Raw genomic sequence first — 72,089 nt, 5'->3', positions numbered from 1 at the left:
TATAGGAATGTGGAAGGGAAAGGACTAACAGGAGGGAGGCAGCAGGGGAGGAATGTGAAGTGATGCCTGTGCAATGTTGGTTAGCAGTACAGCTGTCTGGAAAAACAAACTCTATTTTTTGTGGAAAATGCAAAGGTTTTATAATCTTTTTATGCTCTATATTGGAATGAAAATGAACTCTATTGATAGAGTTCACCAAAATTAATAGAAGAAAAGTTTATCACTTTCTTAATATTTAATAACGAACCTCAATCTCTCATTTTTATTTCTCCCTCCTTTTCCCACTTTGACTTTCTCCTTCTGCAAGGCTCAACACCTTGAGCATCTACTGATCCAGCTCACCTTCTCTGCCACCTCTCCAGAATTCCTTCATTCCAGAATAAATTGTACCTTTACTTTTTAAAGCTTTATTTATGTATGTATTCATTTATTTACCTATTGATCCCTTAGCCTGAGGAAGAGATGCATTTAATTTGAGTGGGAAATGGTGAAAGCTTTTGTCAGCCTGTTTATCATGAACTTTCAGAGATAACAGGTATTAGCCTAATGCTGCATTCTACATCAAGAGTTCATGTACAGAATGGTGATTCCTCACAAAAATAAATTCTTTATTTTTTTTTCTTCTAAAACATTCCTCCTCAAGCAATTTCCTGATTAATCCTTATAACACTTAGAAAAGCAACTTGAACTTGATAGAAAGCAACAAACCCTTATATGGGAAAATGCTTTATGGGAAAGCAAATAAAAGAAAGAATAAACCTAAGTTAGAAAGAGTAAAGCTGAAGTACACACACTTCTTTAGAAATATGACCTTATTTTTAGATGAATAACATTCATCCCAAGGGATTGCCATAGGTTAAATCTCTCGACAGTGAACAGAAATAATTTATAGACTTATAGTAGTGCATTTACTAGTTATGATCAAGTTTTTGGAAATTTTCCACATTCGACCTAAAGTCATCAAGTTGCAGCTTCAACTTCATGAAATTCATTGTGATTCCTCTTTATGTGTATACCCTCTCCTGCACGCATGCTCCAGCTGTTTTATAGTAGCCATGACTGAATTCATATATTCTAATAAAACTTGTGGAGTATGCTATGATGCTACAATCTTCTTCTAGTGATAAATGAAGTGATGCTTGCAGTGTATAAACTTCAAGATGATATGCTATGTCTCTGTAAATGTTAGGTGTCGTTATATGTTCTTCTAGGCCACGAAGAGAATTTCTGCTTTTGAATCTCCAATATAATTTGACTCTAATTTCCTCTACAGAGAGATTAAACCAGAGGAACCCCCTATCTCCACCTCCTAACACCTTTCAGAAATATTTGATGTATGAGTTAATTTATTCTATCTCATAATTAGTCATTTTCTCTCACATTGTAAAAATGTACGATGTCACTTACATTGCCCGTGTTCATTTTCCCATCAATATAGTAAGTGACATTTCCTATAATTAAGTAGAAATATTACATTAAACAATTAAGATGTACATATAATAAAAGAGAGAAGTGAAACAGAACCTATTTGCTGTGAGCATACCAGTGCTTACCAAAATTTTAACCTCTGTAATTCACATTTGAAATTGCACAATGAGGAAAACAAATACACACAAATGGCACTGTTGATAATCTGGGAATTTTGTCTGCCCATCTTGAATCACCTCTAAAAGACCCCATAATTTTGCGTAATTAGCATAAATACAGCCAGACAACATTATTATGTATGCTGTCCCTGCACTTACAGCACAAGAAGAATTGTGTTACTTCTGCCCTGTGTCACTGTCATCATGATTTCAGCAAGGTCATCATATTTCCATGTTGTACTTAAAATGATGGTAATAAAGATGAAAGACACCCAGAATGTAGAAGACCTGACCCACTCTAGGAAGATCCTTGATTTGAAAGTACCATACAAATTTTAATCTTGAAAAAGAAAATTGTACAATCTGTGAAAAGTCATGAAAAGTCAAAGGGTGGTTAAAGGGTCACTGAAACTGAAAAATTCTGTAATGAAAAGAAGTAGCCATCAGGGGATTTGTTATGATCGATTAATGAATTAACTAAAGATTAGATACCTTTCTTGCCTTTTTTTTTGCTTTATCATTTTTTTAACAAAAATTGAAGAATTTTCTCAGTCTATTGAGCAAATAATTGCTAGTTGAAGGCTACTGATACTATATATTAAATGTCAAATTCATGCTTGTTAAAGGATATTAGACAGATACATAAAAGTACTGTTGCTGTCGTGCTTGGTTAGATCTACATAAGAAAAGACTTTGGCTCTTTCTAACCACTTCTATGGAAAGTGGTCTTCACCAGATAGCTGAGGAGAAGGTAGAACAGCCTTCTATCAAGTAGATGTGATGTAAACTGCCCCTTTGCAGATAACATCTGCTTTTGAATGGCAGCATTAGAGCAGAAGGCTTAATAGTTATTTCAATAAGCGTTATTACATTGCTTGTTTACCATTTGCTGCTACTCTAGGTACCACAGTTATATATGGAAATATTCCATCTCACTTGGATTTCTCCTTGTGTAATTGGTCTCATTTCCCCTGAGAATGATTTCTACCACCTAATTATACATTGCAGAAAAAAATTCCTTCTAATAGCTTCCAGATTGCCTTTCATTTTCCTTTTTGTTATACTACTTATCAGAGAAAAGGGACATTCTCATTCTAAAATTTAAGTATCATTCTATGTTTCATAAGCTTTTGAGCTTTTGGTACATTAGCTCATATTCCTCTGCTTTCTCTTTCAAATCCTTTCATCATTAAAATCTCTCTTCTTGTGATGTTTATTTCTTGTTTATGGTCATTCTCATAATCTTTCTCAAAAAATGCTCACCATATGATATACTAATACAGGTCTTGATTCTTCGAGATCCTGACTGTAGTCCAAAAGATATCAAATTTAAAGAATACAAATATTTCCTATGCTCTTTGTGGGACTTTTTGTGCAATTAAATAAATGTTTGAAGACAGTGTTTAGGATGACACCAGATATATGATTGGGCCTACAACCAGAAAAAAACCAAACAAGTGCTGTTTTCATTGGTCGCCTTAGAAAGACAATCTGTACAGCCTTGATTTCAGCCGCATACTCACATATTTGAAAATAAGCCCGCTGTTAAGCCTTTGCTTCTTTAGATAAATATCTGCACATGTTTGTTCCAGGAAGACCACACAGACGTATCCTATGACAATAATCTGCACGGAAAAAAAGTGGTATTAAAATAAGTAAAAAGCCAACTGAATTATGAAATGAAATTACAGCTAAAAACAATGACAATAAATGCCTTAAACCACACGCAAAAAAAATACTGCATCATTAATAAAGCTAAGTGGAGAAAAATTTTGCTTGTCACTTTCATTTATAACTTAAATTTTATACTTTAGCCTTACATGTTAGCTCAGTGCACTGCACATCTCTCAGGCAATTCCTCTCTGGCCACAGCAATCATGAGTTACTGTGGTTTCAAAAAGTGGTGAACTAGGTAAATTGAAACTGATTTTCAAGGATGAAATAATGGCCTAATTCAAGATTGTAGTATTTTTAAAGGAAAGGCAGTTGAGATAGAGAGATGGCAAGGAATTAATGATATGGAAGTTAAAACTACAAGTCCTCATGGATGTGGGAGACAAACTGAGAGGAACTTGTGGAGAATACTTAAACTGTCCTGAGATTAATCATTCGTGAGTCTGCACATGACACTGATAATGGCTACAAATAGCTCTGCTCTTGACCTTCTCAGTGATCCAGAGAAAAGCGCATTCTATGTTCTAGCTTTAACAGATCATTCAAGACACTCGCCATATTCAAAGAAATGGATGAAAAATTAGGTACAAACATCACTTAAAACCATCACTTGGTTCCATGAAAAAAAAAATGGAAGAAATTGTGGTGAATTATCTCATAATCAGTTATGCAGCATAAGAGGCTGCTCTATCAGTGGTGTTACTGAATAAGAATCTCAGTAATGGCTGTTTTGCATCTTATCCTGTACATTTTAGTATATACCTCATTCAAACACCAAATCAGGGGAGATTTACTGGGACTCAGTATAACAAGTCCTTCAGTTATTAACTGAATCTAAAGATATTTGAGGAAGAGGAAGGGAAGAGAGGAAGACAAAATGCCTATCATTACCAGCTTCAAGAGGAAGCAAAAACTCAGCTTCAAAGGAAACTGACATCAATAGATGCAAAAACATCTAATAAACTTCATATTAATCTTCCCAAAATCTTCATTCTGACCATTATAGAAATTAATCACTCTACCAACTCTTTTCATTCATCTGAAAGAATACGGCATATCTATTACAACCAGGCATTGGTTTTAGTATGATATTATAAGTGAGTGATAAGTGAATTACATCTTTTATTATTTCACTTATTTTGTAGCTCTATGCTTTTATGTGAGGGCAGCTTATGAACACCCTGTTGTAAACTGCAGTCATTTACAGTTTATTCCTGATGTGTTTCATACCGAAGTTGAGAACTCAGTTTCAGCAGATGAAATTCAATCTAAGAAAGGGAGAAGTCTAGAAATAAAAGTGAAAAGAAAAATTGCAGGAAGAAATTCACAATAGCTGCAGAAAAAAAAGACGTGGTAAAGATTCTGAGGAGTCTTGCATCTGCTGTCCAAGACAGTGATCGAAAATGTTGCTCATAGGGCTTCATAGAGTCATTAAGGTTGGAAAAGACCTCTAAGATCATCATAATTTTGGGATTCAGCACTGGTACCACATAATGTCTATTTCATTTATCCAGTAGCAAAAGAATCTTCACAAAATATTCCAAAGCAAAGATCATGTAAGAATCTGTGCAATTCACAAATCCATAAACTGTGCTAGTAGCACTTCTTTATTTGAAATTTCTGTATGCACATATGCTGTAGCTACATTCAGTTGCAGCTGTAATTGTTTCCAGATTCCAAGTGGTTCCCAGTATCATTGCTTCTATTTGCTCCCAGCCTTCTCTATTTAAGCTCTGACTACAGTGTGTGAGGCTTCCTTGGATCAAGAAAGGTTAATAAAGGCAGGCTGGGGATCAAAAGGAAATATAAATTACAAAAGTAAATAAATGCACTTCTCACCTGTACCATCTGAACCTATCTAGACTATAAGAAGCTAGATTTAGATCTTTTAGTAGGAAGAGGTACTGTTTGCCACATCTACTAATTGATTTCATTTTTGCAGTTAAGCTTCACATACAATTTAAAAGCGTCTCTTACAACGCAATCATAGACAACAGGCATTCCCTTGCCTATTGCCTGGCATAACTGGCATCTTCAAGCACTATCAGGCTATAAGGAAATAATCCATCATATTATGTAAGTATATACTGAAGCTCGTCCTTCTACCATAAAATATTCATATAGATAAACTTTAATGTAATCTTAAATCTAATCTTAAATCTTTTTAGTAAATATTTACATGTACCATTTATTTACCTAAGCAGAGCTGTGTATTAATCTTGAAGACATAAATCTGACAATGAAAAAATAATAATTCAGTTACTGATGGATAGTTTCATTTGAGATTACTGTTAACTTCAATGGGTGTATACTGAGCCAATAGAAATCTGCATGAAATTTTGATGTTTGAATAAATCTGAATTTGATATAATTTGAATTTCTTTGAAAAAAAATTTCTGATTGAAACCTCATTATTTGGAATACATTATATAGCAATATATTCATTAGTAGATTTTGTATCTTTAAAAGTTGGAATTTTGTGATCTCTAGGATTAAACACTTAATAGAGATGCTCCATTTCAGCCTCTTTGTCTAATAAATAATTTGTTAGATACAAAAACTGTTTTCTGCCATTACATGTTATTGATTTTTAGCTAATTTTCAGTGAACTACAGCTCTACGCACTGAAGAGAATAATGTTCCCCTTTTCACTCTGTTTTTCTTATCATTAATCAAGACCAGTTGTAATTGTGTTTGTTTCTTCATAATGGACAGAGCGGTCTGAGCTACAGAGTAACTGATCCAAAACAATCTTCAAAATGCGTTCTCCAGGCCACCTGCAGTTCTTTAATTCTCTTGATATAATGGACAGTGATAGAAGCTCTGCTCTTGTTACAGCAGAACGGAGCATTTCTGTATCAAAAAGCAACTCAGTGGAATGCCACCCACCCATGAATGACTGGCTGAGATGACGTTTTCAGTTGTCACTGATTTATGGACCAAGGTATCACTGTTGAGCTGTGTTGATGCTCCTGTACTGACTTCCAACAATCACATTTCTGAATGATCTTTGCTGCCATTATAGACATGTAGCTGAAGACAAGAACCACAGGAAATAATCACAGGGGAAGTATTAAGAAAGAGAAAGGAAAGAGAAATAATTATCAAACCTGAACACAATATACTGAATTAGCTTTACAGAACATTGTTTTGGTCCTAGATTCAGTCCATATACCTGTCAGTTTATCAGGGAAAAAAACAGTTTGAAAACTGGACAAAATATCTTATTTTCAAACTATCTGAAATGTCTCTCTTAAGGATTATCCTGTGTCTAGTCCACTGACAATTCAATTTCATCTGGACTTTCCAACAGCGATAACATCTTCTTAGATCACCTCACATTCTCTTATATTCAGTGTACGAGCTAATTTAATATTGATTGAATATTTATTTAATATTTTCTTTCACTATTTCAACCCATCCTTTCCATTTTCCGAATTTTTATTTTTTTTCTCATGAGTCCTCAATCCCCTTTTAGCAGATGCCATCTCACATAACAAAGAGGTCTCAGAAAGCTTTCCTGTGCTGGCAAATTACTTGCATCGTGGCTTACATCAGTTTCATCAGTGCCTGTCTCTCTTGACCATTCCAGCATCCACACAGGAATTTTGCTCCAGCTGTGCAAAATATATATTGTCCTTTCTTCCACTCTGGCCAGCAGTCTGGAACAGCCAAATGGCCTATTCATGGGCCTATATAATTTGCAAATTAGTATCACATCATATCCTTGCAAATTGTTCTCATCATCTCTGTGATTTGCCTGTACTTTTTGTGATAAGACTCATTAGATTTCTATAGTTCAGGATGCAGAGTCCAGTTTCCCAGGGTTAATGGAGTCAATAGATACCTAGTAAACATAGTCAGTGGAGCCTAGGATGCCACACCTCTTTTCCTGAAACAAACATCTAAACTATGTTAGAGATAATACACTCTGAAAGTGTTTCTGCCTCTCTGTTGACTTTAAAAAGAACTAACCAACTTGCTCAGCTGCAGACTTTTATTATGCTGAATACTAACTTATGTGATTTGTGTTCCCCCCTTACTAACCACATCTTTGTTTCCATCAGAAGTCAGCAATGAAAAAAGTAAATATTACCATGTAAACAATAAATTATAAAGATCTCTAATCAAAATACTGACTGTGAAATAATCTTCTCAGAGAAGTAATGAAAAACTATTACTAAAATTAGTACCAAAGGCTTCACATAAAGCAGTTTCTTGCCACTGTCTAAACAAAAATTACCAAAGTAGTTGAAACCCACAGGTCTTCCATAAACAAGTTATTTCCAAGTTTCTATTCCATATCTTCATATAACCACAGGGTAGTTATGCTGATATTATTGCGTTATGCAACTGAAGTGGTGTAAGGAAAAAAAAGAATGGAAACTGAAACTACGATACTGAAGGCTGGCTTTACATTTTTCTGAAAGCTTTTGTTAGATTGGCAATAATTATTTTTCATTGGAAAACACAAAGTATTTATTTATTTTCCCTCCAGGCAGTTAAACATGAACACTATTAGAATGAATCTTCTGTCTTATGAGTATCTTGAATGAAAAATGGTTGGTTTTGATAAATGTACAGTAATTTCTCTGGCTGAAAGCCCTTCAGTTTCTTAAGACCAATTCCCTACTTTGGATCTTAAAAGAAAAAAAGGTTTTAAATCAGTCTCAAAGATAAACAAAGAAAACAATGCAGAGGATGTCCTTAGTTTTAAAACTCATACTTGTAAGAAAAAAAAAGTTTTCCTTCCCCAAACTGAAATGACACGAGTACCCATTTTACTTTATATCTTTTCCTGGAAGAGTTTATTCCCATGCCCCACAGACTACTAATCATGATGGTCATTTCAGTTCAGCGAAAGTAGTTAAGCAATACGCAGGAGAAATATGTTCTTATTTATAGCAATACTGAAATAGTAACCACACCAGTAATCCAGTAATATTCCAGTAGTATTTATTCCTCACAGTCTTTTAGTTACAGCTTGAATGAGAGGAAAGACTGCACTACGTTTTCATTGCTGCAATTAAACGTGCATCCATCTATAAAAAATTAACAAACTGTTATTGACTGTTATTTTTTAGCTTATGGTCTCAAAATCATGCAATATTATTTCTACAGTAGTGGATTTGATCTAGCACTGCAAAAAAAATCCCTAAAACTGCTGTATGGTTCTGTGGCAAGAAAAATATAACATTTTTGCTTGAAATTTAACAGTCAAATGGCATTGCAGGTAAGGGTCATTGAAGTGCTGCAAAATAAACAAGGAAGGAGCCATGTTCTAGAAAAGATCCTCACTGGAGAAGATTAAAATGTGTTAAGAGATCAGAAGAACAACACTTTTTAGATGTTACTACAGTCTTTTCTGAAATGCTGATAGCAATGGAGTAAGCAAAGAGCTATCTCACAAACACAATAAACTGTTACATGGACATGGAAAGTGAAATGAAAACAAAGTGCAACAGAAGAGAAGCAATTACTGAAATCATTGAGAAAAATCTTGATAAAAAGCAATACTCACACAAAATAAATTATTCTCAGTAACTTTTGACCTTATATTAAGGTTCTTCTTTGTATGTAATACTTCTCCTACAGAAATTCATAGACATCATAGCAGCTAATAGAAGAAAATTCTGGAAGCTCTTTTATGTTACAGCCATTAAAGGATTGATCACATCCAGTCAGTGATTGTGTGGTTGTGTATTCCCATGCAGCAGTGGCACATCTTTAACAAACAGTAATGTTGATACCTGATCTGCCTTTCTGAGAGCTCATCTTTGTTATTTGGCCTTTCATTAATTAATAGTGGCTAGATTAGAAAGCACAGTGGTGTCTCTCACAAAGACAAGGTGGTCTAAAGATACAGACTGAAGTACTCACATGGTTCAGTCTGGTTTCATTTATTCAGTAGGATAAGGCACACAAACTCATATTCCCTGAACTGAAAACACAACTGTAGCAGGCTCAAAAGCAGCATAGTATGGCACTGTGCCTGACTAGAGCTCTCAAGAGCAGAAAGAGATAATCTAAATAATTTATGGCAACATCAGAAGTATTTTCTTTGGCCAAAGTGTATAAAAAAAAGTGTATAAAAAAGCATTCATGAAAATAAGGATCAGAATCAAAATCACTTACTATATATTTATATGTAAAATACTACTGATCTCCAAAATAAATAGAGATTTTTAATGACCTATCAAATTTCATTCCTTTTGATTTAAATAACCAGAAGACTCCTACCAAAATGCTCAAACATTCTCATGTACCATTAGCAATACAGTTAAATCACAGCAGCATTAAACATCTCATAAGGAGCTCAGCCAACCTACAAAATTACTTTTTTATCCTTTCATTCCCTAGAAAGCTTCCACTCAGCTCCTGTCCATCTAATTTCCATAGCCATCTCTGGGAGTCTCTGAGCAACTGTGATGAAACCATGGAGGACTGACAGCACTGACAGAAACCAAGCTCAGTATAGCAAAAGTATTTGTCAGTGCAAGTTCATGAAGAGGCACAGAGCTATAGGGCTTTTTAGACAAATCAGATAAGGGAGAAAGAACAGACTTTACAGCTGTTTAAGTACTCTCCTGTACTTTGACTTCTTTGGATAGAGCAAAGTCCTGCTCATTGCACATAATTTGTTATTTCCCTCCCACTTCTCAAGAACACCAGGCAAACAGTGCTACCTCTGAATCATATTTATCAGAGAAAGAGATTACTTCTCTCCTGGAGAACCAGGGCAAAACAAACAGAACTGTGAGTCACAGCTCTTCCTCCGGTCTGCTCTGAGGTTTTTGACTCCTGGTCCAATGCGAAGTCCATAGAACATTTGCTCTACTGTTGTAAAGAGGCAGGATCACTTCTTTGTCGTGCCTTTTACAAAGCCAGTGGACAAGTTCCAGGCAACAGACCTCTCTGGAGCACTCCATCTGCTAACGCAGCTTCACTCTTGCCCCACTGACACAATCTCATAAGGATCTATAAATAACCAAAAGAATTCACTCAGTGCTGAAATAAACACAAGGGGACAGATTGTATTGGTGTAGCTGAAATAAGGAATGTGTTTGTGCTGATGGCATTCATCTTACGATCAGATTGCAGCAATGGGCAGATGTCTGTAACACACTGACCTAGAATACCAAGGAGAGGCAGAAGTCAGCTACTGTGTGATCTGCACTTACAATTGGTAATTAGGAAAATAAATATGTATTCTTTAGCACACAGCAAGGTTAATACTGACTTCTGATCCATTCTCTGAAAATCACAAACAACTTTTAATTGTAAAAATTTCTTTATTTTCTTACACTTGGACTCATCTACTCTGAAGACAATGCAGATAAAGCACTGCATCGACCTTCAGCACTAGCCATCTGTCTGCTCAGCCTTCCCAGTACTGCCTGCATCATCATTTTGAAAAAGAAGATCCAGAAAGAGTAGCTGAGCACCCCTGAATAAAATAATAAATGCTTCACATTCCCTCTGTTCAAACAACGCCTGCAGCCAAAGAGTGGGTGACATTACTGAGAACAACAACATCTATTCAAATTTGTAAAGCAAGCATGCTTCCTCCAACACAATAACTACACTGAATGAGCTGTTAGCTTAGCTCGCTTCCACACTTTGATGTATACAGTTAGAAAAAGTCAAGCATACCAGTAGTCCTAGACTTGAGTTTATTAGCTCAAGAAATGTTTTCAATTTCATATAGAAAAGAACCAAAAAATGTGACAGCTTATTTTATTTACTTAGCTTTTACTGATTGAAAGAAGTGACAGCAAGCATTAATTTATCTTACAGTTACAAGGAGATCTGCAGAGAGCTCTGAATGCCTAAGAATCATCTCTATTAGTCCACATAACATAGTCTTATTCTTTTTCATATTCACAGTTGACATCACACAACACTTAATTCTATGGAACATGTCACCTAACATGGATACATCATGTGCACTTTTCTAAAAGATCAGGGCATGTGATACTTATCTCACTATATTTAGGCCTGCAGCTGAGGTTGAAGCCACTCAAAATAATTTTGTCAAGTAAATCAGTCACTGAAATGATGCTGGCAGTGACAGAATTCTAGTGTGACAGAACAACTCACGAAGAATTGTGAGCAAGAAAATGCTTTACTCCAAATTTTTCAACTACCCAGAAGTTACTATCTTAAATGGAGAAAAGAAGGATGGAAGCAAGAAAAAAAAACAGACCTTAGCTGACCCAGACCAAACTTGCTTTGGGAAGGAAGATGCTTTTTTGGATAGTACATTTATATTGCATTGTTCACTGAAAAAGCTAAAAAGTATTCTTGCTGCAATAGGTAGCAATAGGATCACAACATCTAAAATATTTTATTTTTCCCTGTAAACTACAAAGAATTTGCAACCAAATGTTGCCATTGGATATGCAATGTCTCCAGGCCAATTTCTGTCAAGTGAGCACAGCAACTCCACAAAAATACAAAGATATAAACATGTATATGCTATCCTGTTAAATATTTATTGAAGCACTCCTCAAGAATTTCTTCAAAATTTTCCTAATCTCTAATCAGCTATGGAATAGTTTACAGTACTTAGGAACTTTTAATAAAAAGTATTTATGATTATATTGTGATATAGGTACTTTTTGCATGTGCCATTCAACAATGACCTCATATTAAATAGAATTTGATAATATTTTGAGCTGATTTTTACTGTTCACTTTTGGAATTGGGACAAATATAATATCTATTATTTTAACCAGGATAGTGGAGACAGCATTCTTATTCTGTGAAGAAGCTACAGCTCTACTAGTAATTTCAGAATCCTAGGGATATGTCTAAGCATCCTCTACTGGATGAGATACTTTGGAAACAGCCTGTATCGTTTCCCTCATTTCCAGATATTTCCAAAGGTTTGACTTTCTACTTTTTTTTTTTTTTTTTTTTTTTTTTTTCCATGCAGAATGAGCCATTTACCAATTGAACACAATTATTTCAAAATATTCTGATTATTCTGTATTATAGATTATATGAGAATCAACTTCCAGCTGTCTGGTATTTGACCAGTAATGAAAGTGAATTACTGAGTCAATTACAAATCTGCTGAGGTCTGTTGCAAAGTTTGCATTGATAACATTTGGTTTTCTGCAGCTAAAGATCTTTTAGAGAACAAGAAGAAAATTAGTGCCACATAGGAGAACCAAATTATTTTATATAGTATGACAATAGCTGAACATCGCAATAATGCCAGCTTCAGCTTTCCAAGATGGACATAGGCAGTGCTTACACTAAAACAAATTGATAAAACACCACATGAACTGCTCATGCATTTTCACTAAATAGATGGAAAACAATGGCTTCAAGCACCTATACATACATACGACAGATCATTAAAATCTAAACAGCTGTAATATCTGTACTTGAAGAAGAGAAAAAAAGTAGTTTTGAATAGTATCTGTGTTATTTTTATTGAGCATATTGCAGAGATCTTTCAGCACGCCTGCAGATATGTAAGTAATCATTACCTACACACAGAAGGTCAAGAACCTTCTAAACCACAGGAGTTCGTACAGTCGAAATGTTTTAGCTATTAAATGGCTGATGATGTCATTACAAAGCATCTTATCAAGTGAGTCAGTTGAGCAGGAAATCAAGAATTTTTCAACTTAAACAATCCCTGAGCAAGAGCTGACCTGCTCAGAAGTCCTGTATAATAAACTGATAAACTGCGCTGTGAAGTGAAAAGAAAAACTAAATGCTTGTTTTTTTTCTGTTAATATCTTCTTTAGGAAACATCTGCTAGCCATTCTGCTGTTTCTTCTCTCTCTTTTTTTTTTTTTTTTTTTTTTTCTTTTCTTTTATTACTATTGTTTGTTTGCCTTGCTATTGATTATGGAATTGAAGGTTTAGATAATCTCTTAGCCTTTAAAAGTAGCTTGTCTGGGTTTACTTGAGGTCACCTAAGCAATGAAGAAACCAACTGTTTGTTGGAATGTAAACAGGGGAAATGATTTTTCCCCAGGTGGCAGAGTTGTGAGATGGTTATAGGGACAGAACAGAAGGGTGCTTTTTTGGAATGCTTTACCCCTTCTGCAATGGTACCACCACAGGTATACAGTCCTGAGCTGAAAATGCGGTATGAGAGATCAACGCGAGTCTCACTGTTACGAAGCTGACATTTTATTAACAAGTGTTACATTGGCGAGTTGTGTAGTCCCAGCTTTACTCTGGAATTTAAAAGGTCAATGCAGACACCAAATAAGGCTTCAAACTTTTAAGACCTGCTGTGAAGGACAGCTGGCATGGCATGCAGAACCCTGCCACAGGGTGATAAAAGAATGAAGTGAATATTTTAGCAGTGAGCTGTCACTAATTAACACAAAATTTATTTACTTGAAAGATAAACATATTTGGAAATAGTAAATGCTCAAGAAGGAATGTTTGGCCATCAGTTGTGCAAGTGTTAGTTAAGTAGGAAACACGTGGGACGTGCCTTGGCAAGCATCTGAAGCATCGAGCCTGAGTATCTCCAGACTCAGAGACGTGAAGTTGTTGAATCAGATGATTTCACACCAACTGCATTAAACCTGCTGGTTACAGTGCAATGACCTCTGATTTACACTCTTTTAAAACAAGAGCAGAGCAGCGCTTTTTGAGTATAACACCTAACACTCATGCTCCTCTGCAACACTGAAGCCTTGTATCACTGACCTGCAGGTGCTAGGAAATGTCAGCACTCAAAAACAGCAATAACAAGGATTTTTAATCCAGTGGATAACAAATACGAGGTTTTTCTCCTGCACTTGACAGCACCGACGGTACTGCTTTGCCCTTCCAGCAGGGGCAGGGCATGCCGGCTCTGAGGAGATGTTTAACCAAAAGAAATCTTTCCTGTTCAACGACATTTCATATTTGTACTTTGCTCACTGAGATTTTTGATATCTGAAACTGTAAGTTCTGTATTTTTTCTCTCAGATGAATGCAAAATAAAGCAGGATTGAGGATTTTTCCACTAATACAAACTAATCTTGCAAGTTTTCTACCCACTCTATTGGCACATGAAAAAGGCTGCTAAAAAACTAAAGGCCATGGAAAATCCAGAACAGACAAGAGGGAATACAGAAATACAAATAATTAGTCATTATTATTTGAAAGTGCTTCTTTGAGAATAATTATAGAGCTTCAAATGTGATCCCAGGGAATTCCTCTTGAAACAAGTTCAAGATGGCCACGTTGCCCCGACGTTAAGTGAAAAGTGTCTCCCTTAGTATGAAATAAATTTGAACCCTATGGTAACATAGGGACAACTTACTGTGGACTGTTTCAGGAAGATTACAATTTATGCCAGCAAATTGCAAGCCATGTGTGCAGCCATGAAAAACATTGTGTGTGGCCACCACACCAACACACATTTTCAACCCAGAAACTAGCACGCTTTAGCAGACACTGTTAGTGTGCAGTAGCCATAACTCAGTAAAAATGCCTTGAAGAACTGCCATCCAGGACACATACACAGCATCAAACTTACCCAAGCTACTTAATAAGAAGTTAAATTGTCGGAAAATTGGGCCACACAGTAAGAAGCTATCTGCCAGCATACATCATTCACACTTGCAAATTACCAAAGCCTTGCAGGCAGTGGAAGACAATCACTTTAAACTGTCTTGACGTGCTGCCTAGTCAGTCTTCAGAGGAAGTGGGAAGCAGATACACAGGGACTCCAGGAAAGGCATCTGAGCCAGTGAAGGACACATGGAGCTTATCAAGGTGCTGACTGAATGGATTCTACTGTTCACTGAGAATCCATATGCTTTTGCCAGATGTTAAATAATTAACCTAATCTCAGCATGACATAATGTATTCTTAATATATCCTTTTTTATTCTGACTCCTGTTTCAGTTTACACAATTAAATGAAAGCCAAGAAATGAATGCGAGCCTTTCCATATGGCATCATGCTTTGTTCATAAGTGAGAACGTATATGAGAACTATATACTAGAAAGTCTACCAGTAAGGTTACTTCAGTTCTTTGGGCCACTGGGTTCAACTGGAATCTATTTGGTGCAAAGCTATTGTAAATGGAGGTAAACTCAAAACACTGTAACAGCACCTCAGATGGTCTACAACTCTGGGACCATTTAGTGAAGCTTTTGGATGCTTAGAGACCACTCAACAGAAAATCCACTGGCACACATCAGCGCTCTAGAGCTGCCCCTCCACTGGAAGCCCTGTGAAAGAGAATATAAAATACATATATATATGTCACTTTAAGATATCCTGTAACAATAAAATTCAGTGGCCACAAAATCTCCTAGACAATATATCACCCTTTTGAATCTCTGGAATAGCACACAGGGAAGTTGAATGGAAACACGAGATTGTCCTTTTGTCTGCTTTTCCCTTACAAATCTTAAATTCTAAACACTTTCTATACAATATAATAAAACCTCAGAAGGACTAACGAATAGCCTATAGGATTGAAAAGAGAAGCAAAGAAGTGGGCAGTCTCAGAATGGTTTTCTTTGTAATTGCCTACTATAGTAGGAATGAAAGTTTCTATTTAAATTATGCCTTAGTCTCTTTTTTTTATTATTTTTTGTTAAGTTTCAAAAGTGGAGAGACACTGCTGAAATGAAACGTTCAGACTTCAGTTGGTGTTAAATGACGGAAGATGATGTGCTTCCATGTAGTACAGTATCTCATTAAATCATGATCTAATCAAGCCATAAATGAAACATGTCAAGGCACTGGCTAGCCCAACTGTCTCATTATCCAATCTCCACTTTCAGAAAATCTCCATACAGACCAATTTTCAAAGCAGGAATATTTTTATTTCATACAGATCATGGTGAATAATGCACAGTTATGATAGCAGCTTACTTCAATATCCTCAGGAAGGGTTTGAAGTTTAGTTCTGCAAGATGCACTGTACTTCAGAGCATTTTCAACTTCAATTAGCTCAACAGAAATTGAAAAAGCAGTGAATCTACTAAAAGGTAGAAACCATCCTACCTATTGATCTGTGTTCTGTACAACCAGTTCTTGATTTCAGCAGTGATCAACCTCTGACTCTCAGCTTGCAGATATGATATCGAGCCTGTGAGGGTGCAATTTGTTAGTATATTTGGAACAATGATGCTGAAAACTGAATGTAGGAAATCCACTAGTAGCAACTCCACAATTCCTTGCAGCTTCCCTCCATACCTTCTGAAACTTGGTGTTCTTCTCTTTTACCTCTTAATAAGACATTTTCTATATTTAAAGGGAGCTTGTAAACAAAATGAAAATTGACTTTTTTTTTCATGGCCTCGTAGTGATAGGACAAGGGGAAGGGTTTTATATTAAAAAAGGGGAGATTTACATATTAGAAGGAAATTCTTTCCTCAGAAAGCAATGAGGCAGTGGCACAGATGCCCAGAGAAGCTGTTGGGTGCTCCATCTCTCGAGGTGCTCAATGCCAGACTGGATGGAGCCTTGGGCAGCCTGAGCTGCTGGGAGACAATCCCGTCTGCAGCAGGGGGCTGGAACTAGGTGAGCTTAAGGTCCCTTCCGACTTAAGGCATCCTGTGATTTTATGATTCTATGGTTCTATGATTCTATTCCATTAAAAGAGAGGCTTACATAACATTTATGTTAATTTAAAGCTAATAAATTCATCTGACATGATGATTGGTGACCAAAAATTGTGAAATTTATCCATCAGAAAAACCAACAAACTTTGAATTAGTTGAAGCTTCCTTCCCTCAAAATTAGAAATTGGAAAAATAGTATTCCCAGACTTCAACAACATGTAATCATTTTGTAGGGCTTTTCTAAGACAGATCACATTTTGAAAAAAAAAAGCTTTTTTTTTAGTTCATGGAATGGTACCAATGAAGGTTGCCCAGCATTAGTTCTAAGAAAGATGAAACAATTACACAATTTAAAAGAAACAGAATTTAAAAATAATAATAATAATAATAATAATATTTGCAATATTATTATAAAAATATATTTTTCTATTTTCAGAACTAGTTCCCTTTTTTAATAAAAGAAGAGTACAAAATGACAGTTTCCTCAGCTTTCAAGAGAAAGGGGTGATATCCTTATCTCCATATTAGGCCAACAGTAATAATATATTTCATTCCTGGGAAGTGGTGGGAGTTAATCAAAACAAAGTACTGCTATTGCAGGCACTGATGCATATTCTTGATTTTAAGAACTGTGTTCATGCATATGACTCATGTTCATGAGCTTAGCTGCATGTCTGGGACCTATGTTTCAATAAGTATTGCCCATATGCATTGCTTTCATCCTGCTATTATGACTCAGAGCAGCTGCAAATTTCCAGAGGTTTGTACAGGACGCAGCATAGAAAAGAGAAAAGAAAAAAAGCAAAACTTTTCATTTAAGGAAATAAAATGCCCATCTAAATGCCCAATATCATATCAGCCACTACATATATCAGACAGCTTTACTGCCTTTTTATCACCGCTGCACTCCTTATCATGTTTGAATACTGTCTCTTCCCGTCAATGTAGTTATCCGGCAGTCTATTCCCTGGCTCTATCTTGTAGTCTTACTGTGTAACTACAATAAATACGTAACAAGACTGGTATGTCAGCCAGCGAAACCAGCAATCCTTCCCTTGTGCTGGCATTTCACCTCTGACTCAGAGCCCCACGTTGCTGCTGGGTGCCACAGCTTCAGCGGTCTGAGGCTGCGGCTGAGCAAGTGATAGGTGTGAGGAGTCACTGGTGACATCACCAGCGGCTCCTGTATACTGATGGCTATTACTAAACATTACTTGTTTCAAGCTACTCAATTGGACTAAACTGTCGGTAAGTCCCAGGGAGTGTTTAAAAATAAGTTCCAAACATCCTCATCACATTTTTTAATTTTTGCACATGAAGCTAGATGTTCCCTTCTTCCCTCTCCTCCCTTATCTGAGTCATGTCACAGATCAAGTAACATGGGAGTGATCATATGGCTATTCTAATCACATTTGGATTGCCTGATGAGGATCTTACGTTTAAAAAAAAAAAAAAAAAAAAAAAAAAGAGAAATTAAATATTTTACAAGATTGTTCTGAAACAGTTTATTTCCATGTTGTTGGAATGTTATTTACAGAAAAAGGCTGAATCTGCAGAGCTCCTTCAAGCACTGGTGTTGTAAGCTCCCATGATATTATCAGGAGTCTCGTGATACTCACTGTCCTGCTCAAATCCCCGTTGCAGCATGGAAAATTGCGGAGAACTCCAATCCAGAATAAACAAACCAAACTCGTGCTTCAGGATGGAAAGAAAACTCACAACACATAGGACCTAAAACTCAAAAAGCTGCATTCATAATTTTGAGAGGGAGAAGTGGGAGGCATCTTAGAGACTTATGGGTGCCATTGGCATTGCTGGCACACACTCTGGCTCTGTGGGTCAAGATTTCATGTTGGATAATAGGAAAAACTTATCCAAAAGAGTAGTCAAACACTGGAACAGTCTACCCAGGGAGATGGTGGTCACTGTCCCTGGAGGTGTTCAAGAAACATGTAAAAGTGATACTTAGAGACATGGTGTAGTGGGCACTATTGCTGATAGGTGGACAGTTGAACTAGATGATCTTAGAATTCTTTCCAACCTTAATGTTTCTATGATAATAGAAACAATGACCCTGCTACAACAACACAGGCCAGCAGGAGAGCTCAGACACAAACATGTATGAGACTTCAATTGTCTCCAAGGCATGGTATGACCCTGGGAAACCAGCACATGGCTAGCAGTAGTGTGAGGCTGCCTGTCAAGCAAGACAAAGCCCAGCAGAGCTGGCAGGCATGAAAAAGCTAAGTGATCAGTCACTTCCCCATGTTATGGCAAGATGTGAGAGGAGTCATGGTATTGCATCACTCAACCCTTACCCGAGAAGTAGGGTGGGCATCTTGCCAGAACCTTTCACTCTGTTTCCTTCTAGCTGTACGTGTTGAAAAGAAGAAAGAGGAATTGGGCCTCCAGGTTTCGATTGATAATAAGTTATCAGAGTCAGTAGTGAAAAGCATGCCTGAGAACATCAACATTGGCACCTACTTCTTTGTTTTGCAAAGGGTTTCATCCTGTCTCCCCCCATTTACATGTACACTCACATGCACACATGCACATGAGTGATTTTTTGTTCCTGTCTTTGTTTCCATTTGTGATATAAAAATGCATCCAGCTTCAGTTTCGAGACATTTCCATCAAGAGTACATATATAGATTTATTTTTCAACATGCCCATCACTTACATTCTAGTTAAAAACACCAGTAAAGAAATTTTGAGAAAAAGAGAGAAAAACTACCTCTGTCCCACAGCAACTATAGTACTGAGTTTTTGGTTTTTTTTTTTCAGTCCTTAGAGGTCCCCAGAGAACTTTGAGCACGTTTACTAATATCAAAGCAGGGCAATAGCTTTTCAATGACATCATCTTCCCACTCCCTGTAACTGAGAACTCACCGTTCCCTGAAATAGATCAAGGCAGGAGGTTTGAGTGCCAAAGGTCTTACACCATAGTTTCATCCACAAGGACTAGGATTTTCAGGCTGACCTGTAGCCTTTGATGTAATTTGCTAGTGGCAAAACTCTGCACTGTCCTCACTTTGGTAATCAAAAGTTATCCATGACAGGCTGTAAGACAGACCTAAGAGTCTGAATCCAATATTAAAATGATATGTGTTCTTAAAAAATGCATGAGATTCTTAGTATCCAAATTTAGGGCTCAATTTTATTCACAAATATATTCTGGGAGTGAATCAGTGCATATACAGGGAAAGTTGCCCACAGCAGAATTAATGTTCAGGGTACGTAGCAGCAAAACCTCCTGAAAAATGAAGCTTTAGGCAACAGTGATACTCTGAGCGTCTGACACTTTACACTGGAGACAAGGGAGATCTCAGACAAATACAAATCTTTTCCACTGATATAGCCTGGAACACTGTAAACGCAGTTAACAGCCAACATTTGTTCTTTTTTAGGAAAAAAGAAACATATACAAACAACTGTTCTTTTCCATCCTGAAACAATGGAATAACTCATGATAGCTCCTTTGCAATGGTGAAATTCTGACAGTGACCTCAACAGCTGCTTAGACACCAACCACAGCATTTACAACTGCTTCGTTACAGACACCCAAATGCTTGCAACACATTTTGCTTTCACGGCCCAAACAGTATAATCAGTGACTTTATCCAGAACAGCACAATAATGCTCCTGTTTATCAGAGAACAGAGCATAGCAACTTATCCTCAGATTCATCATTATCAACTTAAACATGTCAACTCGTGTTTTCTGTTCTGCTGTTTAAGCTAGCAAGAAAGAAAAAAAGGAATTGAAAAAAGCTGGCTTTCTTTTCTTTTTCCTCCTTTTTATTTATTTATTTTTTTTCGTAAAAATACAGAAGGAAGAAAACTGCAGATTAAGCTTCGCTGGCCCTTGATAGGATCCTTGTTCTGCATCTTGATTATAACAATTTGATTTTGAAAGTCAGAGTGGCAGAAAAGGATGCCCAAATTGACACACTCTGAATCAGCATGATGCTCTTCCTCTTCTGAGCAGCTGCTCTCAGATATTTTCATTTGTTTGGACTCCTCTGGATGTGGTTGAAGAACTGAGGCATAAGAGATGCCAGGTGTCCAGGACTACCCACCACATGGCTGTTGGGAAGAACTAGCATAAATGATCCTGCAGGAAGGATATTAATCACAGTAAACAGAGTTAAAACCAGAACCCAGGCAGACCAGACTTTTGTTTACCCAAAAGGATGAGAGATCTCTGTGTACATAGCACTGCACATCTGTGCATACCCAGTGAATTTACAAGTTTTATCAGTTCTCCTTGCTGGTGAAATGCGGGCACACACACACACACACGCACACACACACACAAAAAAGTTTAGGTTAAGTATTCATTTGCCTCTTAATTTCGAGGTTTATTTGATTTTTAGGAAAAAAAAAAAACAACAGGAATGAAAACCTGAAAGGAGGTTTAAGCCCTTCCCCCTTCCTCCCCCTCCAATTCTTATCCATAGGTTCGGGGTGAGTCACAGAGCATGAGTCAGGGCTAGGATTCACGTACAGATCTGACGGTCATCCTGAGCACCCGCATACCAGACACCACTCCCAGATAGCAACACTTCAGACTTGGGGGGAGGAGGGGAAACAAGAATAATACTGAAAGTGAACACTGGATTGAGCTTTTATTTTCTAGCTGCACTTACAGAAGAAAAGGGTTTTTGTCAGCTTACTTTGCCCGGGGATTTCACACCTGTTGTGTAAAAGTCCACCTCTGCCCCATGCCAGCCCTGCCTGAACACAGCAGGATGACTGAAACCACAGGAGGCTGAATGGCTAGGGAGTTGACTGAAACACCACTTTAAGAGCTGCCACAGTTGAGAAAAAACTAGAGGATATTTGCTAGGTGACAAAAGGAATGAACTTCCGGATGTTTTTCAAATCTTATTCCTGTAAATAAGAAACAGCTGACTATGATCCTGCAAATTCCAATTGAGAAAGCCATGCTGATACTAATGCATTATGCTGTGTCTAGAATCCCTTGATAGAATTACAGCATAACTCTACACAGCTGAGTGGATATGATCATGTTGCACCAATAGATCATAGTATCAAGAATAAGAGAAACAGAGATCCAGCACTAACATGCTACTACAACACTGTGTCTCCAAATTTAGTACGGTGTGTTTTTCAGCACTAACTTTCTAACAACATGGACAAATAAAGCCATGCATACACTGGCAAACTGAAGTTTGCTGATGACAGTCTTGTTATTGTAACAGGAAGTGACTCAGCCTTGGCAACAAGAGATCAGATATTTTATTCAGAACCATTAGGTCATTTTTTTCCCCCTAACCAACCAACAGTTTCACAAGGCAACTGGTTTTGTTTGAAAATAAATATCTATTTTGAAAGTGATTCGCTGAGAGACTGGAGTTAAACATTTATGGTTAGGAATAACCACTTAGTTTAATTTAAAGCATCTGGAAACTTCTTGTCCCGTTAACCCTCTTAATGTGCTGCCTGTACAAAATTCCTCCCCCTTGGGCAGGAATTCTCCCACATGGCTGAGTATTGCCAGTTACATTATTATCATGAGAGTGAGGATGAGTGAGGAGATTTGTGCTCAGACCAGTAACTTTCCATGACAATTATTTATGACTGATGTCATCCTTACAGCCAAAGTAAAAGTACTTCACTCAGACATTACAGCCAAAGCAAATATCTGCCTTGATATAACGGCATATTACACGGTCTTGCATCAGTTATTTATAAATGGCATGTGATTTGATGTTGCTTCACCAAAAATTAGTGTTAAGAAAAGAACAAATCTAATATTTGGCATCCAGTCTCACCTAGTTTCTTTCCTTCCCAGCTTCTGTACTTTTAGATATCGTGTATATTTGCATTTGCATTTGGATTACATATAAGTTCAGACAACTACATGGAGACAGAATACTTTCCCTTTTAATGCAATACTGGTGTTACTCATTTTTACTTCAAATAGCTTTTAGCATATATCATAACTGCATAAATATTATACCAAAAAAACTAACTGTTCAAACTAATTTAAATTTCTCCCTGTGATGATAAGGAGTAAGCACATCACCAGCTGCAGCACTCTTAGAACAGGATTTTGTCATCTTCCTAATATTTTCCTGATTCTTTGTCAGTTTTGTATTTTTAAAATACCAAGAAGCATAATAATCCACATCATAATGACTCAGATGTCCTATGAAAACATACAAATAACATAAATAACAATGCCAGCCTTTTATCGTGAGCATGGAGCAAGCAAAAAAAAAAGGTCTCATGGATATCTGAAAAACTCTGTAGCAACAGTGTTTATCTGTTGCCTCCATACTGTGCCCAGAACCTAATTTTAGATACTAAAATAAAACTCAAGACAATTTCCCCGCATCAGGCACTGCAAGAACACAATAAGACCTCAAGCATTCTACGTTGACATCAAAACATCTTTTTTTTTTAAACGTGTGAAAAATTAAACTTTGAAAAGCCACTGCAATGACTAAGAATTTACAATTCAGTGTCAAATGCAACATATCCTAAGAAACCTCAGAACCCTACATTATTTCACTGTTATCTTCCTTGTGACACAAGCAGTATTTTACAATTCCAGCCCACTAAAACAGCAGATTTTGTAATTTTGCTGCTAAAGCAACATGGTTTTCTCTGCTCTTGCAAATAGCATTTCTGTCTTCTAGTGGGAAAAAATAGTTATCTTGTTCCACCATCTGCCAAAAACTACTTAACTCAGAGCAGTGCTTCTGTGATTTCATATTGAAGCTTGAGTAACTCCAGTGTTGTACCTATGACAGTCAGACCCTAACACTTTTGAAGTAGCCTGGCATGTTAAGAAATGTATTTCTACCATATTGTTTCAGGGTTTAACTGCTACAAGTAGCAGTCCTTGCTGAGTACCATTATACATCAGGTGATTTTAACTAAACAGTCATCTTGAAGTGCAGGACAAAGGCTCGCAATCTATTCATAGCTTAACACTAGATTTGAGAAGCCATGTTTCCTTCTCCAAATGTGTAACCATTGAATAAAATATGAACATAACCTCAGCTCTGCTGCAGAACTTCCTATTCTGTATCTTGTCTCTTATCAAGAGATTGCAGTGCACTACCGCAATTATCTGACAAAACTTTCTGCACAAGAATTGCAGTTTCATAAATGAACACACACACACACATATGTGAATTTTACGTGTATGTTATATTTGCTCAGATAGACTGGAAAACACAAGTCCCCAGAGTTTTAACACTTAAAGTTTAATAAAAGGAAGTCGTATTTCTTATTATCCGCATTTTATTTCAAAACCAGCGTTTCAGTTTTCTGGGACCTAACATTTAATACATGAACGTTTGGTGTCAGCTTACTCTCCGTTATTATATTCAACACATACAAACATATTTCCATCTACCATTGGCGCCATATCAATTTTATGACTACAAATCCTCCATTTGCATGTGTTCTTTTCAAAAGTGCTCATGCTTTAATGGGCCTCCATCATACATGAAGCCCCCATCTTGGAACTGACAAGTTACAACCCTGACGCTATATTTCTTACAGAGCTCTGGTTTAGCATGCTCAATTGGGAGCAGCAATTGCCAGGAACAGATAAATTCCTATCCTGCTTGTTACTCCCTGCAGCTCTCAGCTTCAACTCTGTCTCAATTGACCCAAAGATCTAGGGATGTAGAAGGCATTTGGAGTTTTTCAGTTAAATGGTTTAAATTTCTGTGTTACATGGCATTACTTACTATGAGGTACAGTAACAACTAACAATATTCATGAGTTGTAAAGCTGGGAAGATAATACAAGTTATATTTTCAAAAGAACAAGTATTTTTCCAGTAGGGAACATTTGTGATGCTGCTGTAATGCATTTTAATAGACTCAAGTTCTCAAATTAAATATTCTGAAAATTCATTTTAGGCATGCAAAATGAATTCCCTAAAAAATGAACAAGCTTTTGGTGGAATATGTATATCAAAGACACGTAGAGAGAATTATTAAATAATTTTCTGGTATTTTTTTCTTCTTGCTATGTATTGTAACATTTAAAATAAGGAAAAAATATAGAAATTGCACAGAAATTGTGTAAAATAGAATAGAGTGGATAGGAAAAAAGTTTCTGGAACTAAAGAAAGACGCAGAAACTGATTAAAAAGTATTTCAAAAAGATGTCTTCAAAACCCATTCTAAAAGTGATCTAACAGCCGCAGAAGTAATAGCCAGGAGGGGAGAAAAACAAAGCCTTATACATCACAAAAATAAACAGAGAAAATGAACCATATTGAGAATATATCCTAATCTGACTGTAGTGAAATTATGCATTTCCTAATATTCTCCATTTGCCTGAAGAATTCACTGTATTATGTAACTATAAAGTCTTCTAGGAATTTCAAGCATATGTGTCCTGTGAAGATGCATTTCTCAGATGTTTTGCAAAGATTGTGCTCTTCCTCTGTATTTATCTTCACTGTTTTGTTTGTTGGTGTTTTTCTTTCATATATGAATATATATCTATATTTTGCAGTGAAGTTGTATGGGATACATGCCTTCTTAGAGGTCTTACAGGAGTCTTTCCAAGCCATGTAGACTTTTTTGGATTTGGATTTCAGGGTCATGAAGATGACTGGTGAAAAGGAACATCTTTAATACAAAGATATGCTGAAAGAGCTGTCATTTTCAACCTGGAGAAGTGAAGGCTCAGAGGGATCTCATCAATTTGTATACATACCTGAGGACACTGACAGGACAGGAGGCAGTAGGCACAAAATAATATCAAATTCAATCTGAACACTTTTTAATTATAAGGGCAGTCAAGGACTAGCAGAGACTTCTCACAGAGATTTTGGAATCTCCAGCTGCAGAGATATGCAGAACACGCAAAAGAACATAAGCCTGTGCAACCCACTCCAGATGAACCTGCTTGAGCATGGTGTTTGGACTAGGCAATCTCAAGAGGGCCTTCCCAATCTACACAGATCTATGATTCAGCAAATATTTTTGTATTTGTTTCATGACACCTACAATGCCTGACTGTTTTCCTAGATTTACCTGTGCAGAATTCTTGCTTTCCTTAGTGACTTCCACAACCATTATGGTCATAAGGCAACCCTTGTAAGCAAGTAATCTGCTTCCTGTGGGGCTAGTAGGAGCTCACCTTCCACTGCACCTACAGTATTTCCCAATTATTGAGCATTCTAACTAGGACCTTCTGTAGCATTGAGCTTCCTTCTTTAATCCATTTGCCAAGGCTAATTTCTTAGTCAAACCAGACTAATATAGGGCATGCTGGTACTACTATGAAGTCAGGACACAACTAGGTTGCACAGTTGAAACTTGAAAACTCAGAAACAGTCTCGATCCCTCTCAGTTTATATGCTGAGTTTCTGAGACTCTCTAACAAACAAGTGCATATCATATTTAGCTGAAACATTCCCTTGGCTCAGTTCCTGATGTGACCGTGATCTGAGGCTGTGCATATCAGTCATAATTTCCTCCAAATCTAGCACTTATTTATGGGTAAATCCAAAATTTTGTATCGATCAAGTACCCTTCTGGGACTCAGTGAAGTAAATCTCTAAGATCCTTGGATACTTGGAATAGTGAAAATTGCTGAAGGTCAAAGGAAATCAGAAATTCATGAGTTCTGCAGATCAAGTGACCATTACAGAAAAATGGCCTGAAACATACTGTTGATTTAAACACTGTTGACAGTAACACAGTGCAATCTTCCATAGAAACATGATTAATAACACTTCAATAGAGTATATTATTCCAGTTATTATCTTCATTTAGTATGTTCCTTTCAGAATGTAGGGAAGGAATCATATTTATTCAACCTGAAGTTCGATTAATTCAAGTACTTCAAGGGAAAAAAGAATATAGTAGTAATTTTTCATGAATTCTACACTTAACACTACATATTGTTAATGCTTTTACTCAATGCTACAAAATATCATTTATAAAACAGGCTTTCCTGCTCTCATTGCCCTTCTAAGATGTTTCTTGCTCTGCACTTTAAACTTTTTTCCTTTTAGCCATAAAACATTCATCAATCATCATACAGAGCTCTTAACAGGAGTGACGTATTTGCAGTTCTGAAGAGTAAAGGACTGTGGACTAGGTTCTATAATCCTCATAAATGTCTGTTGTGATACAGTTTGATAAATTCAATATACTTCTTGTTAAAACAAATTGCAACAAAAGATACTTAACGAAAGAGAAAGTAAAGTGGTCAACCTTTCTGCTTATTTATTAAAGTATTCAGTTTCAGTTTTAGGAAAACTATATATCATAGACCAAAGAGAAAAATGAATCTCATTTAGAAAAATTTAAACAAATAAAGGAATGAATGGGGGACAAGGAGAGGGGAGGGGAGATTAAGTTTTGAAGAAGTATTTGGGAATTCCCAGAGAGACGGTTCCTGAGTTCTTTATGACTACCTTGAACACACAAAGAATGAGAGTCATAGCTTTAAAAGTAAAGTTGAATAAACACAAATTATCACAGGAAATGTGACATCCAAGGACACCTGGCAGGTAAAGGAAAAATGCCAGCGATGATGCAGAACATTCACCCTTAACACACCAGCAGTCCTGTTGAAGACAACACGCTAGACAGAGCTAGACTCCCACAAGAGTCTGAAAATTAAGGTGTGTTGGAGGTGAGTAAGTGCCAGCTCAGATCTACCTTCAGCCCCACTGTCTGTAACTCTGCAAGGACAATCTTGACTGTCTTTTAAAGAACAATTCTATAAATTACGTGAAACTCATCTTCCTTTCCTGTGCTGTATAACATGCAAATGCTGAACAGTCATCACTGGTTATTGCTTTTTGACAGAACTTGAAAATGAGAATTTTACTAACAGTTCTAGTGAAGTGTTCACTTCAAAAGGAAAAGCCTGTTTAAAGCCTGAAATATGTCTGCTATGAATCTTCAAAAATGAGTGAATACATATTTGTTTCAGATATTGCCTGATGACTTAAGAATGTGATATAATCAGAAAACTAATTTCTATGCTACAGATACACAGTATTTTGCTCTTAACAAGCTAAACATATCTTAACAGTAAAAGGACACATATCTGAGAATTTTTATTATGCAAAGACTGGCATAAGAAATCATAGGAGTCCAGCAGGTGTAGATACTTATTTCTGCTCAGAGCTGTAACACAGGTGATGTTTGGAAGGGACCTATCCAGATACAGTGTCTATCGTAGACAAAAGACAACTGTCAGTAAAAATGAACTAAATAAATAAGGGATTACATAAATTCATGAACAACAGGTCTATATAGAGAATTTGCAAGGCACAGATACAGCACCTAAAACCACTAGGGAAATGGTAGGGAATTCAAGGGCAGCTGACTGCAGAAAGTTGCTAGGCTTACACAGTCACCTAGTTGAAATTACTGCCACCACATTTTTGCCCCTGTGATTTTTGAAAGGACAGTGCAAATCTAGTACAATCATTTCTATAAGATCTGAACTTGAACTTCTCTCATTTCTGTATAAATTTTATCATCATTGGAGGGATAATGTGGAGCTTGATAGACAATTGGCTTTATCCAGTAAGGCCACCCTTAGTTCTTTGTAATGATTAATGGGATTTTTGGTTCACAATTCCTATTGCAAGACTTCATACACATCTTTTTCTCAATAAAAACCAAAATCATAAAACAGCACAATATCCAGTCTATGTCTTTCTATAATCTCTTCTTTGGCCTGTACTGTGCTTGTTAAATGGTTCTCTTCCAGTGTTGTTCGTGGGTTTGTTTTTTTCCCCACTTCATTCACAGAATAAATATATACCCTCTCAGGTGGCCCTCTTTTGGTTAAATGAGCATTTTTTTTTTTTTTTACTTTCTGTGTCTTACATTAGACTTTCTGTATGTTATGCATCTTGCATCTCTGCACCTATTTCCTAAACATGAAGCAACACAGCTAAGTACAATACTTCAGACATGATCCAACAGAGGACTTTGAAAATTAGCATATATTCCTGGAAATTCCTATTGCATCCCATGATCTCATTTACTATCTTGCCACTGGCTGAAAGTCCTTCAGTGAGCCAGGTGATCTCACGATCAGTGGTTAAACGGCCTGTTTGTTCTTTTGTCAAGTTTAACTGATGACCTCCTGCAGTATAAAATCAATTCTTGGTGTTGGTACATAAGTGCATGATCCCAAATTTTGTATTATTTTTTTTTCTTTCCACTGACATTACCCCAGCCCTCAAGGCCATTCTTTTTCTGTGATATTACACTACAATCCAACTCTGTATTGGCAATATCTCCAACCATCAAACCATCAGTATATTTCATTACTACATTCTTACTTCTCGTGCCAAGGTCAGGAATGGAAATATCAGTTCAAATATTTTCATGAAGTTCAGGAAAATTAGATCTGTTGCAGTTCTCTTGAGAAAATCTATTGATAAGAGAAAATCTATTCTCTTATCAGTGAAATGTCTAATTAATGATATCATGTTAGCCTAATGAAATCTAAATTAGACACCGGAGGAGTTTCTATGGGAGCTAGCAGAAGGATCATAACTGTATTTTTAATTTGATTGAGACCCTATTAAAATCTGAATATATATTCAAGCATTTCAGAAGAACTGCAGTAAAATACCTAGCATGATGATAAAACCATGACAATACGTAACAGAAAAACTACACCCAACACATAAATTAAATCTTAAATATTATTTGTCAGGCTTCTTAAAATTCACTGCACTGTTCCAAAAGCCAGTGTTTTTTAAATAACATTGTCATATAAATGTTTTTGAGTTTGAACTTCCAATTTTTGAGTCAGTGAAAGGCACCTTGGTTGCAGCTTTAAGATTTTTTCAAATACCAAAAGGCAGCAATAGCCTATTTTTCTGGTGGAACTCAGATTTTGACCTATTCACATGCCTCCAGGATAAAAAAAAAAGTCTTAAAACTAAATATTGTTAAATGTTTTAGAGTTGCATGAGTGTCAGATATAGTTAGGCACATGCAGAACTTTTGAGGCACTAGGGAAAGAGGGCATTTTAAAAATAATTACATATCGTTCTAAATGTTGCCATCGTATTGAAATTTCACAAGAAAGGTCATTTCACAAAGTGATTGTTGCTCCAGAGATTTTATATAAGTGGTCTGTACTATTGCAATTGTACTGAAATAAGAGGACATATTCTGAGATTATGATGGAGAGAGGAATTACATATATTGTGTATTTATCCAACTCTTTCCTACTGTACAAGAATGAACATTCCACATATCGAGACTGAAGGTGGATGATGCACATGTGCATGTGTGATAAGCTTGGAAAAAAATAAAGCAGTGCTGAAATGCTATAGGAAATAACTGAATGGAGTGGAAAGGATTCTGTTTTGGGTGATAGTTTGAGGTAGAAGGGTTGTATTGCAGGGCACTATTTAGACCATGGGGTGTACTCTGAGGGTTAAATAACAGTTATGGTGAAGACATCTCTTCTTGATTAAACAAATGAAAACATTTATCCCAGTTGAAGAGTTTGCTGCAAGTATCCTGCCTTTTTGCAATATACAAATTAAGCTACTAGTGCTGGGCTCCCTATGTGAAGGTAAACCAAGAATTGTTCAGATACGAGACCTCTTATTACAGAACCATAGAATGGTCTGATCTTTAAGACCATCTAGTTCCAATCCCACTGCTATATGCAGGGACACCTCCCTCTAGACTAGGTTGCTCAAAGCCCCATCCAGCCTGGCTTTGAATGCTTCCAAGGAGGGAGCATCCACAACCTCACTGGGCTTACTGCTGAATGCAGCTGACTTACAATGTAGGATTTCATGAATCAAGCTTTTTACACTTGAACGTACTGTTTGCAGGAGATACTTACATGTGGCTGGTATTCATAGTACTATATCTCAATGGTGTAGGCTAATAAAAAAAAAAAAAAAGAAGTTTTTTCTCTGAGTAGAACTATTGTTATAAGTCACTTAAGTGCTCAGGCGACTGCCCTTTCTTTTAAACTCTTTCTGTGACACATTTTCAGCAAGGTATCTTTCACCCTGAGACTATATCCAGAGTCCACATTCATTAACCTTCCAAGCATGCCATGAGACTCGTCTTTTCATTCCACAGGGATCTGGGAAGATTGAAAGCAACTGGCTTAAAAGAAATTTTACTTGAGCAATCAGTGCTTCTATTTTAAAAAAAAACTTCAGGAGAGCTAATTTACATTTAATTGCATCTTTTTGAATTTTTCAATTTTTATGTCATTTTAATCTGCAAAGCAGAATCTACACCAGTGTGTAATACTTTACAGATGTACAGAGATATCACATACCCTGAGCCTGTGGATGCAGAGAACTGATGGTATTTTAACTATCTGCATACAAGCACCATTGTGTGCAGGGGCCTTTAAACACTCAGATAAGAACTTTTTTTACCATCCTTCAAACAAGAAGTCACCTTAAAACATTTTTGTTTTGCTCTTTTCATGCAGCTTTCCATGATGTTCTGACCAGCTATTCTTCTTCCTTTTATGACTTCTTTGCCTTGTGATCATGTTGAAGCATATCACCTTTCAAATTATGAGATAATCTCTCTAAAAGAAACATGGCCTTTTCCACAGTTACTGCCTACTTAGCTAAAAACTAACACCACAAACACCAGGAAAAAAGCTGGAGAGCAATTCTGCAATGCTTTGGGCCCAGCAACAGGACAAAAAAGCAAAGGATAGAAACACCCAAAGCTCATACTTCAGAGGACGTTCTCACCATGTAGCAATAATGAGTCACTGCAAAGCAAAAACCATCTGTTTATCTGGACACAGATACCACGTGTCAGTTAACAGGAAACAGTTCCACTGAAGAATCTCACTGCAGTGTTAATCTCTGCATAGACAAATTTCCAGACCTCCTAGTTTGTAAACCGGCAGCACTAAAGCTTCTTTTTTTTTTTTTTTTTTTTTTTTTTTTTTTTTGAAACCATGCAAGAGATTGCCTGTTTGGATACCTTTGTCTGTACAGATTGGCCAGTACCATGAGGCTTCCAAATAATGAGTCTAGATGTTCTCATCAACATTTAAGTACTCATAGTTGGTGACACACAACATCCCCACCTTTGAGTAGGCAGTGCTTTCCCACTCCTCCTTTTCATTCACACTGCTACACAACTTAGCCAAGTTGGAACAACTCTAAATCCCAGGAAAATGGCATGTTACATTTTTGCCTGTAATGATATCCCAGTCATCAGCTATTGATTAAAGGGAGAAGGGTGCAGTCATAATTAACACACTGTATCTTGAAATATTTAGGCTCTTGTAAAGGGTCCAATCAGCCTTAATTAAAGCTATGTTTAACTAAGCTTTTTAGGATGGAGTCTATTATTTGCTGTGCTCCTGTCACATGTAGCTCAATAGGACTTAGCACTTCTGTGGCCTTTAGGTGTTATCACAACATAAAGAATGCATAATAACTACATAAGTTAAAAAAAAAAAACCTTTCTCCCAGCTTATGAAGGCATTGCATTTCAATTCCCTTGACGACAATACAGTTTGGGTCATCTGTGCATAAATGTTTAGCTCCATTGGAGCAACACACGTTTGCTGTATAGGTAGCTAATTCACTTCACGGGTGTAATGTTTTGGATCAAAGCATTTCCAAATTCATGTTGTTGAATTAGATTTCAGGTGGACAAGACTTCAAAAAACAGATAAACTCTTAAAAGCTCTGCATTAGGGAAGACATTCTTAATAATTTAAAATGAGACAGTAGTTCTTTTCAAATTAGATTTAGTCCTTTTAGGTGCAATTATCTCAAAACATCATTTTTCTCAAAGAACCGTCAGCATTCTTTAGAACGAAAGTGTGATTTTATATTGAATCAGCTGTTACCGAAAAGATCACCTGATTAAGGACTTTCTCCCTCAAGTTGAAGCAACAAGGCAATGTTGTTTGTTTCAAAAAATCTATTTTTTTTTATTTCCATCGTGCATTTGAAATCCATGATTTAAAATTAATGCCAAATGAGATTAAAAATCCTCACACAAATTAATTTTGTATACTGCAGGAGAAAGAAGGATTCTGGCTTTTAGGCATGCATATTAACTTAATTGTTTGCCCCTTGAAAACAGCAAGTAGCCTAGAGCATTTGAACTCCAAATGTGCTCATTTAAAACAAAACATTATATTTGGCAAAAATCATCTAGAAAATCTCTAAAAAATGTCTGCAAATTTTTCAGGGAGAAGGATTATACACAAACAGTGGGAAAGGAAGACAAAGAAGACTGTGTAATTAAAAAATGCTAATAGATGATTTCACCACCAGGTAAAAATCACATAGCATTCATTTCCAAAGAAGACAGGCTAGCTTTCCTGGAGATATCCTGAAGGAAATGGCATATCTCCTGAGGAAAAAAAAAAAAAAAGAAAAGAAAGAAAAAAAAAAAGGGGGTGGGGGGAGAGGGAGGGGGTATGGGGGAGGCTTTGATAAGCTTGTGAAATCGCCAGCAGGAAATGAAATGACCACCATAGATAAGAACTCCATCAGGTTGTAAACGTATAGGAATAGGGTTAACACTTTGGTTGTTATTCAAAAGCAAATGAAAGATGAGCTTATGATAACAAGCTTGGATTAGAACTCAGAAGATCTGAGTTCATTTCTTGGCTCTGCCATAATCTCTATTTGTGATTTTGGGCCAAAGCTTACATTTGGCATAGACTGAAGAAAGAAAGCAGTATCCTCTTTGTATTGTTAGGGAACTGAGACCCAGAGATAATACTAGCTAAGGATCCATGACATTTTATAGGCATTTATATTTCCAATAAATTTCCCTGTAGAGAAAGGTGACTAACAGAGAGCTGAGAGGTATCTCTGTGGGTGTGATCCTCCAATTACCTCTGTGTTTCTGTTTCCTCATTATAGCATTCAGACAATAAATCCTTTCTCCCACAACATGAACAAGGGCTCTTTTTTGTAGGTTGCTATTTTTTAATTTTCGCTAGGCTGAGATATAAACTCTCTTTTTACACAGTCATTTATGTATTTCTTAGAACTTTACAGTCTCATAGAGAGGAGCAAAGAAGTTTCTATGATCCAACCATTAACTAGACACTACATGCTTATATATGCATAAGTATATGCTCATTCATCTCAGATACTTACAGAGTGTATCTCCTTATCTTATTACTGCCATCATCCTAGACCACAGTAGCAATAATGACAGTAATGTGACTATATTTATGGGTCAGTGTCAGGTCTTACACAGCAATTCACAACTTCCCATGACATGGGCTAAGTTTTGACACTGACTGGAACTGAACACAGAGTGCTTCAGTTGAAACTCAGCATTACTTCATCCGTCCCTTGCTTTTTATTTCCTTTCCCCCGCTGATATTCCAAAGCTACTAGAGTTACACTCCTGTGAATGAGATCTGAATCTTGTCCATTGGCAACAGTTACTCAAAACAGGAAATGGGATCTTTCAAATAACAATAGGTGGGAACAGTGAGTAAAGGTTCCCTATGTGGTAATGGTGCTGAGTCTTTAACGACTGTGTTTACTTCTCTGTGTCCCAAAGAAGGGCAAGGTGCTGAAAGGCCACAGTTCATTTTGCTCTCCAGTGCGTTTGCTTATGCGTATATCAGATACAGTATCTAATTTTGCAGCTGATGTTAACGGAGAGAAAAAAAAAAACCAAGCACTGGCTCCTATTTCTCAAGGTAAGAAGGCACAGTTAGATTGCTATCCTAGGCCAGGGCACTGAAGGAACAAGTCAAATTACAAAGGACCAGAAGGATCATCCCATACCCTGTTGATTGGAAAGTCCCCTATTTTTGCAGCAACATACTAGGTGCTTTGTTTTCCTCCTGTGCACCCTTGAAAGGAGTACTGTGATGCAGAGATAAACCCTTTGCAAAACTTACAACCCACATAACACGCTTAGCATATGGTAAGAGCAGAGATGTGATGAGCTGGGAAAAGGATCCCAGGCCAAGTGGTGCATTTCTAGTAAAGGTCTGCCATTCTTGGCGGGGGCATCCACGTAATTCCTTGCCTAGTCTCGCCTTGACTAATTCCCAGAAAAGGCAGTTTCACAACAACTCTAAGAAAGCCATTCCTACTTCTAATTGGCATCACTCCTTAGAAATAATTATTTGCATTCTTCTTTGAAAGTTCACAGTTATAAGCTAACTCTATATGCTTGTACTAATCCCTACTCAAACAGACACAAGGCACAAAAGAGACAGTCCAGGTGCTGCTAAACACCTAAACATCATCAGCCCTCCAGTCTCCTGCTTCACAGAATGATTGGTATATGTTGGGCATCTGGTCTCATTATTTACTAAATTTGGCTAAATTAAGTTTCCCAGCACAATGCCCTGCTAGATAATGGTCACTAATTAGAAATGGGGAAAAAAAAAAAAAAAAAAAAAAAAAAAAAGAATTGGCCATAAGAAAATGACAAAATGCCCAGCAACACTATTTATTTCCCTAGCTCAAACTGCTTTTTCACCACTAATCATAGCAGTTTCTTCTCCTCCACCTCAAGGAGTAGTCAGTAACTTTTTGAAAGCAGCCAGTACTTGGCATCAGCCAACTCTCAATCACTAGTATTCATTACTTCTTATGAGGGCGCTTATCCTAAAATCCACATCTTTTCTAAAAATACTTTGCAAAGAAAGTATGCTTTTCTTTTTCCTTTTCATTCATTTCCTATTGTTTTATTTTATATTTGTTTTTAAGATTAGAAATTCATCTTTTCTAAAACTTCAAAGATTTTATAGACAGCTGCTACAGAAGTAGACATAATAAAGTTCAGACACCATAAACCATGCTAACATTTTTGGAGTTTTAATTTACCCTGCACACTACTAGAGCTTTTAAATACTTAAGATACCTAAGTGATATTTGCTATATTACAAACCACAAAACATCTTTTTGAATGGAATTTACAACTATTAATAATACAGTTTGTACTACTGTGTGAACTGCTCAGCTGAGGATTTTGTAGAAATATAGTCTGACACTTTGCTAATGATGTCACCCTAGGAAAAAAAAAAAAGAAAGCAGTTATGTTTTCTTGGTAAATATGTTTATCATTTATGCATCAGGGAGAAAAAAAAATAAAAGGAAAAAAAAAAAAAAGAAAGAACGACTTAAAAGAGAAAGACAGCACTGGCATGTGAGGAAATAGGTCTAATAACTTGGTTGAGAATCGTCCTGGAATTAAGGACTGTCACCAGTAATTACAGCACTGACAGAATTTTGTTCCAGTGCCTGCCATGGGAGCAGAAAATGTACCTGCCTCCAAGGTGAAGTTACACAGACTTGAGGAAGATGTGCTGCACTACACATGCCTGAAAAAGGTTTATATGTCATCATCGTTCGTTCCAATAATGCTTCTAAGTGCTAATGGAGATCACATACCACTTTCCAGTGTTATCTTCTCAGCAACAGTTTATGCACATCTAGGAGTATAAAATAAGTGCAGGAGCTTAAAGGAATGAACTCAAAGGCTGTGTAGCAGGTGAACTACAGGCAGGACATAGCTTTGGGCTTGGTATGAGGAGTGAAAAGAAAAAAGGAGAAAAATAAAACAAAGCAAAAATAACATAACCACTTCTCTTTGATTTTTTACTTAGTTGTGGGTCATTGGTTCACCTTCTGTTCACATTAGCTAATGACATTTTTTCTCCTCCATTCTAGTTAATTCTTTACCAGTATTTGTAGGGAAACAACTCATCTAGCCTAACATATTACTGTATCTGCTGAACAAGTTCTGGTTATGTTTACTAAAATGTTTACTTATTATGTTATTGTGATGATTTCTTTTTAATTCTTTCAGCTATCACTGCCTTACACTAGCTTGTGGTCTGCAATGTAATTCTCTAATTTTGCTTCTGCCAGGGTGACAGATCAGGAAACACTCCAGTTGCTTGCCTATTCATAACAGTTCTATTTATATGTCCTCAAAGAGCATTTACTTTATCTGTGCTAGAATCACATTGCATGCTAGTTTTCCATTTAGCAACTTACCACCTCAGAAGCAGAGCATTTTAAGTAGTGTTCTCTGCTAACTGACAATGCTTTCATGCACTTGACACACTTTCTCTCTCTTTTCCCTAAATAAAGCCCATTTATCCTAATCAAACCACTAGCTATTGATTTCTGTCCATTCCATATAACCTCCCTGCATCTGGCATTCATGAAGCATTTTCAGGAGGTTTCCTCCTCTTCATACGCTCAGCACTGAGTACAGCACAGAGCAAGCTCATGTGCCCTCTAAAAGTGCATGAATATTCTCAGAACAGAACAGGTGCTCCCCCTGCCTCATGCAGAGCTCAGCCCACCTGGAAAACACCGTCTGTCTCCTGCTACGCCGGCTCACAGATTTTCCAGGAACATTCCACCAGCCCCTGCAAAGAGGTTACTACGGAGAAGTGGTGGGGCATTTAATGCGGTAATATAGCTTTTCAGACAGAACCTTATCAAAATTAACAAGCCAAAAACACGAAAACAAAAATAAAGCACACAAGGTTGTTTTTTTGTTTCCTTCCTTTCTTCCTTTTCTTTCTTTCTTTCTTTCTTTCTTTCTTTCTTTCTTTCTTTCTTTCTTTCTTTCTTTCTTTCTTTCTTTCTTTCTTTCTTTCTTTCTTTCTTTCTTTCTTTCTTTCTTTCTTTCTTTCTTTCTTTCTTTCTTTCTTTCTTTTTTTCTCTCCTTCTTTCTCTCCTTCTTTCTTTCTTTCTTTTCCTACACCTATTCGTAAATCAATGACCTTAGAGGGATAAGTTGGCTGATTACCCTAGCTGTTGGACAGTCTTACTTAAGAATCATTGTGCAACTCTGCAAGCAAAGCACTGGCTTTTGGACTAATCCTATATAATACATACTCATTTTTTTGCTACTTTTGTAGATGACAGATCATATAGAGTTAAAAACACACTTACAGAAAGTAAGTCTGTGACTACCTCCACTTAATCAGGGGCACACATCCAGATTCAGCTGTAAAGCAGTCACAAGAAATCTATCCAAGGAGCTAAATAGCTGTATTCCTTCCCTGCCCATTAGCACTGCCTGTTCTGTACACATGCTTCGACACCCTTCACCACTACCGTCAATGAACAGCCCTCGGCTCTAAATCAAGATGCCGCTGTCCCTGCTTGGCACATCTAAATAAAGTGCTGTGGTCCCAAGGGACTGACTGTTTTCTTTTCTTTTTTTTTCTTTCTTTTTACTTAGAACATATTTTCATTTAAAGTTTTCAAGGTAAATTCTACCCTGGCTCATGATTCAAAACAATGCCATTAATATAAAATGGATATCTGAAACTTTACTCCTATGTATAGGTTAAAGAAAGTCATTATGATTGAAGTGTATTTTTAATTCATTTTCTTTCATTTTGAGTCCTATTAAAACTTGTCCTCATATTTAATATCCTCCACAGACTGGAATAAATTCCCTTTAATTCACACTCCATCCTTTCATTCAGACTGGCCACTGTTGGCACCTCTCCCTTCAGCTCAATTCCATGGAAGTGTCTCCCAAACATCAGCATTTTATTGACTCACTATTTCATTTTAATTCCTGATAAAAATACACTGAGTAAGAACACCAAATTTGTTCATGCTACAGTCTTGCCTATTCTTTCACACTTGGGATTGAAGCCCATACGCTTCAAACTCCACATGTAAACCTCACCCAGCCTGCAAGGAGCCCAGACCTCTGGCACATGAAACACAGCTAAAAACAGGTGAGCTTAAAATAAACAAATAAATAAATAGCAGACAGTGGCACTCACTGTCCCTTTGTCTGAAACTAAAAGCTTACCCAAAGAGGGAACAGGTCAGTTGTACAAACACTAAGGATTTCCAGAGGTATGTTATATATGAGTTATATATGACTAGAACACACTCTGCAGCCCAGGCCACAAAACACTTCACACAGCTAAAAGTATGCTCAAATTAGGTGCATAATCCACTTTATTAAGAAGGTTTACTATTATTATTACTGGTGATGGATTGTTTCTTCCTGTACATTTCTTTGGAGGATAAGAAATGTATTAGTCATTTGTGTTTTGGTCAGAAGCTGACCCAAACTTTCTGGACTATCTGGGGTTAACAAGGCAATTTTGCAAATATATTCATGTGATTGACCATGTGAAGCCAAGTAAAAAAATTATTTACTAAGCAAGCTCAGTTTTCCAGATTTGAGTTCTGGATCTTCAGCATCAGTTTGTTTTTGTGACCCTACAATAATGTTATTATTGACTTTAGGCTTTTTTTTCTCCATAGACAGAGGAAAACCCAAACAGGAGCAGAAGTTGCGTGCTCAAAAAAACAGCTGTATTAATGGGATGTAAGAGGCTGGGGAGCAGAAAGCTCACCTCTAATGTTTTGACTCCTACCACCACTAATTCCCAGATGACAGCGCGCAGCTGAACCAAACATGAAGTTACCATTTGTAGGTAACCAGCAATAGGGAAAAGTGGGGAAGTGGAAATCAGAAACAAAAACATCGCTGGAAAATGAGATGCCTTTTTATTAAAGAAGCTCACTGGCAGTGTCTGTTTCTCCTGCTGAATATAACTTCAGAAAGCAACTGAACAACTGCATTTTGTTTAATCGTACAAAGAGATCCAAATTACTGATGAGGGTCAGTGTTAAGGATACCCACACACAAACACCTATTTTGGTGGAAGTGCACACTGAATGGGATGAAGTTCCGCAGGGTGCTGCCCGAGGTGCAGCCTGAGAGCTCGGGGCAGGTCGCTGTCACTGTACTTTGGAGATCCTCATTCAAGCAGTAGTCTCCTCACAACAGAGCTAAGGATTTATTCCTGCTCACAGAGAAAACGAGGCGCAGCAGACCTGCCCGCAGGCTGCAAACACACCTGGATTCCGCCTCGTAAGACCTTCAAGGAAAGTCTTTAGAGTGAGACAGGTCACGAAACCATCCCCACGCCCGGACGCTCGCAACCCCCTGCTCAGCACAGCGCTGCGGCCGCCTCACGGCCCGAGCGGCTCCGCAGCGCCCTCCCCGCTCGGCGCCGGCAGCACCACGAGCGGCCGCTTCCCCTCCCCCCGTACACGGAGCTCACTCGCCGCACAAGCACACACCTCCCTCCCAGAAAAAGCAGCCGCTTCCCTGCTTTATATACCCTGCTAAAAATAGCCCGCAGCCGAACTCGCCAATCAGGAGGGGGCGAATTTCGAATCGGACCAATGGCGGGAGCCGTCACGGCCAGGCTCGGTCACGCCAGGAGGAGCCGCGATGCTTGCCGAGAGCCGATTGGGCTGCTCTGACATCATTGGCACGCGGGGCGCGGAGTGCGTGGCGGAGATTGGGCCGCGCCGGCGGGCGGCGTCATGGGATCACGCGGGGCGGGGGAGGGCGCGGGGGCGGGGGCGGCGGAGCGGCCGGGCGCAGCTTTGAATAGGGAAGTTTTGCAGGGGGTTACATTTGCAGCCAGCGCCGTGTTTGCAAATATTGAGCCCGCTCCTGAGCAAGTGTCCGCCGCCGGCCGCGGGAGGGGAGAGCGGCCGCCTCGGGAGACGTCCTGCCTTGCTGTGCAATTAAACTTTGCATGAAACTTCGGGTCTTTTTTCCTCCCTAAGCTCGCCAAGGAATTAATTTCTATCTATTTGTATATATATATATATATATATATACAATTTTTTTTTCTTCTCTGGAGGAAGGGGGGGGGCTTGGAGACTGAGAGCAGAGGGCTGACACCCCCCGCACACACCCCTCGAGCCCCGCACACAAGAGGCAGCTGTCCGTGTCCGCGGCCGCCAGCACGGACTTTGTTGTTGCAACTTGAGACATGGATGTGCTCCCCATGTGCAGCATCTTCCAGGAACTGCAGATTGTGCACGACACGGGCTACTTCTCGGCCTTGCCGTCCCTGGAGGAATATTGGCAACAGGTAAAGCAGGATATCGGTGTTGTTGTTGTTGTTATTGTCGGTTTTCTTTTTTTTTTTTTTTTTTTTTTTTTTTTTTTTTCTTAAAGCTGTATTAAAGGATGAGCGGATTTAAAAAGGAGGAAAAAAAAAAAAAAAAAAAAAAAAAAAAAAAAAAAAAAAAAAAAAACAAGAAAGAAAGAAAAAGAAAACAAACCCAAGTGTCAGCAGCGAATTGGGGCAGAATTAAGCACGAACGCACAGAGGTGCTGGGAAGCAGGTGTCTCGCTTTGCGATCAGACGGCGCTTTTTCGGGCGAAGAGTCCCGCGGCGGCCGCACGGAACGGCGCATCCTCCGGCTCCGTCCTTCCACGGCCGTTCCGAGCCCCGCAGTTGCGCTGTGCGGTGCGGTGCTGCGGGGCTGGGGTTCGACACGGCCCCGACCGAACCGGCCGCGTTCTACTGTTGTTGTCATTTTATTATTGATTGTTTCTGACGACGATGGGAAAAGGTTACAGCGGTGTACGTGCACGTCTGTATGTATTGTTTCGTATATATGTATGTACACATTATATAAACACATATAAGCAATGTGTATATACACGCATATATACAAAGTATGTGTGCATATATATATACACAATGTAGCTGTTTCCGAGCACAGAGAGCTGTGCGGAGTTGTCAGTCATATGACAATGCTGCTTGCCTCGGTCGGAAAGGAGGAAGAACGGAGGCTCCTTCCCTTTAATGGACATATTTCGTTGGGTTGCTTTTTTTTATTATTTTTTTTCCCCCCTTTCGTGCCCTAATCTGATCCAAGCAAGGCAGTGCGCTCTGCTACCGTACCTCGGTCCCGGGGACTGAGCCCAAAACCTGCCACCGCCTCACAACCTTCCATTTCCCGAGAAGAACGATATGCAAAGTGTTACAAACCTTCACATGCCTACTAATTGTATGCAATGTGAATTATATGCAATCCTATGTGGTTTTTCTTTCTTTCTTTTTTTTTTCCCTCCCCCCCTTCCCCTTTCAGAGAGGCAGCTCCATAGTACGTGATTGAAATGGAGCTAAGTAGTTTCCTTCAGGCATTCGGGCTCTTGGCGCAGGGCCAGCCCTCTTTCCCAGTAGCCTTCAGAGGCATTTAAACTCGGAGAGAGCTTTGCTCCGGCCCCCATTACTAATCTACCTAATGAGGAATTCAAATTAGCCCGGAATATTAAACTTTAACAAGATCTTAATAAATGCATTTCCTCCCATTTTCTTGGAAAATCAATACGCTATTGTGTCATCCCTCTAGAAACCTTTTTTGTTTCCAGCGTGCATTGCAAACCAATTATAGGCAAATGCATGAACAGTGCGTGCAGTGATGGGCTTGTTTTTGTGTTGTTTGTTTCTATTTTCCCTTTTTTACCCACACTCCCGGCCTGGCCACGACATGTGACCCACTTTAGTAAAGCAGTGCTCCCATAGACAGATGGGAAGGGGCTGTGAGGGGAATGTGTGGCATTTGGGATCAGGTTTTGCTACCATGATGATCTTGCTAAAATAAGTAGAGTTCGGTATGGAAACTTGGTGTGTCCTTTTTCTGAGTAATGCTTCTGTATGGATTGTTTCCTATAGTGGAAAGAAAAATCCCAAAACATCAGCTTGTTGCCATAACAGTTCATACCTCTTTTTGTTCTCCTCTGAAAATGGCTAGAAAGTCAGCAAGGTGAGCTGACTTGAAGCTGACTGAAAGCCACAGCTTTACCCATTTAGGGTGGTTTTGTTTTTTGTTTTGTTTCGTTTCATGGAGCAGAGGGGAATGCAGTCGGGGGGAGAAAGAGGGGGAAGCTTTCCATGTACTGTTGCATGTATGTTTGAACAGAGCACTTTTTTGGCAGCTGGACAGGATTTTATAAGGAAGTCTCCTTTGGCATTGCGTGAAAGAAAGACAGCGATGACTCATGCAGTTGTACTCTTGGCCAGTAGATAAAGTTCTTGTTCATTGTGGGACTCCCAGCAGGACCTCAGAGTAATTTCCCGTTTTGCATCGTATAGAATAGGACATTTCTGTTCTGGAACTTTTTCTCACTTCTGTTGTTGAAGTTCCCCGTTTCTCCAACCATGCACAGAGCAGTGTGAGCAATGTGGCGTGCATGCCAGCGTGCTTGGAAGTGACATTCTTTGAAAGTCGGGCGTGCTGTGTTCTCATGCACAGGAAATGGGAGGATGTCTGCTGCTCCACTGATGTCCCCACAGGACGGACAGCAACTCTGCGGCCATGCTGAAACAGGGCTTTGTTTTCTGACAGGGCATTGGGGTTTCAGCACACAGTGTTCGCTTGGATCCTCTCAGACTTGTGTTTGTGCAAGAGGGATGCAAACAACTTGACATTAGACAGGGAGTGAGAGTGCAGGGTGACTATTTGTTGTGGTTCTCTACAGTCCTTTTCAATGTCAGCCTCCTAAAAACATGGATTTATGATGAGAGCGAAGATAATTTGAGTGACTCATTAGAATGCTATTTTGAAAACTAAAGCTGACTTGCACCTTCAGCTGTGTGTTTGAACTCCTGCCCAGGTCTCAAGAACCAATTTCTTTTCATCGTGGCAGTCACCTAGTTACAGCTGGAGGAGCCTGTAATTTGTTTTGAATATAGAAACCTCACATCGAACGCACTACATTCCTATATGCTTTTTGAAGTGTAAAATACAACTGGGTTCATTTTTAAGCAAGCTTCTAACTTTTCCCTTTTTTACCCTTTTCTTTCACATAGACGTGTTTGGAGCTGGAACGGTATCTTCAAAGCGAACCTTGCTACGTGTCTGCATCTGAAATCAAATTTGATAACCAAGAGGATCTCTGGACCAAAATTATTCTGGCACGTGAGAAAAAGGAGGAATCTGAACTGAAGACTGCATGTGTCTCGAAGGAGGACAGCCCTACCAGTCAGAACTTAGAGACCAATAGTTTGAACTCAGATGTGAGCAGCGAATCTTCAGACAGCTCTGAGGAGCTCTCGCCCACCACCAAGTTTACCTCTGACCCTATAAGTGACGTTTTAACCAATTCAGGAAACTTGTGTTCGTCTGTTACTTCCACTCCCCCATCGTCTCCTGAGCTGAGCAAGGAGCCTTCTTCCCAGCTATGGAATTGTACGCCGGGTGAGTTGCATTCACCGGGGAAAATTCGTACCGGTACCGCTGGAAAGACTGCAGAAAAAGGTACACCCGCCAATGGGGACACCTCGCCAGATGGCAGAAGGCGTGTTCACAGGTGTCATTTTAACGGTTGCAGGAAAGTTTACACCAAAAGTTCACATCTGAAAGCACATCAGCGCACTCATACAGGTTAGTAACCGAACGCTCGCTCAGAGTTGGCAAGTCCTGCAGGGAATACCCCTGATGATGGGGGTTTCACAGCTTACACAAGCGCTGGGTGGGAGCCCAGGTTTGGAGAGATGATGTAATAGTGCTAGAGGCTTACCAGAACAGACGACATCACTTCCTCATTCCCTTCATCAGCCAGCCAAAACCAAGGCACTTGGCTGTTGATGAGTCCGCTGTCATAGCAAACAGGAACAGCTTGGTTAACTGGGCAGTGCTTGGAAAGCTACAGATCTGTGTGGCCTTCAAGAGCCATTGGCCAAAATACACACTAGACCTCTGTGCACATTTATTACTAAAGCAAAGGGAAATGAGATTTTCTTGGGGAAAAAAAAAAAAAAAAACTAAACGAAAACAACAACAACAAAAAGCCAGGAACTGCATATCCAAAAGTTGGGCAGATCACAAAGTAGCATACGAACCTGTCTTCATGGTCCTCTCTACATTGGGTCTATTCAATCAGACATCCGAAGGCCTGGAGTCTATAAATTACAGCTATAGTTGTAAATAATTTAACAGTTTGGTGTGCTGTCATGTCAGCAAAAATCTTGGAAAGCCACGGTCTGTTGTAGTTCTTTGAACGTTTCTTCCTAATTGGACTTGCAAATGTATGACTGTATAATTTCATCCCAAAATACTGAGTAACAGCACTGTATTGTTACGGAGCCTGAACTGGAAAAAAAAAGCAGTCCTGTGTGTTATTGGGAAAGAAAGTAAGGAAGCTGTATTCTTCAAGGCTTCTAGAATATTTTATAGTTGAAGTAGTGTGCTGATTTGCTTTTTGAGTATTAATATTCAGCATCGTTCTGTGACAGCTGTTAGATGTGTAGGGCTATACCTTGGCTTAGTTGTCACTGCTTACTGCAAGAAACTGGCCTGATGTTCTTGGTGTGCCAGTGCAAAGACCTATGCAGTATTTTTCTCCATGACGTGGAAAGACAATTCAAGGAACAGATCCTGTTTTGACTCATGAGCTCAGCATTTTGTGGCTTTTATGGGAAGTCTGAGCAAACTTGGATGTTCCCGTTGTCAAGCAGAAGTCCGATAAAATTAGTCTATTTTGAGGGGAAGAAACATCTTCCAATGAAACCATGGTGGTTGAGCAGACACAAACAGCTGCCAGCCTCAGAGGTATTGCAGAGCTCTTGTCCGAGTGCTATGTGGCTGAGAGCATTCCTGTGAATGGAAGTGGTATTTCTCAAATGCTGAAGTAGCAATGCTCAAAGTGACATGCAAGTTCTTCCAAGAAAATGTGGCTCAGCAGAAGGAGGTTGCATGTTATGGAGCTGAGTGTGTGACAGAGAGCTTTGATGCAATACAGTAGCCTAATTGCATTTGGGAGCCTTGCTGTGCTGTCTGTAATCACCTTTGAGGTCTAAGCTACCTGTTTGGGAGTCACGGTACTATTACAGATGAACAGGAATGTTAGAAGGTTGCATTTCTTTGTCTCCTGTGAACCTGTTAAATCGCTTTTTTCAATAAGAATGAGATCAGTTGATGTGGTGTTACAGCAAGAGTTAGGAAGGAATCAGGTGGATGAATTTTGCTTTCTTTGCATCTGATGCATTCAGATATGTTAAACAGAGTTGATTGTCTTTAGGGGGTGGAGGAGGTTTACATAGAAAATGAATGGGATAGCACTGATCTTTGAATGAAGTCATGACTAACATGTAATCTGCTTTCTTTGTAGGGGAAAAGCCTTACAGATGTTCATGGGAAGGGTGTGAGTGGCGTTTCGCAAGAAGTGATGAATTAACCAGACACTTCAGAAAGCACACTGGTGCCAAGCCTTTTAAATGTAGTCACTGTGACAGGTATGTGACTGAAGTGCACCTTCAGAAATAGTTATTTTTAGCATTTCATGGAAAGTGAACCTAGGCTGCCTTTCTTGAGATTAATTTGTGAAGGAATCTCTTGGTGGACACAATTGTGTCTAGTAATTTTAGAAATTATTATATTTGATATTGGAGGAAAAAAATAATCTGGGTATAGCTTGTAGCCCAATGGGGCACGTTAATGTTGAGAAATCCCTCGTGTTACCTGTTGGTACCTGTAGAGTATCTGGGTGCCTGGGGACACTGAGTACTTCCATGTGCCCTGGGATCACACAATCATAAAATGGGTTGGATTGGAAGGGACATGTAAGATCATCTAGTTCCAGCCCCCTGCTGTGGACAGGGTTGCCAACAACTAGATCACATTGCCCAGGGTCCCCTCCAACCTGGCTTTGAATACCTCCAGGGATGGGGCACCCACAAAATGTGGGGCCCATAATATGGGGTCTCAGAATACAGGGGTGCAACCCCCAGCTAACACGCCAATTCTTCCCTTGCAGGTGTTTTTCCAGGTCTGACCACCTGGCCCTTCACATGAAGAGACACCTCTGAACAGGTCAAGAGGTGAATCCTGTGGGCTAAGAGGCGTCAAGGTTGAAGAGCCTTGAGCAGAGGGATGCGTGTTCCAGCCAAAGCATGCCATTTTGCACCCTACCCAGTTGCCTCCAGGACCTCACTTCCTTGAAGGTCTTTTGAGGGCTAATAAGTCATGTAAGAAACGGCATAGCAACCATGGTGCGTGATGTTTGGGGTTTCCTGGACTCATACACTGGTATCTAACTTTCTGAGTGGCTCCTAAGCCTTTGCCGTGAGCATGTGCACTGAGAATGTTAATGATTGGGCGACTGTATGCTATGAGGATCTATTGACGATTGTATGCTGAGGCACATTTTTTTTCTTGTGGTTGTTTTATAACTGTAAGAGAAAAAAAAAAAAAGTCTGAATGTCTTGTATGTGAGGAATATCTTGTGAGATGGGACGACCACCAATCATTTCCAAGGGATGGGGGGAGGGCTGTCTGCACCTTTTTAGAGGGAAAACAGAGAGGGGAAAGGGGAATTAAAAAGAGTCAGGATGCCAGAATGGAGATGGGGACCTCCCCGTTCCTGTGTGAGAGGAGCTTTAGGTGTCTGGTGCAGCTATTAAACGTGCAATGTGTCAAGTAGCTTGTTTTACTTGCTACAGAGCTCATTTGTAATCCATTGTATAAGCTGTGTATTTACAAATGTAACACAACTATAACTTTTCATTATAATACAAAAGTTATTGCATGGTTCTGGGGAACTATATGCTTTTCCATTCTTTAATCAGGACTGCAGTTTTGATTCCAGTTAAGAGCAGCTAAAATACAATTGGTCTAATGTTACATAATGTATGGAACATGAATAATTTTTTCTGTTGGGTGGATAAAACCACTATTGGTTAGAAACTGATTTTTTCTCATGCAGCTAATTTTTCTCTTATTTATGCCTTGAGGACTAACTTCTGGTTTTCTAGCTGTTAATGCACTGTTGACCTTAATAATGGTGCCTTATGCAAGCGACCTTCTCTTGTAGGGGGTCTTATACAGGGGTATGGGTGATGCATGCTTTATTAAGGCTCTCTTTTCACCTGGCATTGTACTGTATCAAATGTATAATATGAGGGAAAAAAAAAAGGTTACTTCCAGGGTCCTCCTTCACAAAGACAAATATAGAGAAAAGTCATTCATGTCAGTACAGTATTTGTTTAACTTAGACAATTTGACTGTGTTACAGTATAATGCATATGCCAATTGAATACCTGACCAGTTCTGCCACCTTGAGACTTTTTATATTGACCTTGCACAACTGTGTATATACACACCCCAACTGTACTTAATATGTTGAGTTTTCATACATATTAAAGATACAGAAGTATTAAAAGATGTATTTGCTTAAAAGGCACAAGTTTCACATCTATATATCTAGCTATCTGTTGGTCATACAGAAAGAAACTATATTACTTTTTTTTTAAAAAGTGGGCAGAAGAATAATTGTGTATGTATATTTGTGTGTACAGTCTGTGTATGTGTGTATATATATAGATAATATATAAATATTTTTTTTAAAAGGAAAAAAATTTAGAACGCATAGCTAGAAAATGCCACAGCCCATCAAAATATTTCCACCCCCTCCCCCAAATATGGTCATTAAGGAGACAACGAAATGAGAGATACAGTTATTAAAATCTAGTGTTTTTAGAGGCTTTACCTTTAGCTTAATGGTGTGCTAAAGGCTTTGTTGGCATTCAGTCCTTCTCAGACTGCTGACTGTGTTTTGTAGTTATTAGGTTGTCTGGAATAGCGTATCTGTGGCCATTTAAGAATGATATGAACCGAATATTGGCATGCTAAAAGAATATTAGCTGTGTGCAGATGAAGTACACTCATATTTTGGCTTTCCAGCTTATGGAAGGACTTGTGAGTGAGCTAGTCGTTGTGGTGGTTGAGCTCTAATTTTGCATAGTTCAGCTAAAATGAAGACTGTTTTTTCCTAGAATAGAAATAGTCTGTCCAAAAGCAGTTGTTTTTTTTGTTTGTTTGTTTTTTTTAACCAGCTCACTACAGTTGATGCAATGAAACACGTGATCTGTTTCTTTTTCTATTTATTATTGGTCTTGCTTACTATGCTAATACGTTGGTATATCTTTCCTGGAAATGTATGTAGATAAGTGGTTTAGGAAAAAGTATGTGCCAGTGATCTGGTTCTATGGAACACACAGGCTTAAATCATTCTCATTTCATTTTTACTTTAAATTGCTTGAAAATGCACTTTCTCCCTTCTCCCCCCAAAAAAACTAAATTTTCCAGAAAGTGGATTTCTATTTAGAGTTGAGTTTTGTTTTGTTTTGTTTTTTAACTCCTTATTTGCATTGTCCTTGGCTTAGCCATACTTCTGAAAAGCAAGAAAGTAAACAAAAGAAAAAAATTACCCCAAACAAAAACCATTAAACTTGCACTGGCTTGTCTCAATTGTGAAATACCATCAGACTTGTGTGGATGGGGTGGGGCTGTGTGCCATATGTCAAATGCCTGTAATTTTCTTAACAAGCAAGTACATTTTGTTCAGGTGATAACTGAGCCTCAATCAAGCTGAAAAATAAAAAATAAAAAAAAAACATTTTTGCTTGAAATTTAAGAAAAAGTTTCTATTAGTGAAATTTCTTTTTTTGTTTTTGAAGCACCCTGTTATCTAAAGAATCTCTTTGTAAGATTTTTGTAAAGATTTTGTTTTACAAGATTTTATTTGAAATTGTTTTTTGCAAGATTGTTATATTTCTGTATGAATGTATTTTTTATTGGAATAACATAAAAAGAAATTCTTATCAGCATCATGTGTCTGGCTTCATCCTTCTCCCTGGAGGCAAACACACTAAACAATGCCAAATGCTGTGTTGACGCTTTCTCTTGAGTCATCTGATGCATGTACAAACATCTTTGGGTCAAGTCGCCTTGTGGAAGACAAGCTCCTGTGAGAAAGTAACTTGATCAGTAGAAACACAATGTTCTTCCATATATAAACAGCTGATGTTGGTTCAACTTCTGTCTTAGCAGAATAAATAGTTAACAGGGTTGTTACTGCAAGGCCACACCTTGATTCTGAGTCATTGGCTCTAGAGAAGTGAATGCACACAGGACAACTTCTGCTTGTGGGAAATGAGATTCTGTGAGCATTTATGGTGAAGGAACTAAACAGTAGATGCCCAGGTGGGAGGCCTGTAAACTTTTTAGCCGGGTGTGGGCCTTTGAACTGTCCCATCCATGGAGAAGCAAACCTGACACCTTCAAGGCACAGCTGACGGAAGGAGCCATGTGAAGCCTGTATGGCCCAGATGAATGGACCTGAGCATTCTGCAGGTCATTAACCTGCTGGTGACCTCCAGCCAGCCAACTTCAAGCCTCTATGAACAGCAAGAGCAATGGCTCTTCAAAGCATGACTGGCATGTGCACCAGCTTTGGACACATGCAGAACTCGTTTTATGTTGCCTTGTGGCTTCTGTTTCACTCCTGCTTGTGTTAAAAATCCCTTGAGCATTGAGTAAAAGCATTGGCAGAAATAGCAAAGTTACATGCTGAGAAACTTGACATTAGGCATGTGAATTGAACTCCCTGGATTTGAACATCCATAGTTTAAAATTAGAAATGTTCTAAAAATGCTACAGGGAAAAAAAAAAAAAGAATACATTCAAACTGAGGTGGAAAGGGCATAGCGGGGAGACCCTGGACATGTGCCTCAGCCTTGCAGCAGGCAAGTAAGCAGGCAATATGCCTCTGTAGAGGCAAGGGAGAATTGGCAACTTAAGCAAAATCCTCATCTGCAATGGGAGGGAGACAGCACATTTTTCCACTTACAATACCTCTCACAATGAAACAGCTGGGGTCTGAGAAACTTGTTGCAACAGAAGTAATAAAAGGCTACGGAGGATGAGGGCTTGTGACATTTTGCCTTCTATTCTGTATACAACCTAGAAATGGAAATATTTTTGAAGAACTGAGCTTGACCTTGGAGCTTCTCCACCCAAAATGTTCAGTGGGTGTGTAATACAGAACAAGGATTGGCAAATTCTTAACTGCTTATGGGGTGTGTGTCATCCAGGGTTGTGTCTTACCATACCTTCATTACAAAAAAAAGGCATGATAAATCCACTATTAAGCATGTTACCGTGATGCTGAGATTCCATCCCTTTTTATTTCCAGAGAGATTCTACTAAGAAAGTTCACAATAAATAAATAAAGGCTGTTGGCAGAAATATTGGGCAACAAGGAAACAGCAAAGCAGAAAGCAGTAGTCATTTCAGGGGTAGTACATTTCAACATGAACATCTATGACAGACTTGCTTAATTTCAGATTTTGTAACCTAGAGCAAATGAGAAGGGATATGAATTTAAGGGTAAAGATGTCAGGTAGCTTAGACAGTGTGCAGACCTTGATTAGTAGCCTCAGCAAGTTCCAACAACTGCAGCTGAGGTGAAAGCAGGAACAGGGCCTTTGAGCCAACATGTTGTTTCTTACTGCAAAGGTTACACACAGTGTGTTTGTGCACTTAGGCACACATACGTGCATGCAAGGGTCAAGATGAAACAGCTGAAAACCCAAAACAGAGGTGGTTTTTATTTTTTTTTTCTTGGGTGTGAACAAATGCTGGCCTTCAAGTGGTCAGTGCAAGCAGGGCAAATCACAGTTTTCCAGCTTGTTTGAACAACTGTGTATTTATTATATATACAGAGGCTTTAAAGTTCACAATAGACAGATGTTTGCTATTTTCTTAAATTGGGTATTTATCTTGTTTGAATGTTACTATTTCTCTCCTAAAGCATACTATGAATTGTCACAAACAAAACTTAGAATTGTTCCTGTTAGAACATGTTGAAGACAAACTGTTTAGTGCTTCCCTCTCTAGAAGTTGTGTACTATTCCTCTGCCTTCATGCCTTTGTCCTTTCCCATTCTTCTTAACCTGAGTATTTATTCTTTATCTTCATTAATTGCACTGAAGGCTCAGAGAAATAAAAACAGCCTCTCCAATCCTCACAGATGACAGCACCAAAATCACAGACAAGAAGGAAAAACGCTACAGTGAGTGTTTCAAAAAGTAGCTGAAAGATATTTATACAGCCCCAAAGGGGCATAAGATGTTACACGTTCACACAACAGGGAGGGATAACCTTTAATAAGATCCATGGTCTGTCTCCTGGAAGGGCTTCTAAACTTCATCTGGAGTGAGAAGTTAAGGTAATGGGAGCATTAACTGCACAGGAGCAGGACACATACAGGTTTCCCCTCTGCCCTGAAGAGGGTATAAGATCCTGTATTTTTTCCTTTTTTCCTCCATTCATAATGAATTCCTTGGAAACAAAATGGTTTGGAAAGGGAATCTCTGCAACACGTCTTCCTTGACTCTGCAGGATTGTTTCCTCAGCTAGCATCACTTTTTATAAAGCAGGCAACAAGATCAATGCATCAGTTCTTTAGTTCTGGCAACAAGATGCAACCTATTAGCCTGTACCCCACCCCTCCCCCACCAAAAGAGTCTGCCTGCTTTTACTTTATCCCATGGGGTTGTGCAGACAGGAGGCATTGACAGGTACTTCTGAGTCAGAGCTTTTGACACGGCAAGATACTCTGCTGAGATTATAAGTCCAAGGCAATAGTATCTTCATTTTTTTCCCTTTAGCTCTCTCACCCTCTACTCTGTTTCATCCCTTTTTCATGGTCCCTAGGTATATGACATTTATTTTTGATCAAACCTGTAGCAATACTGTCTCATAACCACTTCAGTTCATACATATAAGGGAGAAGGAGCAGATGGAGTATTGCTTTTGCGCATAGGTCTACAGAGGTTTAATCAGTCTAGGATTCATTGGAGCTACCCTGGGAAATAAGGGTTTGCAGGTTCCTGCATTAATATTGTGAGGCCTTGGTCAAACGCTCATTTAAGTCAAGGAGAAATTCCTCCCTGAATTCAACTGGTTTCAGACAGTCATTTCTCCATAGGACTAAACCTGAAGAGGCAGATTTGAAATCCTTCAGAACAAAATTTTGAATCAATAACATTCATGGCTACATTTTCTTTATTTCCCAGGCACATTTGATATCAGGAGTTTAGAAGTGCAAGCATCAGATAAATTATTTTTTAAAATAGAAATGTGATCTTTTTTTGTTGTTGAAATATATTTCTGATGGCAGACTGATGACAAAGACTTGCAATTTGCACTGCAGTTTCAGTTACACAACAGCTACGTAATCATTGTGTAAGTTATGGAAGTGACTGTGTTCAACCATGATGTTTTAAATCTCAGTGTTTTAAAAATCATTAGCTAAGAATTATTAACTGAAGAAATTAACTGCATTTGTGGGATACCATAGCAACAAAGGGAGCCTGTGGCTTTAAAGAAAGTGCTGCATCAGGCACACACCAGCACATTTCGTTAAAATAAGGAGACAATATTCCAAAATTGCAATGGAGGCTACAGATTGGTAGTGTTCTTGAAATATAGGTTTATAATTTGTCACAGGAAAAATAACTCCGTAGAGCAAAACCGCTAAGGTGTTTTAGGATGATCTATTGTGCGGAGGTGGCTGGTGCAGCCATTTTGGATTGGTGTCATGATAGGAAACAGATGGTCTATGCGTTTCTGTTTAACATTTAAAGGGGTATAGAAAGCAACTGGGAGGTGATGCATTTTGTTAATGGGTAAGTAAAGCCTCATATGTACAGTTAAAATAGAAGATAAAAAACAAGCAACATTTTTTCAGCACAAATGAGGCAATGTAACAACACTCTTCAGTAGATTTATTTGACTTCTTTCACTTTAAATAATTTTAATGAGAAATTCTCTAAATGTTTTTGAGCGGAGATAGAAAGTAATCTGGTAACCACATGTCTTGATGTAAGCCAAGCTGTTCCTTAACAGCACTTTCTTTCAATACAATATAAATTTAGCTGGAATTAGCATTGCTGAATATTAGTCCCTCAGTGCCTCACTTGCTAAACCTCCATCTTCTTTTTATTGCCTCTGTGTCTTTCAGAAGCAGAAAGTGTGGTCAGTTCTGGACAAAGGCAAATTACCCAGCCAGGCTGGGGAAGATGATGTATTTACTGAATTCTCTAACATAGCAAACACTTTGGTAATAACTTAGGAAGGCAGCAAATCTGCACTACATACAGTAATATATTTTTTCTGTAATATGCCGCCTTTCCGATTTGATATTGCATATACCAAAAAATGTAGTTACACATGCAAAGCTGTATTTTTCTGAGTTTTATGTACTTCACCTTGCTGTATCTTATTTAATTTATAAGATTTATCTTTGAACCTGCAGAGATAGTCAAAGACTATTGTTCATTTCCAAACTTCATTATGCAAGTTATTCAGTCTTCTGGGTTTTCCTTTATTTATTTTTGCTAACTACGAAGAGGACATTGAGGGCAACTAGATTTTAATAGATCCTCACTGTAATTAATTATTCATCAGCAGTAGAAGTATTAACAGCAGCAATCTGACATCCAGAGGAGGCTGAGGTCTTACCGTGGTGAACCTGCAGGGAGAGAGGCTACTCATCCAGGCTCTGCTTAATTAGACCAAGGCGCATTTGGAACTGCTCACATCCAAAGAGAGAGAAAGCAGTTCTGCAGGCTGATCTGATCATCTCAGCAGTTTTCCCTTTCCCGGTCCGACAGATAATGCTGTCGATATTTTAGCATAATTTCATTCAGTCCCATCTGCCTGTCACAGGCAGATTCATCCTGGCCACCAGGATGAGAAATCACCATGCGCAACCCTGTGTTTCAGTGCATTTTAGTGAGGATCTTTAGATGTGGTCTTGTAATGTCCATCCTTGTTTTACGTGTCTGGGACATTTCTCATCATTACATGATTTGGTTTTCTGGTTTTCTCTTCCTTACTTTTTCTTCTGGCAATAAGTTTGGTATATTTATTTGAATTATTTGGCTGTACTGAGATTTCTTATTATTTTGAAAAATATGTATATAATAATTAACCTTTAATCCCACAGATAGAAAAGAGTAAATAAAAGATGTAATAACGTTATAGCGTTAATGGAATTGTAGCCTCAGTGGGAAATGGATGCATTATTCATAAGGATTGATAGTCTTTAGTGTCCCAACAGCCCCTTGTGGGGCTTTGGAGGTATTAGACCGGCCGCTGGGGAGAGGGCTGTTCTAATGTTCAGTAAACTAAGCTAAAAATATAGCAAGAATTATAAAGCAAAACCTAATCAATTCCTAAATATAAATATGATGTTACAAATCCAGCCCTTAATTATCTCCAGAAACCACCCTGCCTCAAAGGGCTGTCAGTGACTTGTCCCTTATTATCTTTAATCAAGCAGAAGAGGCATTGAATGCCACGGTGGTTCTGTATAAAAAGGCACTGCAGGTGAAATCTACAATTCTGTGCCTCCCCTATGTGTGTGCTGCTGCCGACCCCACTCTGCTAATGAAAGAAAGGGCAAGAGAGAGACAAAGGGATGCCATGTTTCCACAGCACGTGTGAAGTCCTGTGTAGCTTCTTTTAATTTCCATTCCAAAGTCCAGATCACAGCTGCTTTGCAGGACAAAAATTCAGCCTAGATGCCTGTAAGTAAAAAAACTGCATGGTAACACACAACAAAGCAGCTGACTGAAGGAGATTTCTGCAATAACATTTTTGGGACTTACTGATGTGGGATGTACCCAGACTTGGATTTCTGTGCTCTGTTACAGGACATTATTTATGCTAGGCATAATGCAGAATTTAAAAACAAAATGAATGTTTGTGTATTCTTTAATTTATCTAAACAGATTTAGACACTACGGATTGAATATCTGTCTGGGAAACTAAAACTGCGAGTAACCAAATAAATGTATATGTGTAATTCAATATTAATTAAAATCTTTTTTTATTAAACATTAAATATCTCAGGGTAATGATGGGGTCACAAAAGACTTACGGACCAGTTCCAGGAAGGAAGAAGCATTTTGTGACAGAGGGGTCTGAAAACACATATCACAGCAAAGATGTTGAAAAAAAAAACTTCAGCCTTACAGTAGCACTGGCTATTCTTTGGTGTATGGTGTTATCGTCTCTATTTTGTGCTTTCCCAGATAACCCACCTCATCCCTCATGCACTCTGTTTTGTACATTCAACTCTTGACATGTAGATACGAACTAAAATGTTAAATATAAAATTAGATTCTTAATTTGAATGTGTTAATAAAGAATAAAGAAAGAATAATAGTGGAAAATAAGGTGTCCAAGAATCATCAGACTTTCTTTGTTAAAATGTACAGAGATAAGTGCACACACACACATAAATGAAAACAGATTTCTTGTCTAGGTTTTTTTTTTTCTATATGCTGTTACATTCCAGTGAAACTGTTCTTCAAGAGTCATCTGTAGGACTGATAATAATATATATCAGTCTTAAACTAGAGTGTAAGGTGAAACCAGCTGAAAACACAGAACAAAGTCAGTCTACACTAGTGAGACAGATGCAGATAATAACAACAATAAAAACAATATTAAAGGCAAAAAAAATAAAGCCAGCTTTGAGAGTTCTTTTGAATTTAACACTTTGTGGAATGTGTATGTCAGTACTGTGGTTGTTGATGGATATAATCAACCAACCATCATTCCAAGCTTCCATAAGTGAAAAGCCATATCTTAAAAAAACAAACAAACAAACAAACAAAAAAAACAAACAAGATTACCTTAAAACTTGGAGAATTTAAATAAACATGACAGTGTTTTTTGTTTTGTTTTGTTTTGTTTTTTGTTGTTTGTTTTTTGTTTTTTTTTTTAAACATTTAAGTTCTAGATATTGGATCCAGAAGAATGCATTCAGAACATGTTTCCATTATATGATTTACCACAAAGTTTAGAAAATTCTTTTTCAAAAATGAAAGACAAGAAACTTTCAAAAAACATATGATAATAGATATTCAAGGTTGTACTATATAATGGTGTTAAATGGTAATGATGAGGCAAATATACGTAAATAAAATCCTTTACTAGAGTAAATCTATTGAGATCCCCTTATTCCATTGGCCAGAATACATGGGTAGTAATTTTCAGGCTGACAATGCCTGAAAAAACGTTATTAAAGCTGAAAAATAACATGAACCTGACAATATTCTTCATCTAAAACCCAGGAAAGGTCCTTAAATGTGCCTACGGAACCTCATAAGGCATTCTTCTGTCTAAAGCCTCTATGAGTACTGCTCTCAAGCAATTTTTTTTCTTCTTCTATTCCACCTAACATTTTTATCTCATTATTCTTAGCAGAGGTAAGTAAGTATGACAGGAAGACAGAGTGGAAAATTAAGGCTTATTAAGACTATTATACACCAAAAGGATCATGTCATAAATGAGATTTTAGTCTGCCCAGTCTGGGATATAATTAAGTAATCATGTTCAAGTTGGATAGTTTTGAGACAATAAAAGGCCACTGGAGGTTGCTCAGTTTCAAAAGGACAAATATTTGATGCTGAGAAATGTGGTTTTGGGAGCAGTGAGGGACATAGTCTCCCTCCCAGTGATAGAATGTGGCAAAGTTTCTGCCTATAAGGATGTGGGTAGCCCCAAAGACACAGCTTCCTTTAGGGTCATCCTGCCAGGTCATTTCTGCTCCCCATGACTCATTTTGTGCAAGTGTATTACCAACCTGCATATGGGCCTGCAGGATCCTCTCAAGTACTAGGTCTGCTCCAAAAGCAATGCATCCTATTTTATGATGCTGGCCCATGGCATGAAAAGTCAGTGTTGGTGGCATGGCAGTAAAGCAGAGCACTGGACCTTCCCACCAATTTTCCATTACATTTTGTTGCCATGTGATAGATGGCAGTAGAGGGGCAGCCTGACATAATGACATCTGACACAGAATGCATATGAAGCAAAGTGGTGGAATTCTTCCATTCGGAAAAAAAAAAAAAAATTGCACTAAGGCTTGCTGAGTGTTTCTGGAGACCAAAGAGAGGATGTTAGCAATGTGAAAGCTGGATTGCATGAACAACATTTTCATAGTAATGACATTGTCATAGCAGATGTGAAATCGTGAGTCACCTCTGCTTGTGCAGATTTTCATGAGTGTTGCATACAAGGTCTTGTTCATCTCTGGCAAAAATGCATAGCTAATGGTGGTGACTGCGTTGAAAAATAGTGTTTTGTAGCTGAGAATTTGATCTATCAAATAGTGTTATTATGCTCTTTGCATCTGTTGTAGTTTCCATGGAAATAAATAGGAGGCATTATTTTCAATGTGACCTACGTATAAGATCAAAAGTTGCTGCATATGCTAAATATTCCTCTAGCACATAACTCACTTTTGAGGAAAGTGTGTTTAAAACAGCCATCAAGGTAGTGAGTAATGACCATGTTCCCATACTGTGGACACAAGAGAATGTGTCAACAGAACCGCAACAGAAAAACAGTGAGGCTTTTTCTTGGCTTTGGGAGAGCACAATGAGGCTAGTTTCTCATATTTTCCTGTGCTATCAGCACGGAAAACTGGGCAGGACATAGTTGAATCACTGCTCAGAAGTCAGTCCAAAATATGAGTGAGTCAAACAGTGCATAGGATACAGAATGGTATGTGTATTTAGTGTCAGAGGGGTTTTTAGTGAAGTTTTTGAGGGCATTATTGATGATTTTTTTTCCTGCAAGTAGCCGCAATCATTATATGAATCACCTAGGAGAATGGTATTGAAAGATATCATATCATAAAGCTGCAGTACAGAGTTTTTCACTGAAAACAGCAGCAGCTTAGAAGAGCTTCAGAAAAATGCTAACAAAGATGATACCTTGCTGGGATATCTATTATTACACACACACAAAGGGATTGAGCTGACAGGAAGGGAGCACTGGGGACGGGAAGAGAAGACAGATCATGAAAACTGAAATATAGTATTTTGAAATATGATATTCCTCATTTCTGAATTCAGGATTTAACAGTAGAATATTTATATGGGATTTTTTTCTAGTGTTTTTTTCTTCCTCCTTCCCTTCTTTTTTAATTTCTCAGGACAAAGTAGGAAAAATCTGTCCTCAGGATTTTGTCCTAATGACTTTCATCTTATACAGTCTTTGACTTCTTCAAATGGAAATTATGCCTGTTTCTGATTTCTAGCTGTTCTGTTGGTAAAATACTAGCCAAGACTGAGATTCATATTTTGGCAAAATAATTTTGTTTTCAGTAAAATCTCTTAGAGGATGTGAGACAATGCTCAATAACAACAAATAAACACTCTATTTTAAAAAGTCAGTCATGGGCAGCTCCCTCCTTGCTTCCCCTCCATCATGTAAGAATCTCATGAAAATCTCATGGAAACCTGATGCCCTGCTCTGCCATCACTGCTTCTGGTGCCTTCACTTGCATTGGCTTTCACAGCTAGGATGGAAGAACATTGCATGCTTTTTCACCTTAAAGTTGCTGTAGCAAATTTTATCCTTGTCAGCATCGCTGCTGCATCAGTGTTTACTGATGTTTTTGTAAGTTCCCACTTCTTTTCTGTGGATTCCTAATGACAGGCCACAGCTAGTGAAAGAATTGCACAAAACATGTATTTTTGTTGCTAAGGCTTGCAAACAAAGAACACCAAACAGTCAAACCTACAAGGAGTGGAAGAATTGGATTAGCCTACCTGTGCCCCACTGTGCTGAATCTGGTCCATCTTTCTAGAAATGCTGGTTCAGCAAAAGAGGGTGGCAAGAAATCTAACTGGAACAGCAGGAGCAACTAAATTGCAAAGTTCATTCTTGTCACAAACTCTACTCTTCAACTTACTGGGTATGAAATATCTCATAAATGCATTTAAAAGTCCTTTCCCCCCTTCTCTTTTCCAGTATGGGGAATGACTTTCCTCAAAATGCGGATTTGGGGTAGAAAGCTTTGTGTATAGGTATTAAAATTTTCATGGCAAACTTAAGCTTTGTTTAATAGAGGATTCACTAACCGTTTTTTCAAAGTTTAATTTTTGTTGTTGATATTTATGAGATATAGGAAAAAATAAAATCCATGTTAAAACATATGAAGTGACCCAGATTTCTGAGAAATGACTGTGCACAGAAACCTATATTTCCTGCAAGAAAAACATTGTCAGTCACAATTGCTAGACCTATAAAGCAGAGAGATATATTTTCTAAACTAAAGCTAAAACTTCAGTGTTAAATCTGAACACTGGACTACATATGTGAACACATAGTACATCAGATGCACATGCAGCTGAGCCCTTAAGGATATCAGCTCGGAAACATCATGGATTCTTTCCCTTTCTGCCAGCTTACATTTGGGATATCTCCATCAATGTCAGCAGTCAGAACTGTGTAAAACTGACATGATAGCAGGATGTGATCCTACACGTCTGCGTAACATCTGCCATCTTCATCAACTCAAAGACTGAACTCAGGCCACATATATAAGAAACAGACCTATATTGTTTTCTGAGGAAGAGACAGCTGCCAAAGTGCTACATTCGAAAAAGAGCTGGAAGCTTAGCATTGATCTCGATAGTCCACCCAGATCCTCTGTGACGTGCAGTCACCGCAGCAGTGTCAGCAGATGCAGAATGAGTGAGCTGCCAGTGTCTTATGCATATCTACATGTGTATATGCATGCACGTACATATACATTGCATTTTAAATTACATAGCTCGCTATCATTGACTTCTTTTACAAGAAAAGTAGACAAAATAAATAGAAAGCCTAATGAAGGCTTAAACAAGAAAGCAAAATGCTTCCTGCTTCTGAATTCAGGTTTGTGAAGGTATGAAATGAATCATCATGTGGCACCTTAGATGTTTCATAATATTTTTACTGGTGGGTCAGATGAATCAGCTGACTGGAGACAGGATTTCAGACAATGGATGATTAGAGTATGGGCGAGTAAAAATGTGTACTGCATAGCTTTCTGCCTCCACATGTTATTTTTCCTTAACCCTATACCAGACTTACTTGATAAAACCTTGACTCAGCCTTTGCTGAGTTGGCCCCACCATTGACAAACTTGCCCTTAGGAAAATATATTTTCTCATCTCAGAGGTGAACTTGCAAGATGTTTTCTATTTTAAAGGCTGAAAATTAGGCAAGGGTAAAAGAATGTGCTTCTAAGTTTTTTCATAAGCACTGTAAAAGTGTACCTTCGTATCTCCCTTCAGAATAATGTGAAAACAAATAGAGAGACATATGGATGGTCATTGGTACAAGTGACTCTTGGAATTGGAATCATCTGTCAGCTTCATCTTTTCATGCAAACTCTCTAAGTATGTGTGAGATCCACATCCATATGTCCATTATGGATGGTCATTTTAATGACCGTAAAGACGGTCAGTAAAATTTCCGAAAGTAGGTAAGAGATCTTCCTCTACAGCTGTTGATGTTTCTTCTTTTTCTTTGAATTCTGATTTTCTCTACATCTCCATTCTAACATGCAACAGCTCAGAAAGGAGAAGAATCTCAGAATTAATCTGAGCTGCATCTTCACCTTCTTTTAATCAACACAGTATTTTGCTACTATGTTGTCTGACTATATAATAGTGGATTGCCACTTCCAGTTTGGAGTATTGTTTTCATTTGATGTGTACTGTGGTAGCTCAGTACATGCATCAGTTTATGCTGTATTTGAATCTCGGTCTGTGAACTTTTTAGTTAGTGAGAAGATGAAATTGCCTGAAGAAGGAAAAGTGATGAAGTCTAAAAAGGATTGGAACATTTTTCAGATGGCCTTCCACCTAGTGAAATCAGACCTCTCTGTATAATTTATGGGCAGAACAAGACACCTGAAAATGGGGTTCAAAGGAGCCAGTGCTTTGTGTGAAGAATTAAATAGTGGGAAATGAAAAGAAAGCGTTCAGATTTCTGCTCTGCCACAAGAGATTGTTAAATGGACATAAGGTTAGAGGAAAACACCTTCTTCCATTTTGGATTTGCTACTACAAGTGACTCTTGGAATTGGAATCATCTGTCAGCTTCATCTTTTCATGCAAACTCTCTAAGTATGTGTGAGATCCACATCCATATGTCTTCAAAACCCACTTTGGGGCAAGGAATCACACTGACATTTTCCACAGTTCTGGAATTTGGGATTCTGAAATTGTGCAGAAATTCAGTATCCATCTGAAACTGTTTTTTTCAATATACATTAAGAAAATATTAATTGAGAAGAAATCCAGAATTTTATCCCTCTGTGCTGCAGTTATTTTCTCAATGCTTATTTAATCCCCAAATCTCTGTTTCTGAAAAATGTTAAGCATCTTCCTATCTTAAAAGAATATCAGGCTCCTGAAAATTGGGAAACATATTCATGGCAAGTTTTAGTTTTATTGAAGGAGTTAATCTCAGATTGACAAGTTAACTAGGTCATAACACAAACTGGTGCAATTTGGACTTGGTTTATGCAGGATCTCAGACTGTGAACCTCTATGTAATAGGTACAGACCAATGAAATTTTATAGAGCCTAATCCAGCTGAAGCCAGTGCTAATCCTTTCTACAACTCTGGAAGATTTTGTACATGCTGGATTGTCTATGTCCGCTTCTCTGAGATGATGTATATTGCTGATGTCTTCACTGAAACAATATTAAGTATTGCAGTATGTCATTTTGTATGCTTATACATCCAGCATGCTTTTTTATGTGTGTGTTTTGTTTGTTTCTTTGTTTATCTTTTTGGTAGTGTTAGGGTTTTTTTTTCCCTCTTTTTCTTTTAATGGTTTTCTATGGGGCTTGATTGCTGACATTTAACATTTGGAGATTTTTCTATACTGGTGCTGATCTTTAGTAATCCCTTCCTTGCCTTCAGTACATAGGGCAAAGGACAGGAAGGAAACAAAAGAGGCATTTCTGGTGCCACATGTTGCACATTCATAAGAGAAAATGTTCAGGATCCCTACCCTTCTTGCTGCTGCCTGAAGGACTCTGATAAAACCAGCGCACGTTCTTTTTTAATGTGACTCATAGTGATCTTAAGATCTTACAAGCTATAAGTGTAGGCATCAATATTTTACAAGAATTCTTTTTTACACCTCCAAACTCATGGTTTTTCATCAAAGATTTTAGCCCAAAGAGCAGTTAATAAAGCTGGATGACCTCTTGCTCTAGGATTTTTTAAGTCTCTTTCAGACTAAAATTAGATTTCCTCCTTTAGGAAGAGAAACAGGCCAGTGTGTGACCCTTGGACTGTCAATCATCTGGAAGTAAAGCAGGGAGCTGATTTCTCTCACAGCAGCAGAATAAATGCTCCAAAATAATAATAATGTGGTTATACATATTTATAAGCTCCTCATTATTGGTATCATTGTTCCTACTTGGTATTCAATGATAATTTTGGCCAATGGATATATACTTTGACTTAGTTCCGTAAGATACTCTAATTTCAAATAAATAATGCCTTAAATGAGTTAATCACTAATTAACTTGCAGGATTCAAATAACAGTCATCTATGAGGCTTCGTAACTGAATGGTCTAAGTCATGTTTGATAGGTGTCCAGTGCTGTTTTAACATTTCAGTTGATAATCTCAAGTAAGTATAAAGATGTTGCTCTAGAAATATATGAATGATACAAATAAAAATAAATACAAAGAACAGAATGATTAGGAGAGCAGTTGCCTTTCACATATATATATTTTAGTGCAACAAATGAAACCCCTCATTTCTAGGAATAATGATTGTAGTAAGGGGCTTTACTATGCAAATCAGCTACTTTGCAAGAATTACAGGCATATAGTTTGCAAGCAATTTGGTATAAGCTCTGGAATAGTGTGCCAAATATAAATAAATAAATAAGTGCTAAATATAAATAGATAAATAAATAGGAGAGGTTTATATGGTCCTTGTCTTATACATAGGAATGAGGGGGAGTTTGGATGCCATTGTTTTCCTTAATGTGCAGTAAAACTGATCCTCTAAAGTTCTTACAGCTATCTGTGAAAACAGCAATTGAAAAATAAGAGAGGATGCAGAGATAGATGCCTTTACCCCAAGAGACACAAAGGAGATAGTCTGGTTAGCTGAACAAAAGACAAGACTGAAACATAACTTGATTACAGTACCTAATCCCCCTCATTGTTTCTCACATATCACAGGTGAATAAGGTGAATAAGTCACCACTTATTTGCTAGAGATCATTTTCTTTTATATTCACATTGTCAAAATGCTCATGCTCCTCGGTGAAAGTACCAGTAGCTGTAAAGTGTGTGGAAAGGATGTCCTTCATCAGGGCAAGATGGCTTATTAGGCTTCCCTTCCAAATCTACTGGAAGTTTTAAATGCCTGCCACACTATGGACACAGGAAAGAGCATACGCAAGAGAGGAGATTTGGCAGATTCCACACACAGTTGCTACTCTTGCAGGCATGTTGCAGGAGAGCCTTGGCAATGCTCCTCTTGATTAACAGCTTCTGGCCAGAAAACTCTAACTTTTTACCACTGGCTCAGCTGCCTTCTTCTCTGCTGCCATCACATATTGACAGAGGAAATCTTAGATTCAATATTTTTTCTTCATGGGACATTATAGGGAAATTATTGGTTTGCTTCTATTCCCAAATTACTGAGCAAAACCAATGGGAATCAAAGGGGAGTTAACCAGTTTATCACTCGCCAAGCAATGGTGACCTTGTCTGCCCACAGGTAGAGCAGCTAATTAGGCAGGGAGGTGCTGTGATTTAGTGTCTATGCCCTTAGATTTTAATCTGATGTAAAGTGACATAATTGTATTGATTTCAGTGGTGATTTACACTAGCTGAGAATATTAGCATTTATTTTTAACTTCACTAAATTCCCTATCTGCTCCAGTATTGCTGATACAAAGAAAATTGAAATACTCCCGATCAATCTAGTCTCTCAAAGTAAGAATGAAACATTTATAACTGCATCTAGAAAGGTGCATAGGAGCTTTTTTATTCTATCCTGCTCTTAAGAGTTAAGTGAAATTACTGGAGCATGTTCTAAATTTTATCAGTTGTGACATATTTTATGCTACTGGCATAGTACATTCAACAAGTGCACCAGAAAACTGCTTAACACTTTGTAATTACACTCATATTTCATTTTAAGATAATTTCATGCTATTCTTTCAAAAGGCATCAAATTTAGAGCAGTAGTCTTGAAACAGTAGGAAAAGATATTAAAAAAATAAGATCTAAAATGCTCTTCTATTTCTCTCATGGGTTATGGCTGAAATACAGTGTTCAATTTTCATTCAAAAAAACCTCTTTGCAATCAAAGATATTCTATTGATTTAAGTCATGGTTAATTTAATGAAATGCCATTCTCCTTTTTTTGCCCTTTCCTGTTCCTGTTCCCCTCCTTAAAAAAAAAAAAATTAAAAAATCAGCTTTATAGTCTCAGTTGTCTCAGGAAAAAAAAAAAATAAATGTATATAATAACACTTCTGCTGCATGGATTTTAAAGGAAGTAAGACACTGTTGTGACACATGGTTTTTGCACCTGTGAAGAACTGTCTGACTCAGCACTGGTAGTGTGGACATGTGGTGATACTTTATTAAAAAAAAAAAGAATATAATTTTCTCAGTGAGTATATGTTTACTATATTTAGCTGTGCTTTGTGCAGGGCCTGAGAAAGGACTAGACAGTGCAAGTTTATCTGCATCCAATTCAGTGGAAATGCCACATGTAAAGAGGTTGCAAAGTCAGGACTTTGGCAAGAAAGCAGCAAGCCTCTGTGTTAATAAGGGTGGAAGTTTTGAATACAGAGGGACTGGGGCCAATTAATGAAAGAACAAGTTGTGGAGAGCCATGGGAACTGTACCATGGAGAAACTGCTGGACTGAATTCTAATAATAAAGGGAGAAGTCCTGATCTTACTAAGGCGAGGACCTGCTCTCTATGCAAACTTTGAGAGAGGAATGAGAAAGCTGCGATAGTCTCCACTTAAGCCACGTCTGCTTTCAAGCCTGCTGCTTTGCTTGGGTGTGTGCACTGTCCTTGCGCACAGCAGAGCTCAGATTTGGTTGCAAAGTGTAATTCCTCAGCACTGCTAAATATATGCAAAGAAGTAGAAGCCTTTCACCACTTCCACATTTCAGACCAGACTGTCTACAAAGTAATGTTGCACTTAGTCTACAAGTTCTTTGCCATTCGAGAGATGTGATGGGTTTATTAATAACGTCACTTCTGATGTGTGAGGAAGATCTAAGTAGTGTGGTTTGATAATTGAGAATTAGCTTCTCTTTAGTTTGTGAGAGAGACAGACATTGCAGTACAGGCTCATAGCTGGGGCTGTGTGGCACCTGGGAGACCAGAGCGTGGCCTATCCGTATCTACAGGGGGCTGTATGAAAGAAGGACAGACTGTTTAGGAGGGTCTACTATGATAGGAAAAGGGGAAAAGGTTTAAAACTAAAAGAGGGGAGATTTAGATTTAGATTGATTATAAATGCTTTTTTTACAACAAAGGTAGTCAAGCACTGAAACAGGATGTTCAGAGAGGTGGTTGATACCCTGTGCCTGGAGACACTCAAGGTCAGGCGAGATGGAGCTCTGAACAGCTGATAGAGCTATAGGTGCCCCTGTTCACTGTAGGGAAGTCAGATTAAATGGCCTTTAAGAGTCCCTTCCAACTCAAACAATTCAGTGATTCCATAGTTCTATGATTACCTCTCCTTTCTCTGTATCTATTTGCTGTGTCTATTTGTCGTGCCATGTGAATTAACTTTTTGCATACTATTTCACTCCTAGGAAGTATTTGAGTCCTAGAAGCAAAGCTAAGCAGCTCATGTTAAGTGTCATGGTGACAAGCTTATGCTGATGATGATTTGCTGCTACCTGTAGGCATCTTTATGTGGGGCTTTACTGGACAGGGCTGAACTACTGTTTCTCATCACAAATCATCACAAATCTAGCAGATAGGACAGGCCATTGAGCTCTGAGATGAAAGAGAACATATGCAATCCAGCAAGCTCCACAACTGGATTAAAATATTTCTTTTAAAGGTTGTTATCTGAGAAATTAGGCATACAAATTGGCCTGGTATTTGTTGTCTATACAGAGTCAGAGTCTAGATCTCTGACCAAATTTTGTTCAATATGATAAGGAGCTCATGAACTGTCTTATAAAAATATCTTGCTTTAATTAAGACAAATACTGTACACCCTAAAGAATTGATACATATTCAGCTTAGCTCAAATAGTCCTCCTAAACTGAGATTACAGCCCTCAGGTTATACTGGATCCTAATAAGATCTGTGTCATGTTTAACGTATCACCATGCATAGACTACAATATGACTTCAGATTTTTTTAATTGAAGTTCTCAGTAGGTTTGTTCCATGACTCACTTTTACATTCTTACGCAATGCAACAAAGAGTCACTTTAACCACTGTGGTTCTCCTGGGCTGGGAAAATTCACAGGTAAGTACATCATATTTTTTGGCATGAACAGTAACTAGACAGTTCCTTTATTTAGAATAATTAACCTTGCCTGCAAGAAGTGGTATTTTTCACAGTCTGCACCATTAAGAGGGAACCTAGTTTTGAAAACTGACGCTGGTTGCATTTTTAGCTAAGGTTGGGCATGTAGTATCCCACAAGGTCATTTAAGGGAAGGAAATACCTCCTGTTTCCCAACATCATCAGTTCACGCATGACCTGATTTTGCAATCTCACTCACGTTGGGCAATTCCCGTGCATGTCACAGGATTACTTGCAATAGCTCAGGCTACTTGCTTTGAAGGATGCTGACCTTGAATCTAAATTATCTGCTCCCTAATACCCTTCACTGGAGGAGAGGAAACAAACTTTCACACAGAATTAGAAGAGGAAGATGATCTTGGAACAGCACACGCTAATAACCTCCAACTACTTGTTTAATCAAGCAAGAGGTTAGCTCCCCTGAAAAGATTCTTATCCATAATGTATCATTACAATTATACATCTAGCAAAAATATTTTCTGCAGTGGAAGTGTAGAACATAGGGTTAATAACCAGTGTAAATGTTCTTTGCTGAATGCCAAACTAACCCAAAATGAAGCACTCACTGTGAATTAAACAACAGTATCTAATGGTGGCAAGCAAGGGGTCAGATAACATTATTGCTTCAAGCTCTGATTCTGTGGGTGCATTTTTTTGGCTTTGAATCCCTCTTTACAGTATAAATTACCAGCTTAAGGAGTACTTTTAAAAGCAATTCTTTGAACAGGAGTGGGAAGGGCATTTAAGCTGTTCCAAGGTCCCCGCAGACACAGCACTTGGTAGAAGCAGCCAGGGGAATGTACTAATAGCCCATAGAAATACATTCTGATTGCTATTCTCCCTGTCTCAGTTTTAAGTTTCCCTCTCTTAGGCCATAAATGCATAGGTCAAGTCTACCTTGGCCACAGAGATCAAATACGTTCTCTTCAGCATTAACTTTGGAAGAGTTCTCATTTTCCAGACTTCTTTTTCTTAGTTTGAAATGAAACCTTGCTTTTTACTTTGTGAATTCTTTTAATAGAACTCTGTTTCTAGGAATCCTTGGTGAGGGTTATTGTATGTTACTGCTACTCCCTGGGTCAGATTTTCTCTTGTGATTTAAATGGCACTTTGGCAGCTTACAGCAATAGAGGATATACTCCCATGAGCTTTACATCATGAGTTATTGCTGATGTTGATTCCTAGCATTACCACATACCTGAAGAACACTGGGCAGAAAATCAGGAACTTCATATGATTTTTGTTCCGTTTACTGTACATGAAACTTAACTGATTTCAGATATCCTGGGGTTTTTGTTATTTATGCAGCAAACAGTACCAGCAGAGTTTATTAGAAAAACAAAGGAGAAAGTCTTGTGTTAATATTTTCTTTCAAGGAACTAAGGGCAAGCTCTTTCTACCACATCTGATGAATTTAGTGACAAGACCCCATGCAATAGAGATAGATCTTTCTAATCCCCTTGCTCCTCTAACATTTTCCTACACAGACTATTTTAATGACAACCATTATTCCTATACTAAATGTACCAACATATTTGTTGCTTATAGAAAAGCTTCTTACAACAAAAGTTATACAAACTGAGAACCATATAGGTTAGATTTTCTGAAAATATTTTAGGTATATAATAGTATATCGGGGAATGTGAATGAAATAAATTGCATTAAATTTTTAAATTAAATTTTCTACTAAAGTATAAGAAGAATAATATTTTTCCGGTTAATGATGCAACAAGAATAAGTTAACCTTGTAATTAATTAATGAGTTGTAGTAGAAAGGCCTGTAAATTAGATAATCACAGAAACACAGCTGTCCACACTATATGGGAAGTGCCAGCACTGAGGCTGGATGGGTGACACTGATGTTTTGCCACATCCTCATGAGCACTACTGGGAGGACCGATGGCCTGGTCTCCCATCAGCAGGACAGTGTTGGCCCCCAAGTGGGAGGCTTCTGCAAGGTTCGATCCAGAGCCCAGGTGCTGGCTGGCTGGGAGGGAAGAACAGTTCATGGTTTGTCTAGTGTTGCTCTTCTGCAGATCTGGCTGGAGATCTCTATCTTCTGCTTTTCAAAAGGAGGCTGCTTTAAAGTTCTCTCTTATCTTTTTCTTGTAAGAATGATTGTGATATTGTCGAGATCTATGGAAAGTCATCTTGCAAAGGATTTGTGGTTTTCTTTTCTTGGACTACATAATTAAAGATATTGTTGTCTTTGTCTCTTTTTTTCAGTTGATTCTCCCTGTAACTGTGTTGTTTTGCCACATTCTATCTGCTCCATTTTGAGTGCCTAAAACTGGGAGGTTTGTAGGTGAACCTGGAAAGATAGACTTCAACAGCAGAAGATCCAAACTTTCGGACATGTACTCTGTGGGTGCTGACGCTAATATACAATTTCTAGGGTATTTTACAAGTTAATATTTGACAGCATTGCGCGTGTAAAAGTACTGTAGAATTTATTAGACATAACTGTTTTGTTACCCAATAAGGTCTGTTAAGCATTATATAAAGAGAGCATGCAATCCAGGGTATGTCTTCCAAACATGTACTTGTATCAGTGAAGTAGCTTGTGGACAAGAAAACCAAGAGATTTGAGAATCTGAAGAAGTATCTATGGCCCTGAAAAGAAATTTCTAACTCTCCTTTATTTGTTCCTTCCAAGCCAGAGCAAATTTCTGATAAAAATTTGATAAGATTTGCTTCTTAGAATACTCTTGTGTCTGCTTAAAACTCAAGTGACAACTTTATGGTTGGTTTTATAGTGATACAGCACTACACTAACTATAATGTAGACATTTACAAGAAAGAATCTAATTAAAGGTCTTTTATTTCTATGGCCTTTATCTTAAGGTAAATATTCATTGTCTAATTTGAACTAATTTAGTGTCAGACCAAGGATACTGGTCCTTAAAATCCCCAAAACCTTTACTGCATCACACATATTCCAGTTTCAAGGAATTTTAATTATCCTCACAAAGAGGATAATCTGCTTTTTACTTCACTATCATATCCAGCTACCTTTGCTATATCCTCTCAGCGTACCCTCCACATGGGGAAGAGTCTGTAGACTTCCACCTGGTCTGATCTCTCCATTTGAAGAAATTAATATTCTCTATTTGCTTGCAATCTACAGGTTCAATTTAGATGAGCATCTTGTTAAATCTACAATGAAGGAAAATGCTTTTTTAAGCTTTTCTCCTGCTCCCTAAGTATCCATCAGATCATGATCACATACAAATCTCCTTTGCATCTTTCTTTGCAACCTTTCAGCAGATCGCATGTGATTCCTTTTTCTCCTGCTTTGAACTCGTGGTGCTGCAGCACCCTTGTGACCACAGGCAGCTCACAGTCGTGCCAAGAAATGCCCTGCAGATGCTTTTTCCATTCAGTGTATGCCTGCTGGAACCTTGCCCCCAACCATGGCTTCCTATAGAACTACTCCAGCTCAAGAGAGATCAAATGCATGGTAAAAGAAAATTTAGATTATACATTACTTTTATTTATGTTTTTATTCATTCTTTTATTATACATCTGTGTTCTCCTGCTGCATCCTTTAGTTCTAATAAAAAAAAGTATCAATTGGAACACTTGTATGAACTGATGCTGTGATAGGATTGCATGTGCAAACATTGATCTTGGTGACAAATCAGGCTTTTTATGCACCATTCAGCTTCTGGGAATTTCAGACAATAGCAAGGATGGTCCTATACACTGCATGATTTATAGGACGGAGAGAGGAAAGTAGTCATTTCCCCTATCTGGAGCTAAGCAATTCACAGCCTTTGTCATTTGTGAATATCTTCATGTAAGGGTTTTGAGCTGAGCTGCTTTGTAACACTGCAGGATGTTGCATCAGATGTGGAATTTCCAGCTTGGCTATCACTGCCTGTTCCCACTCTTGTTTAGTTATTTATTTATTTTACTGTTATTTTCTCCTAAATTCAAGGTTTTGGAGGGCTGACATGCAATCCCAAAACCACTTTCTGTTTTATTTCTTGGTCTGTTTATGTGCTCAATTTGCCCTTTGCTTGCATTGCGTGGATGCCGGATGCTGGCATTCAGAATGACTGCATTGTCTGCTCTAATGATTTATGGGATGATTTATGGAATTTCAGCTGTTGCAGTGGGAGCTTGGGAGGAAGGGTGTCACTGCTCATCTTTGCCTGTGTTTACCTCCTTGAGAGATTTGCTTTAAGGAAGTAAACAAGAATGCATTTGTCTGAGTAATTTCTTCTGCTTTCTTGAGAGCAACAGTATGTAGACCTCATATTTATTTTCCTTTCTTCAGTGTTGTATGAGTAAGTGTTCAAAGGGTTCACAGAAGAATTTAAGTATACATTTGTTAAAGCAAATAAAAGGTCAATATCTGGTTATGGCAGTGATTGGTGCCGAGATTAGATCCCGCCTACTTGCTATTTGAGTCCATTCAGTTATTTCACAAAAAAGCACTATGTTGTAAAAATTTTGAGCCATGTAACTGCCTACATACTTATTCTTATGCAGAATGAATATACACCAGGTGCTGAAAATTATCATTATGCGACTGAGCAAGAAAGTCTGAGATACTCATTGCAGACTTTGCAATTATTGGAGGGAGATAGGTTTCTTTAAGAGTTATTTACTTGCTCTGTCTTGGGGATCTATATTTACCCATTCTCCATAAGGAGAACTGAGAGTTATAATGGTCATAAGCATGTGAGAAAGTTAGCTAAGTCAGATCAAGTCAATCAACTTCTGCTTTTTTTACATCCCTTCACTAAGGGTACACCCCTGCCCAAGGCATTTTTTTCTTCCTTTTGAGCTGGTGATCACTTGAGTGGGGAAAAAAGAGAAGGTAATTTCAATGGTAGACTTACAACACTATTTAGCAATGGGAAAGGTGGTGGCAGAAGTCTGCAAGTTTGTTTTTCAATCCTCACACAGCTGACAGGTTGCTCTTTGCATCCTTCTTGCAGTATTTTGCTTCTCAGTACATCCTACTGCTTTATTCACAGGGGAAATGTGATTGTAAATGCCAGCTCAAAAATATCATGCACGAAAATCTGCTGCCTCTTTGTGTCTGTGCTGGCTGCCTGTGACATCTCACTCATTGCCCTTGTAGCTTGCCGCTGTTTTTTCTTGCAGTCATGCTAACTGAATTTACATGCTGCAGTGTTTCCAGGACCATTGCTGTCCTTCGCTTGCTCCAGTGCCACTACTCAGAGCAGGAAGAAATAAAAATGTTACAGCTGTCAAAGCTGCCCTTGCTACTGGTCTTTGGAAGGGGAAAGTATTAATTATTC

At 38.1% G+C, this 72,089-nt stretch overlaps 1 protein-coding gene and 2 long non-coding RNA genes across 4 annotated transcripts in view; 1 reads left to right on the top strand and 2 right to left on the bottom strand.

The window, feature by feature from the left end:
* The window catches only part of LOC128085467 (uncharacterized), a 9,205-nt gene extending 2,881 nt beyond the window's left edge, over positions 1–6,324 (bottom strand). The window contains exons 1-2 of the long non-coding RNA XR_008208986.1: positions 6,150–6,324; positions 3,110–3,211 (exon numbers count right to left, since the gene is read on the bottom strand). This is a non-coding gene — a long non-coding RNA (uncharacterized LOC128085467). The remainder of the gene's footprint in view (positions 1–3,109; positions 3,212–6,149) is intronic.
* A 14,329-nt stretch (positions 6,325–20,653) lies between these two features.
* On the bottom strand, positions 20,654–21,534 carry LOC128085465 (uncharacterized). The gene is made up of 3 exons (XR_008208984.1): positions 21,483–21,534; positions 21,314–21,377; positions 20,654–20,920 (listed from the first exon to the last, which is right to left on the bottom strand). It is a non-coding gene; the product is annotated as an uncharacterized LOC128085465 (long non-coding RNA).
* An 18,662-nt stretch (positions 21,535–40,196) lies between these two features.
* On the top strand, positions 40,197–49,221 carry KLF6 (KLF transcription factor 6). 2 transcript variants are annotated; one of them, XM_052692922.1, is made up of 4 exons: positions 40,197–40,692; positions 43,426–43,813; positions 45,726–45,849; positions 46,371–49,221. In XM_052692922.1, exons 1-4 carry the CDS (start codon positions 40,591–40,593, stop codon positions 46,420–46,422), a joined length of 666 nt encoding a protein of 221 aa, XP_052548882.1. In that variant the 5' UTR covers positions 40,197–40,590; the 3' UTR covers positions 46,423–49,221. The 2 variants fall into 2 exon arrangements, with proteins under 2 accessions (XP_052548882.1, XP_052548881.1); XM_052692921.1 differs by having other exon boundaries at positions 40,200–40,692; positions 43,426–43,999.
* The last annotated feature ends 22,868 nt before the right edge of the window (positions 49,222–72,089 follow it).

The sequence above is a fragment of the Tympanuchus pallidicinctus genome, unplaced genomic scaffold (genome assembly GCF_026119805.1).
Source record: "Tympanuchus pallidicinctus isolate F22 unplaced genomic scaffold, pur_lepc_1.0 scaffold3, whole genome shotgun sequence".
NCBI classification, from domain to species: domain Eukaryota; kingdom Metazoa; phylum Chordata; class Aves; order Galliformes; family Phasianidae; genus Tympanuchus; species Tympanuchus pallidicinctus.
This window is presented reverse-complemented; position numbering and strand designations above follow the sequence as displayed.

Coding starts and splice junctions, on each gene's coding strand:
- KLF6 (XM_052692921.1), top strand. CDS start 40,591: ATGGATGTGCTCCCCATGTGCAGCATCTTCCAGGAACTGCAGATTGTG. Junction 40,693..43,425: donor TGGAGGAATATTGGCAACAG/GTAAAGCAGGAT, acceptor TCTTTCACATAG/ACGTGTTTGGAGCTGGAACG. Junction 45,850..46,370: donor AAATGTAGTCACTGTGACAG/GTATGTGACTGA, acceptor CTTCCCTTGCAG/GTGTTTTTCCAGGTCTGACC.